This window comes from Balearica regulorum, chromosome 9 (assembly GCF_011004875.1).
Source record: "Balearica regulorum gibbericeps isolate bBalReg1 chromosome 9, bBalReg1.pri, whole genome shotgun sequence".
In the NCBI taxonomy this organism is placed as follows: domain Eukaryota; kingdom Metazoa; phylum Chordata; class Aves; order Gruiformes; family Gruidae; genus Balearica; species Balearica regulorum.
Genome location: NC_046192.1, coordinates 86,734 through 158,822, shown reverse-complemented (window position 1 = coordinate 158,822; position 72,089 = coordinate 86,734). Strand labels below are relative to the sequence as shown.

Here is a 72,089-nt window from a genome sequence, read left to right as displayed (position 1 = left end):
TTGCCTTCAGGAATCCGAGTTAGAAAGATGCATTCAGGAGCATTTAGGGGTGGGAATCCTGAATGGTTTTACTCATTTCTTGACCACCTCAAGTTTTCTTTAAGAAATTTAAATGTGATCAGTCTGATTTGGTTGCTTTCAGGTATTTCAGTTTCATAGCGTGCTCGGTGAATACGTGCCGTGCAGTTTAGTTACGAATATGGCTGTCTCTTTTCCCTTTTTGAACTTTCCCAATAGAATATTTTTCAAGGATAATTTTTTACCAGTCTGATTTAGCAGTGAGACCTTTTATACACAAAAGAGTTTCTACGTGCAAACATGTGTTCCCTTAGTCTCCTGTTGTACCTCACTCGGTGAAATATGACTAGAAATGTCCCCCTTTTCCCCTAATGAAAGCAAAGCTCTTACACGAACCAGTGTGCGAGCCTGCTTGTGTTTTGATGGCTTAGAGAGTGAGTGTTTCACAATAGCCCTTTGCATGGACGCTAAGCCAAGAAGGGGCGATGCGCATTACGCAGCAGCAGACAGATGTCGTCTCTTTTCCTGAAGCTGCACTCTCAGAGCTGGCTCTCCAGCACCACAACTGAAGCGGGCACAAAGGGCTGCTGGCAGGCGTGGAGGAGGCAGCCAGGCAGCTGTTTCTGGTTTTCTCCAGGGCGAGGCAGGATAGATGGTAAAAAGTGATTGGGTGTTCTGGCAGAGTCCATCGTTTTCCTCTTCACTATTTGATTTGCACTATAAGTTGGTTTGAAAACGCGTTCCTTCTTTCCTTTGAATAGTATCGTTGTTTTAGAATCATATTGTATTAAAACCTGACAGTCATTTCAGCCCTTGGCAGTCCTATGTATAAATGTATAGTGGATTAAATTATTGTTTCTTTAATGAATAAACAATAAGTTAAACAAATAAACAGCTGTTGCTGGACCTCACCTTCCCTTAGCACCCCTTTCACAGTACCACAAGGACCAGGGATCTGTGTGTGTCTAGCCACGTAACAGAAACTCACTCTATCACGTTTCACAGAGCCTGGTGCCAAAATTGCAATTACCCAGCGAGTTCTCCCAGAAGCTAAGTGTCAGGACTGAAAGCTATTGCTGGCCGTCCCCTTCCCTTGGCAGCCCATTCAAAGTCCCCCCAAGACCGAGTGGCTTTCCATTCCTAGGCGGCTAAGTCTCCACTCGCTCTCGGTAACACTTGCCCAGCGCCCAGCTCCAAAGTCGAAAACGTCCAGCGACTGCTCCCACTCGGAAGGTGCCAGGACAGAAAGGTGTTACTGACCCTCGCCTTCCCTTGGCACCCTTTTCACAGTCCCACAAGGACAAGGCCCCACGCTTGTCTAACCATGTAGCAGTTATTCACTCTATCACGTTTCACAGAGCCCAGCTCCAAAATTGAATTTTCCAGCAAGTTCTCCCAAAGGGGAATTGCCTGAAGTGAAAGCTGTTGAAGGTCCTCACCTTCCCTTCGTTCCCTGTCACAGTTACACCAACACTGGGGCTCTCGGCATGGTTAGCCCTGGAAGGGATACAACATTCACTCCTAGTCTTCACCAAGCTCAGCTCCAAAACTGAAATAATACTGCAAGTTGTCTCAAAGGGTAAGTGCCAGGACTGAAAGCTGTTGATGGCCCGCACCTTCCCTCCGTACCCTTTCACGGTACCACAAGGAGCAGGGCTCTGAGCTTGTGTAGCCGTGTAACAGATTCACTATCGTATGTTTCACAGTTTCCACAGTCCAAAATTGAAATAATCCAGAGACCTCTCCCAAAGGGTAAGTGCAGGACTGTAAGCAGCTGAGTGCCCTCACTGTGCCACGGCACCCTTTCACAGTCACCACCAACACTGGGGCTCTCCGCATGGTTAGACGTGTAAGGGATACAACGTTTCACTTGCACTCTTCACGGGGCCCAGCTCCAAATTGGAATTATGCAGCAACTTCTCCCAAAGGGTAAGTGCCAGGAATGAAAGCTGTTGACTAGGGCTCCATGCAATCTGAACTTCCACTCCCTCCCTGCCGAGTCCATCCAGGACTTCCCTTTCAATAAATCCAATCCCAGAATATTCGTGGGGAGCACTCCCAATACCATAGTGGTCTCAGTGGGGGTGGTGTCTCCTGGCAGCCAACACTTTACTCGGGCTGTAGGTTGGGGTTTGGAATATCCAAACACATCGAAAACCCATATCTGGTTTTTATCAGGGAGAATCCTACTCCGGCCTGTTGGTAGCAGCATTTTAAAGCAGACATTTGGGCCCCTGTGTCTACCAGAAAAGTGACCGGAGTCTTAAAGAGGCCAAGGGGAAAGGTTACGAGTAGGTCCTGCTGCTCGTTTTCAGTGAGCCTTCTAAAATATACCCACTGGCCATCCCCCAGCTCACTCACTGGGGACAGCACAAGAAGTTTCCCAACTTTGGAGGGCTGGTGAGCCCCTCCACGGGAGCTGTGGGAGCAGCCGATCTCTGAGGTACAGGGGCCGTGGGGACACTTTCCTTTCCCGGCCGGCCTCTATCTATCGGTTTCCACATATTTACCAGCAGCTGCAAATTGGTGAGGGGTAAGGCATCCATTAATTCTTGGGGAATACCCTTATCTAGACCTTCCTTCCACAATCGATTTCTTGAGCCCCGCCCCCCCACAAGTGGTCCCCATCTCAGGGGCAGAGCATTTCTCTCCTCTGTCTTGGTCCTATGGACTGCCGCTTGTTGCCTTCCCAACGTACCCCACACGCCAGCCATAACTGATCAATTCCCGTGCAATTCCCCCCCAGGTAAGACCCGGTCCACCCTGAGGTCCCATGGCTACAGTGGCTCTTAGTTGGTCTTGGATTTGCACAGCACCAACCTTCAGTGAGTCGGGTAACCCTCTAATCAAGGGAGTCATCCTATCTGGATTGGCAAACAACAACATCAGCAAAGGTTGGCAGGGAACTAGGCGCCTGTCACGCATCAGCTGGAGGCAAGCCGCCTTCTGTGCACTCTCTGTAAGCTGGCTTACCCCAGGGGTGGGGATGGCAATGGGATCTCCTCTCTCCAAGGGTCTAACCCTCTGGCCCAATACGCCTCCCTCTGGGTCATGGACCAAGGTTCCCGCTTGTCATCTACGGTCAAAAATACACCGGGACCCCAATATCCCTCAGCCTCTTCCTCTGAAAGACAGCCTTATTCTGTCTCTGCCTGTCAGGGAGACCCTCCGCACATATTCAGTCTCAGTTTCCTTAGCCTGCCTACTCTATTTTTCCTGTAGTTTTGCCAATTCAGTAACAGTATAAGGTATCTCCTTAGTGGTACGGCGTTCCGCATCTTCGTCGTCATACACGACTTCAATTTTAGAAAGTGGCCGGAGCTTGGGCGTAGGGTCAGGTTCTGTCACTGCCCTCAGCTCCTCCCATGGGTAGCGAGGGGCAACCTCCCTCGCAATCAGGTCGGCTTCTTTTGATAAGCTAGAAAATCCTGGTTCACTCTCAAGGTCCCCAGGGAGATGCAACTTCAGCTCTCTTTCCCTCACAAAAGCATCTCGCAGGCTACCCTTCAAGTTTTCTGTGATTCTTTTCTCATCCGCTAACACGTTTTCAGCTAGTTGCCATTTCACCCGTTCCATTTCCAATTCTGCCTGTAGTTTTCTAACCACTTCCTGGAAGGGACTCATTTGCCTCCCACTCAGCTTGTGTTGTGACAACGTATTTGTCCTTCTGGGCAGCTATCACACGTGGCTCTCCAACGGCACCACAAACCACAGCCCTTTTCCCTTTACCGGCTTAACTTAACTTGTTTCCTTTCGCCAAGTCTCTTATCCTGTTCCGCTACAGTTGTCGGGGACTGCCAGTGTCCCTCAGCCAGCTCTGCCCTTCGGGGTCGGGCAAGCCTATAGCTCTTTAACAAATCCAACAGCGGGGAGCAGTTCAAGACCAGGCTATCCCGGGTTGCTTGTGACCCTACTGTCGGAGATTTCGGCTTCACCAAAAATCAGTTCTCCTTTCTTCAGCACTCTGGCTGATATCCCCTTTACGGAACCTCTTTACCGCTTCTCACAGAGAATCTTGTCCACGATGCAATTTAATGTCCCGTCCCACTCGGTGGATGAGGGTGAGGTTACTTTTTAATTCTCTGCGCAGTAATCAGGAGTAACAAAGACTACTCTAGAGGTTCAAACAAATCACAAATTTGCTTAGAACTTAGCAGAACTACAAAAGATAGTGGCTTGGCAAAAGTTATAACAATACTTAGAACTTAGCAGAACTACGAAAGGTAATTGCTTAGCAAAACTTGTGATGGTATTACCCTAATGTGCTGAAAATGAAGTTAGAGACAGAGTGATAGAGAGGAAAGAAAGAGAGAGAGAGAGAGAGAAAAGATATCACCACCCTTGGATCCAGCGATGTTTCCTGCTTGTAGTTGTAGTCCTCAGGTGGTGGGCACATGCCGAAAACTTGTGTTTCCCCTTTTTATAACCCAAAATGCTCCACGTAGGCGGGGGTCTGTCATCACTGAGCAGGTGCATAACGTGCTCAGGAATGTTCCAGAAATGAGTTGGTGTGTTGTGGGGGTCCTGGGGGTCTCACTGCCCCCCCCACTTCAGGGTCGACTGAGTGATGGCCTGTCACAGGTACGCATGCACAGGACACAGATGGTCTTTTGTCTACACGTTTCAGGAATAGGGGAGGGGGCTCACAAGACGTTATCCTGCCTCTGCAGGTTCTGTCCTTGGCCGAGACGGATGTCTGCCACATTCCCTCGTTATCAGTTTATCCCTGCTTGGGTCAAGACGGATGTTTGCGACGTTCACTTGTTATCAGAGCCTTACACAATGCAACACAACACAAAGCACTACAAAACAAGATGGTCTCAGATGGTAGTCAAAACCAATACAGACTGCAGCAGTGCAATACACCACCAGAACAACGGATGCGTGAGAAACCAGGCTTTAAGACCCAAGCCCCTAAGGATGAAACACGGTATGGAATCTCTGTGGAAGATGATCTTCCAAGAGCAGAGCTGTCAGACTGGCCCAGACCATCTCTGCAAAGGCAACCCTGTGGAAACATCTGTGATGCAAAACACGCTTTAAGCTCTGATCACGAGATAAGCGCTTGATGGGCTTTATTCTGAAGTGGCCAGGCGTTACGGACCCTATGGATGCTTGCCGAGGTGCGTGCCAAGTGCAGAGAGCCCGTGGGGCAGAACGTAGAGACTTGCCATAAGGCACCATATACAAGAAAGAGATACAGATAACACAAGTGACAGACACAGATAGAGGCCAGAACGTTCACAGCTGGGACCCCTATCTGCCCCTAGACTTCAGACAAAGTATCCCTCTCTGCAACCCTGACGTTAAACCCCCCTGCTGGCCCCACCCCACCCACCGCTTTTGCCCCTTGAATTACCTTTCAGAGGGCAGGGTCCAGAATCCATCCTCATCGGGAACACATCATCTAACCGGGAGGCTCCCCCATCCACCACGTTCCTCTTCGTTGCCGGTCGCCGACACATCAGCTGGCGTCGACCTCCGCTGCGATGATGCCCTCCTTGGAAACGCCTTCCTCTCTCCTGCCCCTTTACCTCAGCCGCTCAGAGTCAGATGCTTCGGTTTGCCATGCCGAGGCCTGACCCCCACCTGTTAAACGACCGGGTATGATTTTAGCTATGTCGATAATATGACACCTCAAAAAAATGCTACTTCAGCACATCAGTCACTCACTTTGCTTAAGTCCATCCTGGTGTGGATATCCTGCTTCGCACATTGATTTGCACCTAGAAAATATAGTTACTGTCAAAACTGAGATGATGGATGCACAAGAAGCCTGTCTTCAAGACCTAAGAATGTAAGGATGCAGGGAAGAAGGGCCAGTCCCTGAAAAATGGACTGCTGGAGTGCAGAGCTGCTGACACAGCCTGGAGTTATGCTGCAAAAGGGGACTGACTGGAAACTTCCATGACACAAGACCGATCCGTGCTGTAAGGTTGCTACGCAGGAAGAGAAGCGCCTCAGTGGCACAATGCCAATGAGTATGGGCATTCAAGACCCTAGGGGTGGCACCCAAGAAGTGTGTGGTGCTCCTTGAGTGCAAAGAGGACACTGAGACCCAAGGAAGGTCTAAGACACAGAAGACAAGCTACGCAACACAAACACAGGCTGGAACTGCCCTGCCCGGCACACTCTAGCACCATGCTGAGAAGTAACCCGCTCCCTTCGACTGCTCAAAGGGGACTACTCCTGGACAGCCCTCTCCCCTACACTAACTTTAAATGCCTCGCTCCCCACAACTCACAACCTTGTCCCCTCCTCCTCTCAGACCCTCCCCAGCCCTGGTCCCTCAACTTAGCTTTCAGAGTGCCAGGGATCTGAATCCATCCTCAACAAAAAAAAACCCCACCCCACACATTGGCTAACTAGGAGGATCCTGCAGGAGGTTCCTCTGTCACCCTTTGGCACACGACTCGTCCCCCTGCATCTGCAAAAACCAGCATTGAAGAAATCACCCAGATGCAGAGCAACAGCTTAACAATTCCAAAGGTCTTGTTTCCATTTAGGAATATCACCTAGAGTCCAACAACAGCCTGCCATTAAGAAAATCAAAACAACATTAAACTCTAAGCATACAAGCCTTAATACCTTTGAGATTCAATCTGTTCAACTAGCACTCCAGCAGCCTCTCCCAGAGAGTTCCTGTCATCCCTTCGGCATCCTCACCTGCTACTGAGGGCTAGTTGCTCTGAGGTGGACTGTAAGGTTTGTAACTGAACACTCTAGGTACAGCAACATTAGCTATAGGCTCTTATTGTTATTCTTTCCCTGACTAAAACTTGCTATGCCCCTGGCAGAGCAGCTCCAACCCAGACACATGTGCAGACTGACACTGCACACAAGACGAATGACTTGACCCAGAGGCACAGAGAGACTCTTGGGCAAGAGGAATCACCCCAAAGGGAAGATGCCTTTAGGTGAGAAGTCCTAGGGGGCTGAGAGGAAGAATCTACAGCTGCCCCAGAAGTCAAGCACTGCAGCCCGTGACAAAAAAAGATATATCTGCAACTCTGACAATGAATGCATGAGAAGCCAGGCTCTAAGACCTAAGACCAAGAGGATGCAAGGAAGAAGTAGTCCCAGAAAAGGTCTCCATGAAAACAGACTGCTTGACAGCAGATAATGCTATCGCATCCTGGATCACTGCTGTGAGAGAAGACCTTCCATAGACTTCTGAGACTCGAGACATGCAAGACAGATCTGTGCATTGAGCATCTAACACAAGAAAGGATGCACTCAGCTGGCATTATGCTGATGCATTGAGGTGCATGAGACCCTCGGAACGGCTACCAATGTGCCCACCTAGCACGAAAAAACCAATAGGAACGTCAAGACCTGAGTAAGATGTGGTATAGTACACGGAAAACAAGTGACAAACTACCTCCTTACCTACAAAGCCCATTAGGGAATTATAGAGGTAGTCAGCCTATGGAAAAAACACAATAATTGTGACATGGTGACTCAAAGATCTTTTAGATCACCTTAAGACTACAGAAACTGGTGCTAAAAACAGAACCGATCAACAAGAACAAAAGAGAACGTAACTGCCACGACTGATGCCGGAGCAAACCTCATTGCACCCTTAAGGAAAAGGTAAAATTGGAATAGAGAAAAAGCTTGCGAGCCTGGGACTGCGATAAAAGAAAGATCCCTGGCTGGAGATTGTTAGGAGCACAAATAACACATATCCTCTTCTCCAAGAAACTCCAGGGAAGACAGTGACACAAACCTGTGCTGGAAAGCAGTGCCTAGTCGATGTCTCTAACAATGACTGTGACATCTAGATGGACAGCAAAGCTATGAATACAAAATTAAGTCAGGGAATGAAGAAAGTAAAAGGCACAGAGAAGCAGAGACCTCAGAGTTCAGGAGGGTATATTTTAATGTACCTCATGCTTTACGAGATGAGACTCTTCTGACGTTCAGGCCTGCACAGCGTGATGCAGAGGGCCAGGTGGTTTACACTGCCTCTCTCATGACTGTTGTACCTCCCACCAGCTATGGAGAAACTGAAACGGAACAGACCTTATCAGCAACCCAATCCGACTGCAAAACAAACCTGAGAAAGGCTGATGAACCCTCCTCCCTTTCCCAGCCATCCCGCAGTCCCAAAACTTTAGAAACTCCTCTTCTCCTGAACTCTCAGGGAAGGAATCCCACTCCTTCCTGACAGCTCCTTCCCTGTATTTGCACCCCTGAACCCCCTGAGTCAGCCGCTCTTCTGAGCTGTGCCCTGCAGAATGCAGGCAACTCCCATCTTCCCTGCAAACGCTGGGCTCTGCTACAGGCCCACAAAATAAGCAAAGTCCTGACACTTATGATCTATGAAGAGCCTGCCGCAAGCTGCAAAGCTTCTAGTAACAACCTGGTACTCCATGGGTGACTGGGAAAAGCAATGAGCTCTCCCGTACCCTGAAAGAAGCTATGCCTCACATCCCTACTGCTTTCTTGAGAAATGCTAAAACTCCATACACAGATGCATACAAGATGCTCACCCTAACCTCTGATAAATAATCTCACCATCAGGCCTATTAAGGCAGCTTACACAGTATACAGAAAAAAACTGGTGAAAAAACAAGGTTCCATCGTCAATAAAGTCAGGAACTCCAGTCAAACACAATGCACCTAGAATAAAAAAAAGCATACTGTTAAATCATCTTGCAATCTCCTGAACACTCAATACAAAATTATTGACCTGGGCGGGGGGGGAAACAAACCCCAAAGAAACCACCAAACAAAAAACTCACACACAACACAAGCCAACAAAAAAAAAAGCTGCACACAGGTGTACTTTCTACACTGTATGCTGGTTAATCTTGATTAGTCCTGAAGCTCTTACTTCAGACACCTCTGCTTCCATAAATGACAAAACACATTTGCCCAGAGAGCTGAGCCAGCTCAAAAGCTGCCATTGACTGACGGAACAGCAGAGCACCGACACCAGAAGCGCACAGCATCTCCCTCATCATACACCCGGGCCCCGTCCACCGCCCTTCCCACGATCCCCTGGGAAAGGAGCTGGGCCAACCGCCAGAAGGCATAAAGGTGGCCAGAGGAGCTGTAAAGAAATTAAAATGTTACTGGTAGCCATTGTTCTTAGGGGAAAAGGTGGCATTTGTGAGCTGGTAATGGACTTTGGTATCAAATGAATGATGCCTCAGTAGACCTTTCTGATAACAAAACAGTTCCCAATCAGCAAGCTGATGTACTTTTTTAGATCAGGTAATAAGAAATAGCAAATGTGTTCAGAATATATTTACTTTACAGTCATTACATTTTTCTTCTTGTCAAGTATTTTTCATTCTGTGCTAGGAAAAGATTACTATTTGTATAATTCGGTTCTGTCAAACCTGAAATTCTCCATGCCAGTTATTACCTTTCATTGCTTGGCCTTAAACTGCTGCGCTTGTGTCCATTGCTATATATCTGTTCTCTGTACCCGGCTCTATTAAGAAAGAGGAGAAATTGAGGCCACAGATGGTGTAAGGATGAGTTATAGCTCTGAAAAGGACAGTGACTGTAGGAAGACCATTATCTAAGATTCAGTTTGTAGTTTTGGTTAATGTCCTGGGTTCAGCTAGGATAGAGTTAATTTTCACCAGAAGCTGGGATTGGACTCAGCCAGGACAGGTGACCCAAAGTAGCCCAAGGGGGTATTCCATACCATATGATGTCACGCTCAGCATAAGAGGGGGCTAGTCAGGGAGGGGCGGGGCAGCTCCAGCACCCGTGGCTCGGGGACAGTCCGGCTTTGGGACTATCAGTATTCACAACAAATTGCCTGCACGTCAGACTGTGTCGCAACCTGACTGTCTTAGCTTAGCACCTAAGCAAGCCTTTTCCTTCATCCACAATTAGAAATTCTTCTGCAGCCGAGTTTACTTCAAATGCATCTACGATGTCAGTTGCTACTAACGTTTCCAAACAGGAAGTTCCTGATGAAATTTTTGTTGAGACAGCAGTGAATGGAAATCCTAAATGCAGCTCTGATAATGCAGTCCCTTATGGTACAGAATCTTCAGGAAAATCTGAGGAGCTGAAGGACTTGTTTGAAAGGAATTACAACATAATACCTTGTAATGAAATTTTGATTGGAAAGGTAGCTCATACATTGCAGAATTCCCATTCTTCCTGTCAGAATGCTGAAGAAGAAAGAGCACAGTGTGAGCTGCCCAAAAAATGATTCACTAAATGGTGCGATTAGTTTAGATAATGAATCTAAAGAAAATGGACTGAAATGTCATGATTCACTTGCCAAGTCCAACCTGTTAAACCTTCTGATATTTTTCTTTTCTACAACAAGTGAACTGCTTGAAACAGTAAGTTATGTTTGTTCCATCTACAATTTCTCACCTATGATGTATTCGGTATTCAGGAGCATTATAATGTGAAATACCAAGAAAACACACACCACAAATTTCATCATAACAGTTTGTGCTATTATCCCATGATAACTTGCAGAGCTGAGCTGACATATGAGCACATGTCAACTTAAGAGTAAGTTCAGCTAATACTTCATGAGCTTCATAAAGTATATTGGGGGGGGGTGGGGAGCGGGGTGATGTGTAAAATGAGGATAGAGCATAGAACTCAAAATGATCCTGTTTAACATCTAATGTAGAAATTTTGCAAACAGTAGTTTGCTACTAAAGATGGTATTTTGTCTGTCTGTTAACTTCTGTGCTTTAATTGTAGATGCCTATAGCTTTCCTGCCAGTTCCTGAAGAAGTAATCTTAGAATCTCTCACATACAGCCAGTTGAACAGCTTCATCAACTGCTCCAGCGTGGTCTCTTCCATGGAGTGCAGACCTTCAGGAGCAAACTGCTCCAGCATGAGTCCCCCACGGGGTCACAAGTCCTGCCAGCAAACCTGCTCCGGCGTGGGCTCCTCTCTCCACGGGTCCACAGGTCCTGCCAGGAACTTGCTCCAGCGTGGGCTTCCACGGGGTCACAGCCTCCTTCTGGGTGCCTCCACCTGCTCCGGCGTGGGGTCCTCCACGGGCTGCAGGTGGAATCTCTACACCCCCTCATCCTTCCGCCATGGGCTGCAGGGGGACAGCCTGCTCCACCATGGTCTTCACCACAGGCTGCAGGGGGAATCTCTGCTCCGGCGCCTGGAGCACCTCCTCCCCCTCCTTCTGCACTGACCTTGGTGTCTGCAGAGTTTCTGACATCTTCCCACTCCTCTCTCGGCTGCAAAAGCGTCTCTAACTGGTTTTTTCCTTCCTAAATATGTTATCCCAGAGGCGCTGATTGGCTTGGCCTTGGCAGGGGCGGGTCCGTCTTGGAGCCGGCTGGCATTGGCTCTGTCAGACACAGGGGAAGCTTCTAGCAGCTTCTCACAGAAGCCACCCCTGTAGCCCCCCCGCTACCAAAACCTTGCCACGCAAACCCAACACACTTGCTCGTTTCTCGTCTTTCTCCTCCTTGTGCTGTTCCTTTTCATCTTCGTCCTCTTTTTTTCCTCCTCCTTATCCTCACCTTCCTTCTTGTGTTCCTCCTCTCCTCCTCCTCCTTCACCTTTTCCTCCATCTTCTCCTCATCCATTTCCTTTTGTTTCTCCTCACATTTCTCTTGCACTTACTCCTGGCCAACTGAGTCCTTCCCATGGGTTACACTTCTGCATGAATTGCTCCAGCGTGGGTCTCTTCCACGGGATGCAGTCCTAGAGGAACAAACTACTCCAGTGTGGGTCCCCCACAGGGTCACAAGTCCTGACAGAAAACCTCCTCCAGTGTGGGCTCCTCTATCCACAGGTCCTGCCAGGAGCCTGCTCCAGCGCAGGCTTCCCACAGGGTCACGGCCTTCTTTGGGTGCCTCCACCTGCTCTGGCGTGGGGTCCTCCACGGGCTGCAGGTGGATATCTGCTCCACTGTCATCCTCCATGGGCTGCAGGGGGACAGCCTGCCTCACCATGGTCTTCTCCATGGGCTGCAAGGAATCTCTGCTCCAGTGCCCGGAGCACCTCCTCCCCCTCCTTCTTCACTGACCTTGATGTCTGCACAGTTGTTCCTCCTACATGTTCTTGCTCCTCTCTCTGGCTGCAACTGCTCTTGGGGTTTTTTTCTCCTTCTTAAATACGAGTATTTTATCCCAGATGCGCTACCGCTTTGACCTTGGCCAGCGGCGTGTCCATGTGGAGCATGGAGCATGTCCATCTGTCGGGCAGAGGAGAGGCTTCCAACAACTTCTCACAGAAGCCACCCCTGTAGCCTCCCGCTACCAAAACCTTGCCACACAAACCCAATACAAATGCAGTACATACTCTATATACAATACAGTACTAAAGAAAAGACAGTACAAACCAAAACACAATACAAACCAAAATCCCATCCAACACCTACCACACAACACCTACCATACCATAATATACAAAATTCTACATGTACAGTACCTCACCTAAAATACAACACAGCACAATACAATTTATAAAATACAATAAATAACATACCGTACTCTGGGTACAATAAATTAAATACATACATTGTAAGCACAATACAATTCCATGTACACAATGCATATGATAGAATAAAATATGATCTATATGATACAATATGACATGATATGTTATATAAGTTATAATATGATACATACCATACAATGCAATACATACAATACCATACAACACATACCATACAATCCGTTCCTGCGGTAATAGGAACTAACAGGGAAACACCAGTGAAGTACATCAAAGGAATTCCAACCACTCCAGCCAGCCAGTCAGCCTCATTGGGGGCCAACTGAAATGCCTCTATGGAAACGCACATAGCATGGAGAACAAACAAGAGAAGTTAGAGACGCGCGCACACCTGCAGGGCTGTGATCTTACTGGCGTCACAGAGATGTGGTGGGATGGCTCCTATGACTGGCGTCTTGGAATGAAGGATACAGGCTTTTTAGGAAGGACAGGCAGGGTAGATGAGGAGGCTCTCTATGTCAATGACTAGCTGGAGTGCATGGAGCTCCATCTGGGGATGGATGAGGAGCTGACCAAGAGCTTATGGATCAGGATTAAAGGGAGCACAGAGACAGGGAACACTATAGAGGGGGTCTGCTCCAGGCCACCTGACCAGGGAGACTGAGCAGATGAGGCCATCTATAGGCGGATAGGAGTAGCCTCACATTCACAAGCCCTGGTCCTCATGGGGGACTTCAACCACCCTGGTATCTGTTGGAGGGGAAACACAAGCAATCCAGCAAGTTCCTGGAATGTGTTGATGATAACTCACTCCTCCAAGTGATAGAGGAGCCAACGAGGAGAGGTGCCATGCTGGAACTTGTTCTCACCAACAAGGAGGGGCTGGTAGGGGATGTGAAGCTCAAGGGCAGCCTTGGCTGCAGTGACCATGGAGTCAGTGGAGTTCAAGCTCCTCAGGGCAGTGAGGAGGGCACACAGCAAGCTCACTACCCTGGACTTCAGGAGAGCAGACTTTGGCCTCTTCAGGGACCTGCTTGGCAGAATACCATGGGACAAAGTCCTGGAGGGAAGAGGGGCCAAAGACAGCTGGCTAATATTCAAGGGTCACCTCCTCCAAGCTCAGGAGCGATGCATCCCAACAAAGAACAAGTCAGGCAAAAACGCCCGGAGGCCTGCATGGATGAATAAGGAGTTCCTGGGCAAACTCGGTCACAAAAAGGAAGCCTACAGAGGGTGGAAGCAAGGGCAGGTAGTCTGGGAGGAGTACAGAGAAACTGTCTGAGCAGCCAGGGTTAGGAAAGCTAAAGCCCTGATAGAATTAAATCTGGCCAGGGACATCAGGCGCAGCAAGAAGAGTTTCTATAGGTACGTCAGTGATAAAAGGAAGACAAGGGAAAATGTGAGCCCCCTCCGGAATGAAATGGGAGACCTGGTTCCCCAGGATATGGAGAAGGCCAAGGTACTCAACAACTTTTTTCCTCAGTCTTCACCAGCAAGAGCTCCAGCCACACTGCCCAAGTCACAGAAAGCAAAGGCGGGGACTGGGAGAATGAAGAATTGCCTACGGTAGGAGAAGATCAGGTTTGAGAATATCCAAGAAACCTGAAGGTGCACAAGTCCACGGGATCTGATGAGATGCATACGCGCGTCCTGAGGGAACTGGCAGATGAAGTGGCTAAACCATTCCTCATCATATATGAGAAGTCCTGGCAGTCTGGTGAAGTTCCCACGGCTGGAAAAGGGGAAACATAACCACATTTTTAAAAAAGGACACGAGGAAGACGCAGGGAGCTACAGACTGGTCAGTCTCACCTCTGTGCCTGGCAAGATCATGGAGCAGATCCTCCTGGAGACTATGCTCAGGCACATGGAAAATAAGGAGGTGATTGGTGACAGCCAACATGGCTTCACTAAGGGCAAATTGTGCCTGACAAATTTGGTGACATGCTATGGTGGGGTTACAGCATTGGTGGGTAAGGGAAGAGTGACTGATGCCATCTACCTGGGCTTGCGCAAGGCATTTGACACTGTCCCGCACGACATCCTTATCTCTAAATTGGAGAGGCATGGATTCGATGGATGGACTACTTGGTGGATAAGGAATTGGCCGGATTGTCGTTGCAGTCAAAAGAGTTTGCAGTCAATGGCTCCATGTCCAAGTGGAGACCAGTGATGAGTGGCGTTCCTCAGGGGTCGGTATTGGGACCGGCACTGTTCAACATCTTTGTCGGCGACATGGACAGTGGCAAGTTTGCTGACGACACCAAGCTGTGTGGTATGGTCGACACGCTGGAGGGAAGGGATGCCATCCAGAGGGACCTTGAGAGGCTTGAGAGATGGGCCCATGGGAACCATGTTCAACAAGGCCAAGTGTAAGGTCCTGCACATGGGTTGGGGCAATCCCAAGCACTACAGGCTGACCGGAGAATGGATTGAGAGCAGTACCTACAAAACGATACACACGATGCAATACATGCAACACAAATCCATACAATGCAATACGACACCCTACCATACCTGCCATACCCCCAATACCTATATAACCTACAATACGTACCATACAATACGTACTGTACAATACAGACCATACAATGCACTACATACTCAACATAGAATACACTACATACAATATATTAAAAAAGAAAATACCGTAAGAACAAAATACAATAGAATACATACAAGGCAATAAATACCATACCACACAATAGAACAAAACACATACGATACAAACAAGACAATGCAAGATGAATTATAATGCATACAATACATACAACACAAAACACACCACCACACATTACATACAACACGATACACAATACAGAACACATACCATACCATACAGTACATACAAATTAATACAATACAATAAGAAATACAATACATACAATACTGTACATTACAGAATAGAATACCATATAATAACGCATACAATACAAAATACAACAAAACAAAATACAAGCAATACAATACAAACAACAATACAACAGAATACAGATGATACAATACATACCACACAATAAAACACAGCACACACAATACATACAATGCATACCATACTGTAGCATACAAAAAAACCCCTAAACATACAATGCAGTACAAAAAATATACATTACATACAATACATACAATACAGTACATATCTTATGATATAATACGTACTATACCATACTGTATAATACCATACTATGCATACCACAGCATACAGTACATAGCATACCATACAATACAATATGGAGCATACAATGCACTACGTACAATACAGTACATACAATGCATACCATACCATAGAATACAACAGAAAATGCAATACATAGAATACACTGCAATACATACATACAATACAATGCAAACTGTAATGCAACTCGTACAATACAAAGTACAATACCATACCGTACATACCATGCCATACCATACATACCTGTGGCAGATGCCCTCCTCCTGTTTGACCTAACTGAACTTTGGTCCAGGCAGATACATACCATACAATAAACACCATACTATACAAACAATACAAAATACTGTGCAAAATACAATACATTCCATGCAATACCACACAATGCAACACAATACATACAATACAATAAAAAATACAATGTATACAATACAGCCTATAGCCCTCCATCCCAGAACTCCTCTTGTGGGACTCATTCCACTAAGTCTCGCTCATGCCAATGAATACACAAGTGAATACTATGCCTATTGTTGGTACTCTTGTACAAAATAGTGTACAATGCTACAGTACAATACTACAGTACAATACAAAGTACAATACAAGCCGTGCAATACCAGCCATGCCACACATAAAATGCAATACAAAAGACAATACAATACAAAATACATTACAGCAGAAAAATACATTACAAAACACATGAAAATACATGCAATACAATAAATACCATGTATTACAATACATAAAATACAATACAAAATAAAATACAATGTAATAAAAACAATACAAAGTATGGTACAAATAGAAAATAACATACACGCTACCATACACTACATACGCTATGTACAATACATACAATACAAAATACAATACAAAACACAGTACAGAATTCAATAAAATACAAAATACAGTACATACAAGACATTGCATACAATACAATAAATACAATATCTTATAATGCATACCATACACTACAAAATACAGCACAATACATACTATACAACACAATGCAATACAGTACATACATACAATAAATACTGTAGTATGACATACAATACATGCAATACGATACAACACAACACAACATAAACACTATAACACATACAATACAATGCAATAGAAAATACAGCACAATACAAAATACAGTACCTACAACACAATATACACAAGACAATATACACCACACAATACCGTATCATACAATACCACACGATACACACCACACAATTAACAATACAATATATACACAACATGCAGTACATAAAATACCTACATACAGTACAGTATATACAATACAATACGTATCATACCATAGAAAAAATAGAATACAATCCATACAATACACATTGTAAAATACAATACACACCATACCATTCATACCATTGCAATACATTAAAGAAAATACATAAAATAGAATACAATACATAAAATGCCATGCAGAAAATACAAAATACAGTATAATACAAAATACAGTACATTACAATACCATATCGTATAACACCATACCATACATTAGACACTATACAATACAACGTACAGTACATAAAATAGCAATAAAAACCATACCATACGATACAATACTTACAAAAAATAAACACCATACTGTGCAAGACAATATATACAATTAAAAAATGCCATACCATAGAATGCAAAATAGCAGGCAGTAGGAGAAACTACGGGGATGAACTGGAAGCCTTGGTCCATTCCCAGAGCTATGATATCATTGCTGTCAGTGAGACCCTGGTGGCACAAGTGCCATGCCGGGAGTCCTGAGGTGGAGGGCTACAGGCTGTCCAGGAAGGACAGGTGGGGCAGGTGAGGTGGAGGTGTCACACTGTATATAAGGGAGGGTTTGACTGCACAGCCCTCACAGTCAGAGATGATGTGATGGAGAGCCTCTGGGGGAGGATTAGGGGGATGGGACACAAAGGAGATGTTGTAGTGGGTGTCTACTACTTACCACCCAGCCAGGATGCAAGCACTGATGAGTTATTCTATAGGCCATTAGGAGAAATTTCTGGATTGGTAGCCATTGTCCTTATGGGAGATTTCAACTTCCTGGACATCAACTGGCAATATCATACTGCTGTGATGAGCAGGTCTGGGAAATTCCTGAAGATTATAGGAAATAGCTCCTTGTCACAGGTATGCAGGGAACCAAGTAGGAAAGAGGCCCTACTAGACGTGCTGTTTGTGAATAGAGAAGGACTTGTGGGGACTGTGATGGTAGGTGGCTGTCTTGGCCACAGTGATCAGGAAATTATTGAGTTTAAACTGTCAATGTAATGAGAAATAGTGTCTACCCTGGGCTTCAGGAGAGCAAAGTTTAAGCTATTCAGTAGAGTACCCTGGGATTCTGCCGTTGAGGGATCAGGAGTTCATGAGTGCTGGTCAGTCTTTAAGAAGCACCTTTTAGAAGTGCAGGAGCAGGCAATTCCACTGTGTCATAAGTCAGGCAAGCAGGGCAGACCACCAGCTTGGCTGAGCAGGGAACTCCTTGTGGAGCTGCAGAGGAAAAAGGAATTGTACAATCTCTGGAAGCAAGGTCAGGCTTTGCAGGAAGATGACAGAGATGTAGTTCATTTATGCAGGGAGAAGACACAAAAAGCCAAAGCTCCATTAGAGTTGAAACTGGCCAGTGTTGATTTCAGATAACAAGACGAGCTTTTTTAAATATGTTCATAGCAAGAGGAGGTCTAAAGAAAACATTGAAGCAATTCTTGTTGAAGATGGTCATCTGACTAATAGGGATGAAAGAAAAAGCGGAGGCATTCAGTGCATTTTTTCAAAGACTCATAGAGCCATACTGTCATAGAATCATAGAATACCAGGTTGGAAGGCGACCTCAAGGATCATCTGGTCCAACCTTTCTTAGCACAAGCTCCATATAAACAAAAGCACCATGTAGACAAGATGGCCCAGCACCCCGTCCAGCAGAATCTTAAAAGTGTCTGATGTTGAGGAGTCCGCCGCTTCCCTGTGGAGATTATTCCAGTGGCTGATTGTTCTCACTGTGAACATTTTCCTCTAGAGTCCAACAGGAATCTCCCCAGGAGTAACTTGTGCCTGTTACCCCTGGTCTTTTTCATGTGACTTCTTGTAAAAAGGCAGTCTCCGTCTTCTTTGCGGCCACCCTTTAAGTACTGGAACATGGTGATGAGGTCACCCCTAAGCCTTCTATTCTCAAGGCTGAACAAACCCAATTCTCTCAGCCCTTCCTCATATGGCAGGCTTCCCAGGCCTTTGATCATCCTGGTGGCCCTCCCCTCAGGACCCTCTTCAGCCTGTCCACATCTTTTTTGTGTAGTGGGGATGAAAACTGAACACAGTATTCCAGGTGTGGCCGGACAAGTGCTGAATAGAGAAGGATAATGAGATCTTTACCTCTGCTGCTGATGCCCTTGTTGATCCTGTTGGCTTTATTTGCTTCTGCAGCACACATATTGCGCTTGCAGTCCACCAGGGCCCCCAGGTTCCTCTCCACAGAGCTGCTCTCCAGCCAGGTGGATCCTAGTCTGCACTCCTGGATTACGTTTTCCCAGGTGCAAAACCTTACACTTGTCCTTGTTGAACTTCAAAAGATTCTTCTTAGCCCACTCTTCCAGCCTATGTAGGGCTTCTTGCAGGGTGCTTCTCCCTTCCAAAGTGTCTACTTCCCCACTCAGTTTGGTATCATCTGCAAACGTCATCAGGGTGCACCAGATCCCATCATCCAGATCACTTATGAAGATACTAAACAGCGTTGGGCTCAGTATTGATCCCTGGGGGACCCCACTTGTGACAGGCTGCCAGTTCAAAAAAAGAGCTATTTACCAGCACCCTCTGGGTGCAGCCTGTCAGCTAGTTCCCCACCGCTTGTCTAGACCGTAATGCAGCAGTTTCTCTAGGAGGAGGCTGCGTGGAACTGTATCAAAAGCCTTGGAGAAATCCGGGTAGACAATGTCCACTGTTTGCCCCACATCAACTGAGCAGCTTACTTTGTCATAGAAGGCAATCAGGTTTGTCAAGCACCATTTGCCCTTGGTGAATCCATGCTGGCTTTTCCCAATCACATGCTTCGTTTGACTTGTGATAGCCCCCAGGAGGATTCGTTCCATAACCTTCACAGGGATTGAAGTAAGAGTGATGGGCCTATAGTTTCCTGGATCCTCCTTTAAGCTCCAGTTGCTCCTGTTTGTTCCCCAGGCTGGGAGCATTGGTATACGTACACTCGAGGTAGTTGGCCTTCCGGTTCACATCTTGGGAGGACTTAGCTAAGAAACAGTTGTCACCGCTCTGGTTTGCCAGTCTTATTCCCCAGTTGGTTGCAGTGGAGTGAGCATTGCCACTTTGGCCCCCGCCCCCCGAGTCCTTCGGTTTAAAGCCTGCCTCACTAAGTTGGCCAGCCCGCTGCCAAAGACTCCCTTGCCTCTTCTAGACAAGTGGATGCCATCCCACCCTAGCAGGCTATAGTCATCGAAGAATGTCTTGTTGCCAAGACCTTCACAACGGCATCAGCCACGAAGCCAGAAGTTGATTTGCATTGTATCTCTATTTCTGGCTGCACCCTTTCCTCTGCTGGGAAAATGGAAGAAAAGATAACTTGGGTCTGTGACAATTGCACATAAGAGGTGGTGTCCGGTTATCTCTTGTACAAACATTGCGGATGGAGATCCGCAAGGTTGGTATGAGAAGCAGCTGAAGGAGGGAGTCTTACGGCAACAAGACAGCCCTGTTTTGGTTAGACAATGAGGAATAAACAGATGCTGGCTGAGCCCAGGGAAAGGACAAAGCCAGGCCGCCAGTGAAGCGGAAGCACTAGGGCTCCGAGGAGTGCAGGAGGGACCAGCCCCAAGCAGCTCACCCTGTGGGCCCTGCTCCCCACCTTGTCTGTGGGCACGGGGTGCTGGTTTCCTCCCGGCGTTTCCTCCACCACCCCTTCGGACTCCACTACCCCCTCGGTCAGTGATCTGGAGGGTACATCCATACTGACCACATGGCCCGTGGACTGAGCTGCGGGATAGGGAAGCTCCTGATGTCGGATTCAAAGCGAGCCTCTTCCATCTGGTTTTGCTCCAGGTGGCTGTCTGCTTGACACTTGTTTTGAAAAGAAAATAGCACTGGGAATTCAGCTTGAGGGGCTTTGAGAGGGAGAGGGGGAAGAAGAAAGCATGTCTCCCCAAGGGCAACTGCTTGGTGCTGTGAAGGACGACCCTCTGTAGCAGCGTCAGCGTAGCTTACAGGTGATGCAAAGCCGAGAGGATCTCCCAGGTCAGTGCTGCAGAAACGTGGCAGTTTGAGGACCTTGTTACAGCTCTTTTTTTGAATATTACTGTTCCTCGGACAGGATGACAGTTTTGGGTTCTGTTGATGTTATCTCAAGGAGGAGACAACTATGGGAACCACTGCTGCTTTGCAATTCTGTGCCAAATAGGTCTGTCACATGAGAAGAACGATTTGGAAGTCTTTTTTACTACTTTCCAAATGCTTTTGCACCTTCAAGTAAAAGAAAATCATCTCGGTTATTGAGATTCAATTAACTTTTTTTTCCCCTCTCCCTCAGGGCCATTTGGAAAATGGAGGAACGAATGGTATATGGGGACATTTGGGAGTTGAGAGGGTATGGATGTGAGATTTCAAGTAACTTGTCCATGGCAATAGTGAGAGATACCGTATTGTTCCATTGCATTTAGGGTATTCTGAAAATCAATTGAGCAGTGGGTTTCCAGGTTATATAAAAGGCACTTAAAGGATCATGGAAACACCACTGAGATCAGTTGGAGTCTTTTTCTGTTAGAGCAGTAGAACCCGCCAGCCTTATTGTAGCACTTAGCCATTATCACGTCGCATCAGTTTCCATAGGGCTTTAGCACTTTTTTTCAGTCGTGTCGTAGTTGTAGCGTAGTTTGCTTTCCTGAACTAAGATGCCAGAGAAATTCCCTGTGTAATGCCTCTGCTGATATTTGGAAGTAATATTAACACTGATTACGGAGATAAAATGACGTATCAGTCTGTGTACCAAAGCTTTCAGAATGCAATTTGTTTGAAGTGCTGCTTCAGAGAGCAGAGAGAAACATCATTTCTTGGTGAGACTTCCAAGTGTACAGTGTGTAAGGGCCATCCCTCCAACAGCCATGCCAACTTTTGTCAAGTTCAGCAAACAGAATTAATGACGAGTGGAAAATGTCATCGTTCCCCTGTTACTGATGGTGCTGTTTATTGTCTGCCTAGCTGTGCGCGTTGCTTCTGACCATTGCTGGTGCTGTGACTGACTTTTTTTTTCTTCCTCCTTTCCAGTGGCGTACATGCCAATGCATCCCTCCATGCAGAAGTCAGCAGTCTGCAGTGAGTCACGAATCCGCTTGTATGCAAAAATGAGCAACAGGCACAGTCATTATTTCTGCCCTGTGCTGTGAAGAAATGCTCGCTTATACACTAAGCACTTCACTACAGCTTTCGTTTTGGGACGGCAAGGCAAGGAATGTGTAGTGTGCTTGTATTTGGGAAAGGGATTGCCTACAAATTGGGGTTTTTGTCTGTTGCCTCTAGGACTAGATATAAAGCATCAGCTTAAAACAGATGCTGCTTTGTGGCATTCCTCCTGGTCTTAGCTTGGGGTGTTTTTTGGCTCAGTTCAAAGTGTTCAGATGCCTGGAGATCGCACGCCGTAATGTGGCAAAGATCGTGACCTAAAAATACAGCGTCTTTCTCCTGAGAGAGAGAGAAATGCACAGGCAAATCTGTTTGTCCTGGATTTCTAATGATAACGTTGAAGTGTTCTGTTTGGTCAGGCCCTTTCAAATAAGGAACTTCATGAGAGCAAAGGGAGCATATGCCCAGAAATGTAGAGGAAATGAAGTTATGGTTCGTTATGTGTGGTGGGTTCATTTTCTTGCCCGCTACTTCCCCAAGCAGCTGCCGTTGGCCACACTGAGTATTCCCAGGAGGAAATCCCTCCTGCCCTCAGTGAGCACAGCGGACGAGCCTGGGATTAGCAGGTGGCGAAATCCCGTGGCAACTGCTGTAGTGTAGGAAAAGGAAGGGCAAAGTAGCATACATCCACTAGAGAAAGGTGAGCAGGAGAAAAGGACTGGCGATGCTTACAGGTGGCTGTATAACAATAGCAAATAAGCTACAACGGTAGTTTTCAGCTTTCTATAGGAAATCTCATCCAGAGTCTGCTGCCTAACAGGAAGCCATTGAGGCTGGTTAGTTTTTTTAGTCATGGATTTTGTCTGGATTGAATGTTGCCAAGTGGCTTGTGTTCAAAATCTCGGCGTACTTGCCCGCTGTCCCTGTGACACAGGTGTAGCCCAGCCAGCCCTCCCGTAAGGTTCTGCATGGGCGAGTGTGCCTCAGCCGTGCCCCTGACGAACGTACACACCAGTCTCAACACTAGCTGATGTGTGAAGGAGCCCCGTCTCCTGTGGCAGGTAGAGCTATCTGCCTGCTGCTGATCCTCCGTCAGCTCTCCCAGACACACATCAGTCTGTCCAGCCTTAGCACATATGTTGGAGAAAGAACAGAAAATGCAGAAAATTAGCAGAATGACCTTTTTTTCCCTGCTGAGAAAGCCCTGTTGTGTGGGGCCTGCAGCCCCGAGGGAGCCAGCAGCTCGATGCCACTCTGCCTTTGGCATCCATCCGTGTCTTGTTCACAAAGGCAGATGGTAGCTGTTCAGGCTTGAGTGACACCAGGAGCTAATGCAGTGGGGTCTTGAAGTCAGCATCTTCAACATGATTTGAGTGCATTTCCCAAAGGGAGTTCGGTGTTATCCTATCCTTGTTCAGCTTGCGATAAAGGCGCTGTATAATGCACATTACTGCTGTTCCTGAGAGCACCTTGGCTGGTTTTGCCTTCCTTGCATACTGTTACACTGCAGCCTTAAAATCGGGGTTAGCAAGAACGTTCCAATCTCCAGCCACAAGCTTTACGCAAACAGTGGTAGCTGATATAAATGAGCAATATCAGGGCAGAAAGTCTGGTCTTTTAAATCCTTGCTTTCTCTCTTCGTTGTCGTTTTTTGTTCAGTTGGGTTTTTTTCCTTTGAATCAGTTTAAGACTTGCGTTACAGCTAAGCCAATTTCTCATCTACTGTGCCAGTCACCACAGTGAGCTTTTCTGAACATCACACTATTAGCCCAGTGGAGTTACTCTAAAGTCACATTTGCAGTCATTGGAATTTCTGCTTAATTGGACAGGGCAAATCTTTTCTTGTGATTTCTCTTGCTCTCTTTACCAAAAAAAAAGGGGGTGACAGCATAGCTCTGCTCTGGAAAGATTAGCAGCTATAGCTAAACACTGAGAAAAGCTATTGGATGGTGTGTGCTTTTTTTCAAAATAAAGAGCATGCACAAGTTCAAAAAAATTTTATAGACGTAATAGGAAGATGAGTAAGAAGATAAATTAAGGTGGAATTTCTCTCTGTCTTTTACGCTTGTTGTGCCTCTTCTCTTTGCCTCGTGGATACAGCAGCACTGATGAATTACTCCAGGGAGACTTGGACCTTAAAGAAAACACAACACACGCAAAAAATGATGTTAATTTAAAACAGTCACTCTCCCCAGTCTTCTTCCTCCCAAATTTGGTGTGTGGGGTGTCTTTTCCTCTCCATATGCTCTGCAGCTACATGCACTGCAAATCATTTTTGTTGCGGTGAGATGCAAAAAGAGCAAGTCTTAATAGCTACAGGGCACTATCAAACATCAAAAAAAACATGATTTAGCCCGACGACAGTACAGCTCAATTTTAAAATGCCAGTTTAGTCCATTTAACTTCACTACTTATTTGGCAAGTCATCCAGGATGCAAAATACTTGTACGGCAATCCTACATAGGGGGCTATTTAATCACCATTTCTAGCCAGATGTCCTAGCAACATTTGGCACATACCTCTAGCTCGAACCAAGGATAGTGACCACATTTCAAGAAAAGTCACATCTAGTAATATGACTCAATGCCGTTACTCTAGGGAAGATACTGACAGCATTACTAACAGACTCCTGCCCAGGTGATTTTTGGGGATAGACAACATCAGCTACCCTGCGTTTTTTCTTCACAACTTCTTCGTTTATTATTTTTTAAAGAACCATTTCACGTTATTCCACATATGTTTGTCAGCATCATCCCTCCTCTCAAACTCCTTCATCAATTTAAGATTTCCTTACAAACAAGTCTGATCTTTTAATTCCTAAGAAATATTGAACGATGACAAGAAAATACTAGTGAAAGCCTCCAGTCTGCAGTCCAGGTTAAAATCTATCCGTCTATCCACATGAGAGAGACAAAAGAGGAAATGAAGACAATTTGTCTTGCATGTCTCCTCTGAAGAGCTTTGAAGTAATGGTTCAAATCAGAGTAGGGAGATGCAGAAAATCCAGCAACTACAACGCTTCAGTTTCTGGCCTCCTCACAGCTCTCAGGAGGTGAAGGATGTCATTACAGAGAAGCTTTAGTAAAAGACACATCTGCTCCTTAACAACTGCTGCAACATTATAACTGTTGGGCAACTGTAATCTCTGCCGTATTTGAGCGAGTAACCTACAGATGGAACTCCTGCCGCTGCTAATCCCCTGAATCATCCAATCCATCTAACGATAGAGAGATGATTTTTCTGGACAATCCGCTTCTCCATTATGGACATGTAAAGTAGTTACCTGGAAAACGAATGCCTACGCTCCTTTTGAATCTCATTCTATTCCATCAATTCCTTAGCAAAATCATTTGTAACCTCATCAAGTTTGGACTTGTAACTGTTAAAATAACTTTGACATTTACTACAATTTTAGTTTTACCTTTATTACAAAAAGACATCAAGAAACAAAACATGGCCAGTATGAGAAAAGGTATACTGCGTGCAAATGCCAAAGGTCCTATTTAAGCAAAACCAGTTTAGAATTCCTACAAGTTTTAGGGAAAGTTTTAGAATTTACGTTTGTCTTGGTTTAGTTTTGGATGTTTGTCATCTGCAGTGAGAAAGCATATTGGAAAAAAACAAACTGTCATTTTTGCTTATGTCAGATGCACTTTGGTGTAACTGCAGGCTGATATGCTACCGAGATACAGCAATGAAAACCAACGCAACGTCATTGAGCCAAATACTTACTGCTCTTTAAGTCTCCGTCGTTCTCTGTAAAACCCCTCTCTAGACAAAGGAGGTGTGTGTGTCGTTTGGGTGGCATTTGAATGAGCTGTTGGTACCCAAGCTGATGACATGTTTGCAGGAGCTGGGGGATATCCTGGAAAGGGGACAGCGTACCCAGCAGACGGAGGCTGACCAGATGGAAACTGAGGAGTAAACGGTGGTGGTGGTACCCCGGTGGAAGAGACGTGCCTGGGGAGGTGGATGATACAAGGGACGTGGAGGCACAGGCACAAAGACGGGTGTTGATGCTGGCAGTGTTGGGGCCTGAGTCCTTTGGGTACCTTCACTGTGCAGGCGTCCTTGGTTTGAACTTCTAAAGAAACCCCAACGCATGTGTCACTGTTACACTCTGCCCTGATTTTAACGAGGAACCCGAATGAAGCGGGAGCATGGTGACGAGCACTTCTTGTTCTCAACTTACGCATTTCTCTCCCTACTTTCTCTTCATTTGAGACGACACTTGTTCCTTGGTCCTCATACTTGCCTTCCCCATCCTCACCCCCAACAGTTCCCTCACTCTTCTCTCCTATACTCAGTTTTGCAACTGTGGATGGAGGCTGCCCACACTTAAAAGAGACTCCCATCTCCCATGTGCCCAGTGCCCACCGCTCCTCTGCCACTCCTGGATGCACGTGATACTTCACACTTCTGGTCTTCAAAGCACTGCGCAGATATCAACTCATCTTCTCTCAAACTTCTTTTGACTTCCACATACGCTTCCTACGTTGTTGCCGCATGACGATGTATTTGGCCTGTTCTTGTCCCTGAACTGTTATTTTCTTGCTTACTGAACTGGAGATTTTAGAGACTCTGTGGGATGGATCCTGGTCTTTGTTTCAATTTACCTTTAAGATTTTATAAACCCAATGCACCCTTACAATCTACCTATAAAAAACCGAAGGACTAACTTGACACGGCAGTAATAGATAAAAGAGAGTCCTCTCTCTCCAACTGAGAGAAAGCAGCTTGGCTGTGTGAGATGACTGAATTGAAGAAATTCAAAATGGTGATACAATAACAGCATTGACTTTTCCAATAATTTTCTCCATCAGTATCAACTAAGTTGTTAAAGAGAGAATGTCGGAGGCTGATTTCTATTGGGAGATCAATTTCTTCAGCCCTGTTCAGCCAGTAATCAAAAGAGTGGCTTTCCATCTAATCCTTTAAGGATATTTAATTTTTCTATGCAACGATGATCTCCTCAAAAAGTGTTCATTTTCCAGAGTTCTCTTTTCAATCACGTACTGGAGTTTTAGTTTAAATAATCTTACTGCAGGCACAGATCCCCCTTGTTAAAGCCAATTCAAATTAAGCCATTTAGAAAGTAATTACCACTTGTATTCTTCACAACTATCTGTGCATACTTATGTCACTATAAATCAGCTGTTGTGTGAGTTAGGTGGTACGACCTCCTTTCACAGGTTACAAGTAGGAGTATATTGAATTTCTGTAGAATACTTACCGTTCCCAGCCTGGTCTGCCACCTGCTGAGCGAACTGCACTGGCTGTCATTGGGTGACCTTTTGGAGTGGGGAGAGGAAAACCAAAAAAAATCCCATTCAGTTTATCTGAAGATAATTCTTTAAAGTAATTCTAAAGTTCTAGTTACTTACCAGTTGAGGGTATTGATTGTCCTTGAGGGCCCGCAAGACTTGGCAATGCTGGTTGTCTTTGTGCAGGAACCTGACAGCCGTTGTAAATAAATGCAAACAGTTGGAAAATGAGCTCTGCTAAACCACAAGAATCACAGCATACGTTGAAATGAAATTTACCTTCTCTTCCAACAAAGTGCTGATTGACAGAGAGGAAGATGTGGATTGTCCAGCGGCAGTCGCCAGAGCAGCAGGAGGTGTAACAGTCATCATCTGCTGGTGCTGCTGAATCTGCTGACGGAGCCTTTTTGTGTAGCCAGTTCCATTTTTGAAGTTGTTTACAGCCTGGAGGCAGAAAAGAATTTGCGGAAAGGTAATATGAAACTTCAGTAGATACATGAACAAAGGCCTCCACAGAGTAAAATTACTTGTGTATTTCTGTACAGATGTATCAACGCATCACTTCAAACACTGATGTTAATGATTGGTAACTCAGAGTGTCTGTATTCAAAGTACTTCAGTGTTAACACGAAATTTGAAAGTGAGCAATCATGGTAAACAAAAGTGTCATCTGAATTTACCAGGTTGCCTCTAAAGAGTTGTCAGCTTCTGTAACAACAGATAATGCATTTGAAAAGTAAATGTAGCCTTATTCAATTTAGCCTTGCTTAAGGCTAAATAAATAATAAAAAAAATATTTATTAATAAAAAGTATTAAAATAAAAGTAAAATTTACATTCACGTCCAACAAACTGCTGATTGACAGAGGAAGATGTGGATTGTTCGGTGGCAGTCACCAGAGCAGCAGGAGGTGTAACAGTCATCATCATTTCTTTATTTATTAATATTTAATTTTTATTAATTAATATTTTCTTCCCTTTCAGCTTCTTACAAAGAGACTTTTCTTACAAACAGTTTACATAAAAGTCATCGTGTTACCTTGCGGAGGGACTTGTTGGCAATTAAAGTGTCAGGAGAAACATCCGTCTGATGACATGTTGGGCATGTGTGTTCCTCCGATTCCAGTAAGGCTGTTCTAATACCTGTGAATAATTAGAATGATCAAAGTAGTTTTTAGCCAAACTAAGGAAATTTGAGGGGTTCTAATCAATTATAAAAAGACGTATGTCATGAATGGGTGAATATGGTCTTGAATTGAGAGCATGAAGCTATAGATGTTGAATAGTGTAAAAATTTTCTAGTATGCAGCAAATAACTGTACAGTTTTATTTTCACTATTGTAACATTTGAAGCTGTCGAGTAGACTGTATCTTGGTGTTTCGACTCCGTCATCTTTCCACTATCTGATACAGTGAGAAGTCACCAACCTCAAGGTTAATGAACAAAACACACATCCAAAAGCCATTAGTAGGTTTGAGTTCTGAAGGTTTTAAGCAGCTCTCCCGTGGAGAAGAATGCGCATTAAATGCCTAAATATCTGTTTGTGGCAGACTGCAGTAAGTGACCAGAGTTGCCTATATCATTTTGTATGAGAGAAAGGGCTGCGGACAAACTAAATGCATTCAAGATCTAATACTGTAATCACCTGCACAATTATGCACTCTTCTCACATTCATCCTTCTGCATGTAAAGAGGACTTAACTAGATGCATAAAGAAGCTTTCTGCCTTTTTTTTTTTTATTTTTCCTTTACAGGATCAGAGTCCTTTCCTATTCAGGGTGTACTTAAGTATTAAATAGAACTGACAACGAAGAAATTTTGTGATCTCCTATTTCTGCTTTCAGAAGATCAGATGTGATGTTTGGAATTAACCAACATGGGAGTAGCACTTACATTCATCACAATAGCTGTTTCCACAGCAGGGAATAACCGCGGCATCAGTTACTATATCTTTGCAAATGAGACATAACAATTCATCTGGAATAGGCTCATCTGAGGAGGAGGAGGGCTGCTCTGGTGAAAAGGGACGCTTTTCCCTCTTTCCTCTTGCATACGCTTCCCTGGAGGGTGGGATGGGGGGCAAGGAAGAAGAACAAAGTTAAAGATGGGCAAAGGAAAACTTTTCCAAGCTTTGTATTTTATCAAAGGAAGAGAAGAGATGGAATTCTTCTAACTCCACATTAGCCTTCTAAATCACAGGCATTTAGTTTAAACTACTTTTCTACAGGCACGACACCTAGAAGAGGGAGGGTGGAACAATTTTCCTTCTGCAGAACTCTCCCATTCATTGGATCAACTAAGAAATTAGCTCAGACTAGAAAAGCCATTTTTTTGACAGCTAGAAATCAGGTGAAATGCATCCCACCTCTCCTTTGCCAGAGGGTAAACGTAAAGCGCAGGCTCAGGATAAAGTTAGTCTCTGAGTAATGACATTTTGTAAATGAAAGAAGTCTATGTTACAGCTTCTACAAAGGGAGATCCATGGCTGAAAAACAGAAGTGCTACCAAGTGCATTTTAAAACAGCCACTCTTGTCAGCACACAATTGTATTTTCTTAGTTTGTAGCAACGGGAAAACTTCGGTCTGTTTCACACGTGGCATTTGACACAAGTTAGAGGGGAGGAAATCTCTGTCCAACAGCTATTTGCTAAATTTTGCAAGAAGCCTTTGCTATGTAAAACAGAAGCAAAATGAGCTTTCCAAGAGAATGACTCCACCTTAAACACTGCTGGAATCTGTTGCAGAAATACTGATTCTTAGCAGACCACGAGTTCAGCCAACTTCCCGGGGCATGAACAGTGGGACCACTCTATTTTAATATCAGAAAGTATCACAGATTTTAAGGCTAAGATACAATGACGATGCTTCCTTCCCCGTAACTACGGATGCCAGCCAACTTGGTTCTGTTGCCACTCAGACCTTTACGCATGGTTTCTCTTGTTCAGTGCTTGGTCAGTCCAATTCATTCCATACTTACGCATTAATAATTGGTATTGCATATTTTCCAGTGTTTGTCAGCATTGCGCCCTTTGTATTGGGATCTTTCACCTCCATCATGAAACTCCTTGGAAGTCCTGTGCTCTTTTTAAGTCTGGGAACAGGCTCAAAATGTTTGTCCTGTGAAGAGAAAGTAAATGCAGAGATCTCTCATCTTAGGACCCCCACTCAAAATGACATTTCAATGGTTATTTTAAGTAGCGTAAGCCTTTAATCCTCTCCTTGTACTTAGCGTAAGGGTTGCTCGACTGAAATACTTATTTTCCTAAACGACTATAGCCAGGATGTTCAAAAGGCTTGAGCAGTGTTTAGAACTCAATCAACATTCTTTGGCTTGCCTTCAGGTTCCTTAATGGTGAAATATCTCTGAGCTCACCACCCACTCAGGGAAGAGGCACAAACCCGCTCCTCCTCCAAAGCGCAGTTCAGGTGAGAGCTTAATTCAGGGCTCTCAATCAGTCACCGGGGAAACTTACAGTCACCATCGAGATACCAAGGTTGAGTTCTTACCTCCTGCATATACATTCAGGGACTAACCTTAAGTGGCAGCAATACTAAACCCGAGACTTGTGCAATTAAAACACAGAAATATTCGACAGATAGGGTCAACAGAAACATCTTGGTTTTATACAAAATACTAAAAACTGTGAACTGTCATTAAAAAGAGTTAAAACCAGAAAAATTTCCAGTAATAGTGAAATATCTAAAAATATGCGTATCTTTCTTCCCAGAGAAAGATCTAGGAATCTCTTTAATCTCTGTGACCTAAAAGAAAGGAAATTTTACACTGATAATTCCAGGTTTCCCTTGCATTTTGAAGGGCTTTGCAACATTGCCATATAACCTCTGTATTTCACCCCAAGAGAAACAAAAAAGAGAAACTATGAGTATTCGTGCATTTGTTACGTAACTGCCAAGGCAAGAAAACTCAAAACTCAGTAAGGCCAGAAGTCCCCCACAATCTTACCCCATTCGTTGGGCAGTCCTTTATGTAGTGGCCAGGTTTCCCACAACGAAAGCAAATATATGATGGTGGAGGTGGACCCAAGGGTTTCTTCATGTAACTGAAAGGTTTGGGGAGGGAAAAAAAAAAGGTATATATGTGTCTCTCTTGTTGAAACAAACATCTCTGCATATTTTCGGTAATCTTCAAGGAACAGACTTGACATTATCAGAACTTACTTGATTGGATCATACTCCTGGCAAGACTGTACCATCATAGCTTTTATTTTATCTTCTTCGGAAGCGTTGGCTTCAGCCAGATCCGCAGTCTGCGTAACAGGTAATGATTTGACACACACATTAGGAACACATTGAAGCACACACAGCCAAAGACACCACCACTCATCCCATCCTGTACAGAGCAGCACAACGCTAGCGGAGATTGCAGCAGAACAGCTGCTTGTATAAAATACAGTTATCCTGGAGATGTTCTGGGGAGTCCTTACGCCATGACAGGGTGTTTACGTGCCTGTCAACCTACTTGAAAATAGCGTTCCTGAGCCCTCAAACCTTTTAGACTCGGCTGTACCTTACATAAAGACTTGTGTAACCAATCCAATTTTGTCCCACGTGGACTGAAGCTATCTGGAGAAAACATTGTACCATCTAGTATTTTTAAGCTGATTTTTAAGCTCCAGACTATTTGAATAAGAAGATACCCACTGTACATTTAATTGAGAAAGAGGTATGCAAGTATCATTATTTACATTTTACAGCACTAAAAGGACATACAACTTAAGAGTCAGGGCAGTTGGGTTTGCTTGCTGAAATTCAGCTTCAAAGACAGAAGCATTAAAAGGAATCCAACTTCTCTCAATCCCTCAGCAAGATAAAAGATTCTTTCCAGTAGGAATTTGACCATCATGTGCTGCAGGGAGTCCAAACTGCATGTTCCCCCCACACTCCCTTCTTCATATCAAGTGATTTAACTGCAGCTGACAGTTGACTGTTCTTTTTAACATACAATTTGTAATATAAGCCTTCTGCAGAACTCTATCTTGAAATTATTGAAGTCAGCTGATTTTTTTTTTTAATAGTATTTGCTCAAAAGTTTTTATTACACACGATTCCAGATACAAGCAGGGTCTAAGGGAGTGACTGTAAATGATGTGGACCTTCAAGCACCTCTCATTCAGATCAGCCGCTTGTGTTTGGTTTTATATGCATTCATTCACAAAAGCATCCAACTAGTTTCTACAGTTGATTAAATGGTTCTTTCATACGCACAGTTTTTTCTCAACAGTAACATAATCCAGTCTGACATCTATGAAATCACTTCCGTTAACATTTACAGAAGACTTTACAGATAATTGACTAATTTGTTTAAATCCCAGCATTTTACAAAACACATCCTCAAACCACAAAACATTGCTAGGAATAGAACAAAATTCAAATATGGCATTTAATACATAGGAATGATAAACCAGAAAACTTTTTACAACACATTGCCTCCATGATAGCCAGTCTGCACTAAAGAGGTTAGAGTAGCAGTTTTGAGCTGCTTTATGTCATGTTCCTGTATTTTTCTGAAATGCTTAAATTTTCTCGAAAGCTTAGATGTGTAGACCACTTGGACAGTTTTTCCCATTTTAGAGTAAAACTTCACATGACTTTACAGAACCAAGCACACATGTAGGGACAGCACTAATGGAGACCAATTTCTTTTGGTGGCTACCTTCCAATCTAATTTCCACACCCCCCCCCCCCCCCCCAGATGTACACAATTTAATTTCTGCAGTGAGAGGGGTGAGAAGTTACCAGTGGGAAGAGATTTCTCTTCCTTGGAAATGAGCTCCAGCCTTTATTTTGAGAAGAACGAACTAGCTCCTCTGTGTGAGGCCCTGCCTTCTCTAATTTGTGTAACTTTAAAGACTAGAAATTTAATTGGCTAGCGCCACGCCTTCACACAAAGTGCAATCACTAGTGCTTTCTCAGAGAAAGTTACACATTGTTGAGGAAAGAAGGCAGGCAGTTCCACAGGAAAACAGGGCATTGCCACACTTTCAGAAGGTCACGACTGCTAATACGCCACACGTGCACATTGGTATATTCCTACAAGCAATTAGGTACGTTTACACAACTTACACAGTCTGCGTTCAAACAAATCAGATTGTGTTATTCACTGTACATACACTACAGTTTATGAAATTGTGAAGCATTCAAAGAATGGACCTATAACTACAATGACTAGCAATTCAGAAATAGCCATGCAATTGTCCATGTGACAGAAAGGCTTCTCTTTTGGCCGTTGCAAATCCCCCTGAAACATCCCTAACTTACAGCCAATTAAATTCTTCTGTGAAAATTGTGTTAGTTTCCATGCAAAATTAACAAAACATAGGGAAAATGGTAAACAGCTCCTGACATGCCTCTTCTTTGTGTCTTGAAGGTGAGTAATTTGCAACATCATGTTGGGCCTGATAAGGTGCTCCCCTTCTATCTTGCCACACGGGGAACTACTTGTTACAGAATAGGATCAAAGTGTACAGACATTTTAAAGTCCAAATAAATACTTTAAATTACTAAAAATGATATTAAAATTTTGTTCACATGACAACAGCTATCCAGCTAGAGATCACAGCCTAAGATTTAAAAATATGAAGCAAATACTTTTTTATAGTATTTGACAAGAATTTATATATACCTTAATAAGCTGGGCCAGAGAAGTAGATGCAGAAGACTCATCAACCTGTTCACAAAAAATTAAGGACATATTCAAGTTCTACACTCAAAACACAGCAATAGTTAACCTCTCCTGTAGTCTGAAAGTTTGCACTATATCCTCTGAGTGTCACTGAAAGAGGTATTTCCAACCTACGGTGATTTGTATTTGCTCGAAACAGAGTCCAAACCTATGACAGCTTCAGAGTGCCTCTGTGGTTAACGAAAAGACACTGTAATACCCAGACCCGCTGGAGATCGACAAGGCTCTAACCTTGTGCCACAACTTGTACTCTGGCTTTCAGACATTTTCATTCGCAGACAAACTATTAACTGCTTCATCAGATAAAGTGGAGAGATCAAATGCAGAACTTGAGAATACCACTTTGTGTGGCAACAATGTTTATATTCATGGCAATCTATCAAACACATTTATAGACCCAGAGGGGCCCAAACAATTTCACTTCAATTATACAGTTTTAGGAACAAATGCCCAAGTAGTTAAGGACATGGAAAAGAATCATTTGGCTGCACAGAACTGCCCTCAAAATGTATGGGATATGTTGGGTGTGGTATTTGCTTGACCCCCCCCATTTTTTGCCAGTTAGGAAAAAAACATTTAAAAACAAAAGCTAAGTGATACAATGTGAAAATGGCAAAAGGTACACTCCAAACAATGTTTGTGGCAAGAAACAAAAAGCACACACAAGCTATACAAACATACATATGACTAGGTGTAGGCAGACCGATATGGAACAGGGCACCACGTTCAGTTGTGCAAACCTTGAACCTACAGGATCTCAGAATGATCCTACAATATCTGTGCCACACAAAGTCATTCAGGAAATAATCTAACATATTCAATATGCATCACTAGGCACCAATGCCAATATTCACATGGGAACCATGCAAAAGATGGCGTTACTCAGTTTTTACCGTGCTGAATCAAATACACTCTATTTACAACATATACTATGTTTGACTGGAAAATATATTAAGTTAATGTTTGGAAAACTAATACAAGGCTACATGGTTAGAATTAAGTGCAGTGTGTAGAAAAAAGTGTGAAATTGTGGTTCTACATACTGCTTTTGATGTTCCGCTCCCTGGCTCAGTTCGGCTTCTAGAAGGAGAAATAAAGGTGATCAGAACTTCAAGTAAAGCACTCGTAGCCAACATAAAGCAGTGAAAACAGATTATAAAACCTGAACATCAACACATTATGTTCTGAGAGTCTACTGAACGTGGAAATTTAGTCATGTACATAAACTCTTCCCTCTTGGTACCTTCAGTGCAACTAAAAAAACCCCCTCAAAATCCCATGTCTACTTTGTCACCAGTTACTCTAAGACTTACGGATATAGACCACAACAGTGAAAGTGGAAGTCCTCAGATATTTTGTCTCTGCTACGTATCAAAAATATGAAGTCAGTACTACAGTTTTGTGGTCTTAAATAATCAACCATCAAAATACAAAGGTAACTTTAGCCCATCTGTTTTTCCCTAGTATCACAAATAGCTACCAGATAGAGTACTCTAGTTCCTAAGAAAGAACAGGGATAGTCTAGACACTTTGAAGTGCAAGTTTACTTAAGTGAAAAAAAATCAGTCATCTGACAAAGAAATAACAACACTGTCAGCAACACAGTCTTTAGAAGAGTGCTGCTTTGTGGAAGCCCGAGCACGGTGTTCAGACGTCTACCATACTTAGCCATTAAAGTGCCAAAATACTACATGTGTTACATATGCTGTATTGATTAAAAACAGTAGTAGAAATGTCACCTGAAAGGAGATCCTAAGATTTTGGGTGATTTATGAGCCCTGTGACCGGGGGGGGGGGCAAAAAAAATTCTTAATTGCCAGAATTTGCTTTTAAGGTAATCTTGAAAATGCTACAATGTTCTAGGAAATACTGATTACATTTGAAAACTTGCTGAGATTCCACATACTCATTGATCTGTACCTGCATGCTGCTCATCATGCATCAGACATGCAACCATTGATATCGTTACAAGCAATTCATGCATCATCCAAAGCGTCCCGTGAGCGGAGGCAATTCAAAGGCTGCTGTGGAACTGATCTACAAAGAGAAAGGCTCACGCTTCCTGCCACTGCTAGAACACCACCGAGGCTCGCAATTACAGCCACGGACCTCCTGAAGATGAGGATGTAGAAGGAACCACTTTAGATTACCACATAATGGTTTCTTCATCCCTTTACCCGAAGAACATACTACAAGGCGATTAACGCGTTTTTGAAGGCCTCTCCACCATTACAGCATGCATTCATCATTCCCAAACATTAACTTCTCTACCAGTTGTTTCTGCAATTTTTCCAGCTGAAGGAACAGAGACCTAATCCGCCTGGCTAATTTTCAATGAACAGCAGTGCCATCCATTTTCGTTACACACACAGGTATCCATTTGATCTTTGATGCTAGCAGCATCGATCCCATCATTTCAGGGCAGCACTGCAACACCAGGAGAGGATGCCATCCACCAGAAATGGAGGATGCATTGACAAGGTATGTTTAAGCATACATATTTAAATTAACCCCCAAACACGGCCATGTTTATAAGCACAATGCTGTGGTGTCCAGAATTACTAGGCAGTGCCTGAAAGCACTTCAACAACTACTGCAGTAATATGCCCAACGTTTACACGCAGAGCCACATAAATTCAGGGGATTTTGATTTTGCTTGCAAATGCTTCATGGGTACTAGGACGCTGCTGCACTCTTTGTCCCAGACACACTGTAACTCATCAGTCTACTTTACTTTTTGACAACCAGCGTTACAAATACGTGGCAAACCCACAAGCTAATAAAATCGACTAATTGTGGGGGAGAGGTGTAACTTTCAGAAGGCTGGAAAACACGACCACTCAAACGATGCTAATGTAGCTGATATAGAACTGGGCTCTATGAATACATAAGTGGCAGTAATATTCCTGTAGTCAGGAGTGTATTTGAATAGCTGTAATTTTAATCAATACCCCTGTTTCTCTGTCCTCCGGAAATCTTGGGAATACAGAATTAAACGTGGAGCACAGATATCAGCTCAGGGTAAAAACAGACGTAGAAAGATAACTACTAACATTTGGTAACATGCTAAACTGCTTACTGAGTTTCAAGTTTGGAAAGGATTAAGTGGTATTGTATGAACTATTCCCTCATCACGCTCGCACAAAAAGCAATACACTTTAGGATGTTGTTCTTCTCCTCTTGCCTGAAGTGGACACGGCCTTCAGGAAACTAAAAGGAAACTTGTTTGCGTGGTTCGCCAGCTGGCCACCCTTGCCCTCCCTGTACGGCTAGTAGGCAAAACCCCCAGATTTGGGGCATAAGAACACCTGCCATATTCCCCCCCCCCCGCCCCGCCCCGCCCCGCCCCGCCCTTAACAAGAAAGATACAATCTGAATGCCTCTGTAAACTAGTATCTTTTTAACAGTTAACTCACTGAAACCCCTAACAAAGAAGCCAATGCTTTATGGATACTTACAGAACATGTCTTTTGCTGGTACCTTTAACTCCTCCAGCAGGGATTCTTCTCACAATCACCGATGAGTTCTTAGGAATCAGGGCATTCTCATCTGTGTATTCTGAAAACAACATAAACACAGAAAAAACACAGCAGTCGGTTTGTAAGAATGTATGCTAATATGTAATTACATAGCACTTCAGACGTTATATGTAACATCACGCTTTTACCGTCTCAACCCACTAGCAGTACATTTGAAGAATGTTTGATAATCAAACAGAAGCAGCAAACTCTTTTCCACTTTCTTAATGCTGTTTGAATGCCAACAGCAAAATAGTCTGAAAGGGCTCTAAAGGAGAGTCTGCCCGAGGTTCTCTCCTGCTCGAGCTTAAGTTGCTTTTACTTCTGTTAGGCTACAAAACTAATGGATCCCTGGAGAGAAACAAACCACAGCAAGTCTCACCTGCATCAACCAGATTCTCAAGTCTGACTAGCTTGCCCTGCAACAAAACAGGCACCGGGCTGCAGGGTGAAAACTCTGCACCATTGCTTTCATAGCGGCTCACTAAAAACGAGTCACCTCTGCTGCTCGTGCTCAAGACTGACAGAACACGGAAGAGACCCTGCCATCTCTGCCGATTTCTTGGAGCTTAATCCATCAGCAACCACACTTCTCAGCTCCTCAGTGCTTTACATTGAAATGGCAACAGAACTGGCAGTGCTAGAATTTGGATCACAGAAATTTTGGGGGGTTTTTTTGAGCTTGCTTTCACAAGCAGGGCAGAATTGGCTCCAACTAAAGTGGCATCTCCTCTCTTCAGCTATTCGTCTAGTTTGAATTAACCAAAGGGACGTGAATTCTTTCCATTCACTGTTTGCAGAGCAGAGACACTCTCTGAAATGCCAGAGTTTGCTACGCCCGTGCCGAGCTGAGGATTGTGGTCGTTCTGCAGAAGATTCCAAGTGCCAGCACCTCTCCTAGAAAGAGACTGTATATACGAGGACAGTGGCCAATGCATTTATTCATAAATTATGCAAGCCTGCAGAGGTCAATTGGAACACGCACAAGAGGTGTGTGATGCAAAAAGAAGAGTACGTGCTCTTTTGGTATTTTGTGACAATTCGTTGACCACTAGAAGAGAAGCATTGACATCTGCCTTCTTATAGACTATTCTTGCATGTTTATACAGCGAGATAGATATAAGCTCCAAAAGAGCACCTACATTGCTTCGAAAGGAAGAGTCCATAAAATCTTCCAATCTTTAATCTGATTATACAAAGTGCCCGATGCCTTCATGTCTTATGTGGTGTAACCAAAGTAATCCCCCATGCTAGCACTGCCAACACAAAATGGCACAGTGAAGGGCAAGGTTTAAAAGTTGCTTAAGCGCTGTCTCTAAAATGCGAAGTTTGCACAGTGTTGGAGACATTCCAGTAGACAGACAGACAGACATCAGCTCTGAGGCCAAATTAGTTCACTGAGAGCTAGCATGGGTTTCTTTCAAAGACATCACATCGTGGCATTACTAAAACTGTCAGGTGCAACACTGAACTCAGGCAAGTCCTGAGTTCAAGAGACAGTCTTATAAGAGCACTATTCTTCCTTAACGCTATTCATCTAAGACCAGTGCAGAGTCTCAGTTTTGGGTTTATAGTTTTTACATTTTGTCTGACAAGCAGAATAGCACCTTCTCCAAGTGGTTTGAGTCAGAATGCGACAGGACAGGAGAGAGTACTCAAGAAACCCGAGTTCAGGAGTTTGCGGTTCTTCCACAATATTGTCAGAACATATAAATTACATGACCATTAAATTATATGATAATTATAAAAGACAAGTCAAGAAATTCAGATCAAATTCAAAGGAGGCAAGTTTAAATGCACAATTCTTGAGTACAGGCTTTTTGAAGGGAATTCTGCCTTTACAGAACATGCCTCCATAGTAAGCATGGAAGAGGATACCCTCCCCTCCTTTTTTCAAATAGGTCCCAACCATCCATTTTGCCTTCCCAGCATCTTAAAGTAAGTCATCGCATCATTTTTTTCCACTGATATTTAAAATCCTGTCTACTTTTTGCTTATACTGGCACTGCTTCTATGACTAGATTTCCACTATGAAAAGTCAGTTCCTGAGCAGTAAAAGCTTAGAGACTTGGAGAAATCTGAACAAGCAGGCCATCTTCACTCAAGATTCACTTTGTTCTTTCCAAGATCATTTCAACATTTAGTCAGGACTTCTGCACAGACAAAGGTATAAAAACCCCAATACTTTATGTCCACATGTAAGAATTCCAAATATCCTATTTAGGCAGAATAGCCTGGTCTAGTTTTTTCCTTTCTCTTCTGAAGGTGAGTTTAAGCACCTATATCTGATTAATAAAAACTGAAATTCACGGTTCAGCATATAAACCAAAAATTTGACATACATATATATTACACTGAAATGTACTCTCTAGCTTTGCTCTGAAAACCACTGGGGGATTTTTGTGCGTTCACATGGAAAACACCCTTACGAAAGCTCCCATAAACATTCCAGCCTGGTCTAGTGGAGGGTGTCCCTGCCCGTGGCAGGGAGGTTGGAACTAGATGATCTTTAAGATCCCTTCCAACCCAGACCATTCGATGATTCTATGATTCTACAATCTGTGTCACTAACATACCAAGTTTAAAATTTTATACTCATTTTACAAAGGTCAAAGTGGAACACAACCTAACTAGAGGAGGACTTTGTCACTGTTAAACAAGACTGATGCTCTTTAAAGTATATTCCTTCTTCAACTTCACCTTTAGGCAACACCACATTTAACAGAACCTAGTGGAGCAGATACTTTTTCTTCACTGGATTCTGATTATGTACGAAAACAAAGCAACACACTTTGTACAACGGGAATTATGCATATTAGAGTAACACTTGATGGGGTAACATATTTATGAGCATAAATTTTTATCCTAAAACTTTGCTTTCTGTTTCTCACCTGCTATAACAGAATCCATGTGTTTGGCCTATTTCAAATATTTTTTCTTCTAGTGACAATAACTGGGCTCCATTGCAGTTTATTACTATCCAACATTCTCATTTGAAGGCTCTGTTTACACAGACCCAACTACCACAGGAGTGATGTCAGCCAGTTGGCCGTTCAGCCTGCTGGCATTTGTGAAGTAGCACTGTTAAGTCTCCATAGACATTCTCCTGAAGATACTTTAAGTATCTGTAGATAAACAGTGAGCTTTAGGTCCAACCACTTTAAAGCCACTTTAAAGGCTGGGGCTGCAGCTACCGCAGCGTACATATTATTCTGTTTAACACATCAAACAGGAAGAGGGAAAAAAACCAGCCCCACATTAGTACACATGTTAAAGACTGTTGTAAGAGTGTCACAGAGCCACAGGGGAAAAAAAAGAAATGGGATGTTTAAGGAAAGAAAACACTTTACATGTCTTTTTATTTCTCAGAAATCATATCCCAAAGTCTTTAATCACATTCAAACTTATCAGGATGGCAGATCACCAAACAGAAACCTCACACTAAGTAATACGAAACCATTATCATCTCTGAGAATCAAGCACCATTGATTAGATTTAAAAGAATTTATGACTTCTCTAAGAACATTTCTTACGTATATTCACCACAAATGTTCTGCCATAAAACATCAGTACTGCCCTGACGTGGTTAGTACCAAGAAAAAAAAAATCATTTAGCAATGAATGATGAAATGATGCTCAATAGCATCTGAATGATAATGTCTTTGGTGAAGAAAAGAGGTTATATGAACCAGAAATTCCAAAGTATAATTTAGGTACAGAGAACAAGAACCGTGCAAGAATGCTTTAAAGGGACTGCATAGATTATAACTCAGATACAGTCTTGATTCAAAATCTTGCTAGTGAGCAATTTCTGCAACAGCCACAAAACCAGTTTTCCAATGCAGTGGAGTCAAACAAGTTGAAGACAAAATTAAGTCACCAAAAGCACTTTTTTTCTTCAAATTAGCCATCTGTTCTATTTCTAGCACTTTCAGCTTTCTCCGCCAGATTTCAAAGAAATCTGTCAGGTTTGTTTTTGTAAGATATCCTCCCAAATCTCCTCATCGTTTTACCTAAAAGAAGTCCAGGAAACTAAAACTTTTGTAAGCACCACATGTCACACATCAAACACATATTCTTCTACGCCTAGCTCCGTGTCTAAAACACAGATCTGAAGGTAGCTGTCAGAACAGCAGCTCCAAAGGAACAGCTCTGTAAGGCTCCCAACACAAGTCACAGCTACGAGTCGTGGCCAAATCGCATTATCGCTTCCCACCCCACTTAATGCCCGGTACGGCTTGCCCTCCCAGTCCCCCGCATGCAGGCTGACTCACGCTATGTGGGGATGACCCACAAAGAGCAGAACGTGGCTCCCGCAGGCAGCGGCCACCGCAGGGCAGTCTGTGCCACTGTCAGCCAGGTGGTCCTTGAGGCCCAACGCCCGCTGCCCCCACGCACGCTGCCCCCACGCACCTTCTTTGGTCTGGGCATTGGAGATCTGCAGGTCACAGTTGGCCGGCTTCAGCTTCTCACGGCCAAAGATCTGGCGCTTGAGGTCACGCAGGGAGATGTGGAGGCCGTTGAAGGTGACTGTAGCGTAGTTCAGCTTTGAAGAGAACTTATAGTGGACACACGACATGGCTGGACCCAGGCCACCGTGTTCCACCGAGGGCTATACCGGCTGCCAACCACACAGGCTGCCACGAGCACCTCACCGTGTACACGCAACAGCACACTGCACCCACCCCTGTGCTTCATGGGACCCAGCGCATTATGACAAAAAACCTAGGTCACGTAGGTGTGGCAGCCCCGCCCTCTTCATTCTAACACTTCATTCTAACATTCTCCCTACGGGAGAGCCGTTACCGGTTGACGTCACAGGCCATCAGCCCCGTGCCTGTCACCGCCTCGTGCCACTGGTGTCCCTTCTGTCCCCCTCAACCTATCATCACCTGGTGTCCTGTCACCCCGCACGCTGCCACCACCCAGTGTCCCCTCCTGTCAGCAGCCAGCCAGGGCAAGGCAGCCTGCGGGAGATGCAGTGGGCTCTGCCGTGTGGCGCTTGGCCGCCCACGCCGCAGGGCCAGTGAAGGAAAGGGATATCTCAGGGGGTTTGAGTGTATCTTCTTGCATTTATGGGACGTTCAGTCAAAGAAGCCAATGACCAATGCACTTCCCAACTGTGGCACATCCGCAGTTGCTTGAACTCTAGAGAGGGGGACTAAAAGCTAAGGAATGAACCAGTGGCATTAGGAGGTGCCCCAGGACATCCTTCTGGCTTTCTCAAGCACCACAGCTGCTGCTGACACAGCCCTAGTGCATGAAATCCTGCCTTGAATTACAAGGGCTAGTTCTGCTGAGTAACAATAATCAACGGCTTGCAGACGTTTCTCGGCCACCCGGCTATTCCTTTTTGTTCTGGTAAATATAATATAAAAGGCTTCTTGTAGTCTGGCAGGGCTAACAAGGGAGCTTCCACGAGTGCTTGGTTTAGATCTTTAAATGCCTTGGGGGCTTCCGGAGACAGGAAACCCTTTTGATTTCTGTGCTGTCCTCTATATCCAAGGGACAGTTAGTTTTGCTATTTGTGTCTGTCTGTCTTTCCCGTTAAGAGTGATTTGGAAGCCTAGGGTTTAATATGGTAGCCTTGCTTAGAAGCGTGTGGTGGAATATGGGCTACACATATTCATTCCATAATTCGGCCATAGCCACAGTCAAAACTGCAGCAGCAGAGGCAAATTAGCCTGACGGTTGGACAGGCACTAAAAGCCCATCCCCTACCAGAAACCACCTCTCCTGGGTGTCTGTCCCACAGAGTTCTCAGTAGTACAAGGACTGGAATCGACATGACGAACCTTCACTGAAGAAAGGAAGGATACCGCCCTTCCGCCAAGAAGGGTTTGTCGCAACTCTGAAAAGAGACCCCTGGGTACGCTGGGAGAGCAAACCTATGGTCAGGTTTGCTCCCTCTGTCGGGGCTGGGAACTGGAAATGCCAACAGAGCCTTAAAATTAATAGCATAGATGGAAATGGACAATTGAGACCTCAGGACCATACAGATGAACAGGGGAGTCTTATGCCTGGAATGTTGCATGGATCTGTTCCTAGACCTAAAGGCATTTGGTATTCCTCCACAAATTCTTCCAAAACCTTACTACAGGCCACATCCACTGCGCAGGGGAGGGACATTCTCCAGAATCCATCACATCAAACCTATTCTAACAAGCTGACCTAAGTTTAGGCCCAGCTGGCAGCTGAGCGCCACGCGGCCGCTCACTCACTCCTTCCCCAGCGGGACGGGAGGAGAATGGGAAAACAACGGCAATGCCTCGAGGGTTGGGATAAGGGCAGTTTACTGGGACAACAAGGGAGAGGGAAAACAATCAACAACAGTGCTGATAACAAATATTAACAATGGGTGATAACAGAGAACAATTTACCGATCCAATGACCGACCGACCGACCAGACACTCAGCCCGTCCCGGAACCGCGCCGAAACCACACCACCCCCCGCTACCCAACTAGCCCCCCTTTTATGGTGAGCATGACGTCACATGGTATGGAATAGCCCCCGGCCAGCTTGGGTCACTTGTCCTGGCTCCTTGTAAAATTAACTCTATCCTTGCCTGAACCAGGACATAAGCCATCACGCTGCAGATTTCTTCCTGGGTGGAGTTCAACAAGCTTGCTGACGATACTAAAGTGGGAGGAGTGGCTGATACACCAGAAGGCTGTGCTGCCATTCTGTGAGACCCAGACAGGCTAGAGAGTTGGGCGGAGAGGAATCTAATGAAATGCAGTAAGGGCAAGGGTAGGGTCCTGCACCTAGTGAGGAATAACCCCAAGCACCAGTACAGCTTAGGGGTTGACCTGGTGGGAAGCAGCGCTGCAAAGAACTTGGCAATCCTGCTGGACAGCAAGTTAAGCATGAGCCAACAGTGTGCCCTTGTGGCCACAAAGGCCAATGGTGTCCTGGGGTGCATTAAGCAGAGCGTGGCCAGCAGGTTGAGGGAGGGTCCCCTGCCCCTCCACTCTGCCCTGGTGAGGCCAGGGTTTGCGTGGCAAGGTTTTGGTAGCGGGGGGCTACAGGGGTGGCTTCTGTGAGAAGCTGCTAGAAGCTTCCCCTGTGTTTGATAGAGCCAATGCCAGCCGGCTCCAAGACGGACGTGCCGCTGGCCAAGGCCAAGCCAAACAGCGCCTCTGGGATAACATATTTAAGAAGGAAAACAAAACAGTTAGAGAGAGCTTTTGCAGCCGGAGAGAGGAGTGAGAAGATGTCAGAAACTCTACAGGCACCAAAGTCAGTGCAGAAGGAGGGGGAGGAGGTGCTCCAGGTGCAGGAGCAGAGATCCCCCTGCAGCCTGTGGTGAAGACCATGGTGAAGCAGGCTGTCCCCCTGCAGCCCATGGCGGAAGGATGAGGGGGTGTAGAGATTCCACCTGCAGCCTGTGGAGGACCCCACACCGGAGCAGGTGGAGGCACCCAAAGGAGGCTGTGGCCCATAGGAAGCCCACGCTGGAGCAAGTTCCTGGCAGGACCTGTGGACCCGTGGAGAGAGGAGCCCACGCCGGAGCAGGTTTGCTGGCAGGACTTGTGACCCCGTGGGGGACCCACGCTGGACCAGTTTGCTCCTGAAGGTCTGCACTTCATGGAAGAGACCACGCTGGAGCAGTTCGTGAAGGACTGTAGCCCGTGAGAGGGACTCCATGTTGGAGCAGGAGAGCGTTGAGAGGAGTCCTCCCGCTGAGGAGGAAGAAGCAGCAGAAACAACGTGTGCTGAATTGACCATAACCCCCATTCCCCGTACCCCTGTGCCGCTGAGGGGGGGCGGAGGTTGAAGCCGGGAGTGAAGTTGAGCCCGGGAGATTGGAGGGGTGGGGGGAGGTGTTTTAAGACTTGATTTTATTTCTCATTCCTGTACTCTGTTTTGTTTAGTAATAAATTAGATGAATCTCCTCTCTAAGTTCAGCCCCTTTTGCTCATGAGGGTAATTAGTGAGTGATCTCTCCCTGTCCTTATCTCGACCCAAGCCTTTTGTTAGCTGGGGGAGGGGTGAGCGAGCGGCGGCATGGCGCTCAGCTGCCGGCTGGGCCTAAACCACTACACCTCTGTGTGAGTGCATGGAGCTCCACCTGGGGATGGACGAGGAGCTGACCCGAGAGCTTACGGGTCAGGATTAAAGGGGGGGCTGGGGCAGGGGGCATCATAGCCGGGGTCTGCTACAGGCCACCTGACCAGGGAGACTGAGCAGATGAGGCCATCTACAGGCAGACAGGAGCAGCCTCATGTTCACAAGCCCTGGTCCTTAAGGTGGACTTCACCATAAAAAAATAGCAGCAAAGCAATGAAAGACAATGTAAAGTCAACGTCCTCTTGGACTTGCAATACAAGTTCCCCTCGTTCAGGCTGCGATCCAGAACTCAAACACACTGACTGATCGATCCTCCTCCCACAGTTACCCAATGCTGCTCTAAGGTTTTAACTTCGTCCAACTTTGCCACAGCCAACCGGGCAATGCAGCAGGGATATAGGGAACCAGAGAGCAGGGTTGTGGGCACTGGCAGGGGAGTCATGTTCAACTAGCATCCTACCAAAAACCTCCTCTCGTAAGGAAATGCTGTGGTGACGGGCAAAGGCAGGCACGTCCACCTGTATTGCTCGGTGGGTGTCCATCGGCTGCTGGTAAGCTTTATGCTGAAATGGTGATTCCGGAAAGAGAGGCTCGCCTTGTTGAATGTGCAGCTCTCTGAGGAAAACTCGGTGCTGTGGCCAAAGAGGATTTTAGGTACTCCTGCGAAATTGTTCCATCCCCAGGCCCTCACACGAGCACACAGCTGCTCTGCGTTGATGCCCAGCTGGGTGAAGGCTCCTTGGAAACGCGGGACTTCTGCCGAGAGCGCCGCGCAGCCCGACTGCCCTGGCAGCTGCTCTCCTGCTTGCTAAGGCAAGCGTGTTGCCTGGTGAGAGGCAGCTGTCAGTTTTCCACTCCTGCTTCTGGAGTGTTTCCTCTTGGGCCCACCCAAAGACCGGACTACACAGGACTCGTGGCGTCAGTGTTCCTGATGTCACTCTGCCTCTGTCCCCTGCAAGGAAGTGGGAAGGGGGGATGAGAACCGAGTCGTTTGGAGAAGAAAAGCTCCTGCGCACCCTGCAGCAGAGCTGGTCGCCTGTGGGGGGGAGCAGCTGGCTCCCAGCTGCCCTCCCGGCGCTTCCCCCTGGGCCGTGGGTGCTGAATCACTGCCGGGGGGGCCTACAGGTTTTCCTCCCAGATGCTGTGGATGCAGACACCGCTTCTGCGCCACAGCCATCCTCCTCTCCCCACCAGCCCCGTCAGGAGCGGCGGCGCGGTCTTCTGCCGAAAGAGGAGGAGCGAGAGCTGCGCGGCAGTGCTTCACCTCACCGCCCGCACTGACGGTCCCTCAGGGCGTCCCCTCCCGTCACGGTGATAACCGCGCTTAGTGGGGAAGCGGTCCCGTGGGGGCAGGCGAAGATTCGCCCCGCGAGTGTACGCACACGGTCCGGACCAGGTGCTTGCACAGAAGGTGCTCCGGTGCCGAGGCAGGCGGCAGCGGGGGCCATCGCTCTGCCCCGCCGACCCGCTCCCAGGGCGGGCTCAGCGCGGGAGAGCCGCCCCCGCGGAGGGGCCCCGCCGAGGAGGGCCGGTCCCGCCAGGCCCCCCGGCCCGCGCTGAGGGCGGCGGGGCGAGCCGGGATGGCGCCGGGGGGCGGGCGGTACTTCTGCACGGCGGGCGGCAGGCTGGAGCCCTTCCTGGCGCGGGAGGTGCGGGCGCGGCTCGGCGCCACGGAGGTGAGGGGGGAGCCGGCGCCGGTGTCCACCCGGGGCGGGGCGGCGCGGCGCGGCGCGGCGCGGCGGGACCGGCGGCCTCGTTCGCTTCGCGCCCCGGTAGCCGGGCGGCCGCGGCGTGGGCTGTGCCGCCGCCGGCGTGGGGCCCCACGGGTCTGGTCTTGGTGTGGGTCGGAAGGGACCTCGAAAGGCCGCCTGGTCCAGCCCCTGCTGTCTCCAAATAGGGGATAATAAACTCTCCAACACTCCGTTTTAGTATTAGAAAGCAGGCATTGCTTTCTTCGGTGCCGGGTGCACGGGGGATAGCCCCGCCTGTCGTGCATACCCTAACCCAAACGTTCATCCTTTATATACCTTGAGACCTGAATCTTCAGACATTTTCCCAGAAGTCTCCACCTCTCCGCCTATCTACTGCATTTACATAATGCTGGCGTTGCAAAACTACACTCCGCGTGTGCGGGGGTCTCGGGTGGTGGTCGGTGGTCGTTTGGGGAGTTAGCCCCCCCACTCCTTTGTCCCTGGTATGCTCACAAGCCTTTGAGGACAGTTTCTTCTCCTTGGACGTTGCCCAACTCTGTTGTCCGGCCAAGCTGTTCTTCCTGATCAACGCTGTTTGGGCAGTCCTGCCAGGATGTTTCTGTTCTCAAGGGTACGAGATCTTCTCTGTATATGTTAATTGCCCATAGGCCTTGTTAAATTCAAAGCTAATCATTGTTTGGTCAAAGAATTTCTCAACACTGCTGTGGGCAGGGACCTCTGAGATTTCAGGCCGCGTCCCCTCGCCACCCCCGCCCGGTGAGCTGAGGTCTGCGCTGCCTCCTCCGTGCCAAGGGGCGACGGGTGTGAGGGGCTGCTGGGCTGCTGGAAGCGCTCACCCAAAACGCCTTCCCAGTTTGGGTTCTGTGTTTTCCCCTGGGGTGGACTGCATCTGAGGAAAGGTCTTCTGCAGCACAGAGGCGGAGCTGGGCGAGCTGAGGAGACTCAGGGCTGGAGCCAGGGGAAGGGTCCATCCAGGAGATGCATCAGGACCTGGCACGCTTACAAGCTGCTGGACTTGGACTCTCTTGCAAACGGAGATGGCCTGAGCAGCTAGTTCAGCCTCTGCAGGGGAAGAGAGCGAGCAGCAAGGTGATGTTCTCCAGGAACTCGACTTGAGAACGGCATTTATGGAAGAGCCTCCTCCTAGACCCTGTCCCTGACAAGCAGCTTGCTTAAGGCACCCTCTCATGGTGCCAGCTGTGTGGAGGCCTTGGAAAGGACTTGTTGCTCTTGACAAGCTCTTTCTCCATCCCTGCGCTTGGCATAGGGAAGCTGCTCTCAGCGCTGACGCTGTGAGAGCTGAGGCCTTCTGTAAAAGCTTTGAGTTCATCTACTGGCTCTGGTTTTCCCAGGCTGTGCGTTAAGTCCGGCTTTGTTGAGCCTCAAGTGGGGCTCTTGTTCTTCTGCATTTTTTTTCTCTGAAACCATTCAAGTGCTGAGGACTGGGATTTGCCCACAGCACCATGTTTTGCTTTGGGCTGTCTGGGGACCTCAGTCTTCTTTTGGGATGCTCTCTGTGGGACAGGAGGACAATTGCTTTGAGCTGCCTATACTTCTGGAAGGATTACCCACCTTTGCCTTCCACCCGAAAGACTCCTTAGCGGCACTTGGGTTTGGGGGTTGTTGTTTTTTCAAAAACGGAGATGTGTGTGAATAGCTAAGTGGTAGTATACAGGGACTAATCTTCTCCTGCTGCTCTTTCCCTCTCTCTCTTTCTCTCTCAGGCAACTCAACAGCCCAGCATGTCAGACAGACACCTAAAGCTAGGTAGGATGAATCTAGGTTTCAGGCTGCGCAGCTTCATAACTCACCTGTGGAGCTGAACTCGGTCCGTACATGACCTCACCTGGCCGTGTCTACAGCTCAGCTGCCTACTCTTGGGCACACCACCCAAGTGCCTTTTGGGTGAGGGGATGGCGAGGTATTTTAAAGTTAAGAGTCTCATTTGATGTAGTGGCACTGAAACCAAGTACAATTAAGAGTAAATTTTGCACTATAGCCGCAAATTGGCTGTTTTCTCAAGCCCTTTGATTTGCCAGAGGGAGTCACTTGTGCAGACACTGAGGGGCCCCAAATGGGTCAAGCTTTGTATCAGTCTATGGAATGCTTTTGCCAGGACCAAAGAACTGTAGGAGTGATGTTATGTGATGGTTTGGTTTTTTTCCTTTTCAGACGATCAAGGAGAAACATTTCTTGTGGTGCCAATCACAGCAGAAAGTCCACTCTGCAGCAGAAAGAAGTTAGAGTACAGCATTTGAAAACAAAGCTGAAGGAATCTGAGAGGAAACGTAAAGAAAGGTATATTTGCCTTCAGGAATCCGAGTTAGAAAGATGCATTCAGGAGCATTTAGGGGTGGGAATCCTGAATGGTTTTACTCATTTCTTGACCACCTCAAGTTTTCTTTAAGAAATTTAAATGTGATCAGTCTGATTTGGTTGCTTTCAGGTATTTCAGTTTCATAGCGTGCTCGGTGAATACGTGCCGTGCAGTTTAGTTACGAATATGGCTGTCTCTTTTCCCTTTTTTGAACTTTCCCAATAGAATATTTTTCAAGGATAATTTTTTACCAGTCTGATTTAGCAGTGAGACCTTTTATACACAAAAGAGTTTCTACGTGCAAACATGTGTTCCCTTAGTCTCCTGTTGTACCTCACTCGGTGAAATATGACTAGAAATGTCCCCCTTTTCCCCTAATGAAAGCAAAGCTCTTACACGAACCAGTGTGCGAGCCTGCTTGTGTTTTGATGGCTTAGAGAGTGAGTGTTTCACAATAGCCCTTTGCATGGACGCTAAGCCAAGAAGGGGCGATGCGCATTACGCAGCAGCAGACAGATGTCGTCTCTTTTCCTGAAGCTGCACTCTCAGAGCTGGCTCTCCAGCACCACAACTGAAGCGGGCACAAAGGGCTGCTGGCAGGCGTGGAGGAGGCAGCCAGGCAGCTGTTTCTGGTTTTCTCCAGGGCGAGGCAGGATAGATGGTAAAAAGTGATTGGGTGTTCTGGCAGAGTCCATCGTTTTCCTCTTCACTATTTGATTTGCACTATAAGTTGGTTTGAAAACGCGTTCCTTCTTTCCTTTGAATAGTATCGTTGTTTTAGAATCATATTGTATTAAAACCTGACAGTCATTTCAGCCCTTGGCAGTCCTATGTATAAATGTATAGTGGATTAAATTATTGTTTCTTTAATGAATAAACAATAAGTTAAACAAATAAACAGCTGTTGCTGGACCTCACCTTCCCTTAGCACCCCTTTCACAGTACCACAAGGACCAGGGATCTGTGTGTGTCTAGCCACGTAACAGAAACTCACTCTATCACGTTTCACAGAGCCTGGTGCCAAAATTGCAATTACCCAGCGAGTTCTCCCAGAAGCTAAGTGTCAGGACTGAAAGCTATTGCTGGCCGTCCCCTTCCCTTGGCAGCCCATTCAAAGTCCCCCCAAGACCGAGTGGCTTTCCATTCCTAGGCGGCTAAGTCTCCACTCGCTCTCGGTAACACTTGCCCAGCGCCCAGCTCCAAAGTCGAAAACGTCCAGCGACTGCTCCCACTCGGAAGGTGCCAGGACAGAAAGGTGTTACTGACCCTCGCCTTCCCTTGGCACCCTTTTCACAGTCCCACAAGGACAAGGCCCCACGCTTGTCTAACCATGTAGCAGTTATTCACTCTATCACGTTTCACAGAGCCCAGCTCCAAAATTGAATTTTCCAGCAAGTTCTCCCAAAGGGGAATTGCCTGAAGTGAAAGCTGTTGAAGGTCCTCACCTTCCCTTCGTTCCCTGTCACAGTTACACCAACACTGGGGCTCTCGGCATGGTTAGCCCTGGAAGGGATACAACATTCACTCCTAGTCTTCACCAAGCTCAGCTCCAAAACTGAAATAATACTGCAAGTTGTCTCAAAGGGTAAGTGCCAGGACTGAAAGCTGTTGATGGCCCGCACCTTCCCTCCGTACCCTTTCACGGTACCACAAGGAGCAGGGCTCTGAGCTTGTGTAGCCGTGTAACAGATTCACTATCGTATGTTTCACAGTTTCACAGTCCAAAATTGAAATAATCCAGAGACCTCTCCCAAAGGGTAAGTGCAGGACTGTAAGCAGCTGAGTGCCCTCACTGTGCCACGGCACCCTTTCACAGTCACACCAACACTGGGGCTCTCCGCATGGTTAGACGTGTAAGGGATACAACGTTCACTTGCACTCTTCACGGGGCCCAGCTCCAAAATTGGAATTATGCAGCAACTTCTCCCAAAGGGTAAGTGCCAGGAATGAAAGCTGTTGACTAGGGCTCCATGCAATCTGAACTTCCACTCCCTCCCTGCCGAGTCCATCCAGAACTTCCCTTTCAATAAATCCAATCCCAGAATATTCGTAGGGAGCACTCCCAATACCATAGTGGTCTCAGTGGGGGTGGTGTCTCCTGGCAGCCAACACTTTACTCGGGCTGTAGGTTGGGGTTTGGAATATCCAAACACATCGAAAACCCATATCTGGTTTTTATCAGGGAGAATCCTACTCCGGCCTGTGGTAGCAGCATTTAAAGCAGACATTTGGGCCCCTGTGTCTACCAGAAAAGTGACCGGAGTCTTAAAGAGGCTAAGGGGAAAGGTTACGAGTAGGTCCTGCTGCTCGTTTTCAGTGAGCCTTCTAAAATATACCCACTGGCCATCCCCCAGCTCACTCACTGGGGACAGCACAAGAAGTTTCCCAACCTTGGAGGGCTGGTGAGCCCCTCCACGGGAGCTGTGGGAGCAGCCGATCTCTGAGGTACAGGGGCCGTGGGGACACTTTCCTTTCCCGGCCGGCCTCTATCTATCCGTTTCCACATATTTACCAGCAGCTGCAAATTGGTGAGGGGTAAGGCATCCATTAATTCTTGGGGAATACCCTTATCTAGACCTTCCTTCCACAATCGATTTCTTGAGCCCCGCCCCCCCACAAGGGTCCCATCTCAGGGGCAGAGCATTCTCTCCTCTGTCTTGGTCCTATGGACTGCCGCTTGTGCCTTCCCCTCCTTCCCAACGTACCCCACACGCCAGCCATAACTGATCAATTCCCGTGCAATTCCCCCCCAGGTAAGACCCGGTCCACCCTGAGGTCCCATGGCTACAGTGGCTCTTAGTCGGTCTTGGATTTGCACAGCACCAACCTTCAGTGAGTCGGGTAACCCTCTAATCAAGGGAGTCATCCTATCCGGATTGGCAAACAACAACATCAGCAAAGGTTGGCAGGGAACTAGGCGCCTGTCACGCATCAGCTGGAGGCAAGCCGCCTTCTGTGCACTCTCTGTAAGCTGGCTTACCCCAGGGGTGGAGATGGCAATGGGATCTCCTCTCTCCAAGGGGTCTAACCCTCTGGCCCAATACGCCTCCCTCTGGGTCATGGACCAAGGTTCCCGCTTGTCATCTACGGTCAAAAATACACCGGGACCCCAATATCCCTCAGCCTCTTCCTCTGAAAGACAGCCTTATTCTGTCTCTGCCTGTCAGGGAGACCCTCCGCACATACTCAGTCTCAGTTTCCTTAGCCTGCCTACTCTATTTTTCCTGTAGTTTTGCCAATTCAGTAACAGTATAAGGTATCTCCTTAGTGGTAACGGCGGGTTCCGCATCTTCGTCGTCATACACGACTTCAATTTTAGAAAGTGGCCGGAGCTTGGGCGTAGGGTCAGGTTCTGTCACTGCCCTCAGCTCCTCCCATGGGTAGCGAGGGGCAACCTCCCTCGCAATCAGGTCGGCTTCTTTTGATAAGCTAGAAAATCCTGGTTCACTCTCAAGGTCCCCAGGGAGATGCAACTTCAGCTCTCTTTCCCTCACAAAAGCATCTCGCAGGCTACCCTTCAAGTTTTCTGTGATTCTTTTCTCATCCGCTAACACGTTTTCAGCTAGTTGCCATTTCACCCGTTCCATTTCCAATTCTGCCTGTAGTTTTCTAACCACTTCCTGAAGGGACTCATTTGCCTCCCACTCAGCTTGTGTGACAACGTATTTGTCCTTCTGGGCAGCTATCAACGTGGCTCCCAAGGCACCACAAACCACAGCCTTTCCCTTTACAGGCTTAAACTTGTTTCCTTTCGCCAAGTCTCTTATCTGTTCCGCTACAGTTGTCGGGGACTGCCAGTGTCCCTCAGCCCAGCTCTGCCCTTTCGGGGTCGGGCAAGCCTTATAGCTCTTTAACAAATCCAACAGCGGGGAGCAGTCAAGACCAGGCTTATCCCGGGTTGCTGTGACCTACTGTCGGAGATTTCGGCTTCAACCAAAAATCAGTTCTCCTTTCTTCAGCACTCTGGCTGATATCCCCTTTACGGAACCTCTTTACCGCTTCTCACAGAGAATCTTGTCCACGATGCCAATTTAATGTCCCGTCCCACTCGGTGGATGAGGGTGAGGTTAACTTTTTAATTCTCTGCGCAGTAATCAGGAGTAACAAGAACTACTCTAGAGGTTCAAACAAATCACAAATTTGCTTAGAACTTAGCAGAACTACAAAAGATAGTGGCTTGGCAAAAGTTATAACAATACTTAGAACTTACCAGAACTACGAAAGGTAATTGCTTAGCAAAACTTGTGATGGTATTACCCTAATGTGCTGAAAATGAAGTTAGAGACAGAGTGATAGAGAGGAAAAGAAAGAGAGAGAGAGAGAGAAAAGATATCACCACCCTTGGATCCAGCGATGTTTCCTGCTTGTAGTTGTAGTCCTCAGGTGGTGGGCACATGCCGAAAACTTGTGTTTCCCCTTTTTATAACCCAAAATGCTCCACGTAGGCGGGGGTCTGTCATCACTGAGCAGGTGCATAATGTGCTCAGGAATGTTCCAGAAATGAGTTGGTGTGTTGTGGGGGTCCTGGGGGTCTCACTGCCCCCCCCACTTCAGGGTCGACTGAGTGATGGCCTGTCACAGGTATGCATGCACAGGACACAGATGGTCTTTTGTCTACACGTTTCAGGAATAGGGGAGGGGGCTCACAAGACGTTATCCTGCCTCTGCAGGTTCTGTCCTTGGCCGAGACGGATGTCTGCCACATTCCCTCGTTATCAGTTTATCCCTGCTTGGGTCAAGACGGATGTTTGCGACGTTCACTTGTTATCAGAGCCTTACACAATGCAACACAACACAAAGCACTACAAAACAAGATGGTCTCAGATGGTAGTCAAAACCAATACAGACTGCAGCAGTGCAATACACCACCAGAACAACGGATGCGTGAGAAACCAGGCTTTAAGACCCAAGCCCCTAAGGATGAAACACGGTATGGAATCTCTGTGGAAGATGATCTTCCAAGAGCAGAGCTGTCAGACTGGCCCAGACCATCTCTGCAAAGGCAACCCTGTGGAAACATCTGTGATGCAAAACACGCTTTAAGCTCTGATCACGAGATAAGCGCTTGATGGGCTTTATTCTGAAGTGGCCAGGCGTTACGGACCCTATGGATGCTTGCCGAGGTGCGTGCCAGTGCAGAGAGCCCGTGGGGCAGAACGTAGAGACTTGCCATAAGGCACCATATACAAGAAAGAGTACAGATAACACAAGTGACAGACACAGATAGAGGCCAGAACGTTCACAGCTGGGACCCCTATCTGCCCCTAGACTTCAGACAAAGTATCCCTCTCTGCAACCCTGACGTTAAACCCCCTGCTGGCCCCACCCCACCCACCGCTTTTGCCCCTTGAATTACCTTTCAGAGGGCAGGGTCCAGAATCCATCCTCATCGGGAACACATCATCTAACCGGGAGGCTCCCCCATCCACCACGTTCCTCTTCGTTGCCGGTCGCCGACACATCAGCTGGCGTCGACCTCCGCCGCGATGATGCCCTCCTTGGAAACGCCTTCCTCTCTCCTGCCCCTTTACCTCAGCCGCTCAGAGTCAGATGCTTCGGTTTGCCATGCCGAGGCCTGACCCCCACCTGTTAAACGACCGGGTATGACTTTAGCTATGTCGATAATATGACACCTCAAAAAAATGCTACTTCAGCACATCAGTCACTCACTTTGCTTAAGTCCATCCTGGTGTGGATATCCTGCTTCGCACATTGATTTGCACCTAGAAAATATAGTTACTGTCAAAACTGAGATGATGGATGCACAAGAAGCCTGTCTTCAAGACCTAAGAATGTAAGGATGCAGGGAAGAAGGGCCAGTCCCTGAAAAATGGACTGCTGGAGTGCAGAGCTGCTGACACAGCCTGGAGTTATGCTGCAAAAGGGGACTGACTGGAAACTTCCACGACACAAGACCGATCCGTGCTGTAAGGTTGCTACGCAGGAAGAGAAGCGCCTCAGTGGCACAATGCCAATGAGTATGGGCATTCAAGACCCTAGGGGTGGCACCCAAGAAGTGTGTGGTGCTCCTTGAGTGCAAAGAGGACACTGAGACCCAAGGAAGGTCTAAGACACAGAAGACAAGCTACGCAACACAAACACAGGCTGGAACTGCCCTGCCCGGCACACTCTAGCACCATGCTGAGAAGTAACCCGCTCCCTTCGACTGCTCAAAGGGGACTACTCCTGGACAGCCCTCTCCCCTACACTAACTTTAAATGCCTCGCTCCCCACAACTCACAACCTTGTCCCCTCCTCCTCTCAGACCCTCCCCAGCCCTGGTCCCTCAACTTAGCTTTCAGAGTGCCAGGGATCTGAATCCATCCTCAACAAAAAAAAAAAACCCACCCCACACATTGGCTAACTAGGAGGATCCTGCAGGAGGTTCCTCTGTCACCCTTTGGCACACGACTCGTCCCCCTGCATCTGCAAAAACCAGCATTGAAGAAATCACCCAGATGCAGAGCAACAGCTTAACAATTCCAAAGGTCTTGTTTCCATTTAGGAATATCACCTAGAGTCCAACAACAGCCTGCCATTAAGAAAATGAAAACAACATTAAACTCTAAGCATACAAGCCTTAATACCTTTGAGATTCAATCTGTTCAACTAGCACTCCAGCAGCCTCTCCCAGAGAGTTCCTGTCATCCCTTCGGCATCCTCACCTGCTACTGAGGGCTAGTTGCTCTGAGGTGGACTGTAAGGTTTGTAACTGAACACTCTAGGTACAGCAACATTAGCTATAGGCTCTTATTGTTATTCTTTCCCTGACTAAAACTTGCTATGCCCCTGGCAGAGCAGCTCCAACCCAGACACATGTGCAGACTGACACTGCACACAAGACGAATGACTGGACCCAGAGGCACAGAGAGACTCTTGGGCAAGAGGAATCACCCCAAAGGGAAGATGCCTTTAGGTGAGAAGTCCTAGGGGGCTGAGAGGAAGAATCTACAGCTGCCCCAGAAGTCAAGCACTGCAGCCCGTGACAAAAAAAGATATATCTGCAACTCTGACAATGAATGCATGAGAAGCCAGGCTCTAAGACCTAAGACCAAGAGGATGCAAGGAAGAAGTAGTCCCAGAAAAGGTCTCCATGAAAACAGACTGCTTGACAGCAGATATGCTAACGCATCCTGGATCACTGCTGTGAGAGAAGACCTTCCATAGACTTCTGAGACTCGAGACATGCAAGACAGATCTGTGCATTGAGCATCTAACACAAGAAAGGACGCACTCAGCTGGCATTATGCTGATGCATTGAGGTGCATGAGACCCTCGGAACGGCTACCAATGTGCCCACCTAGCACGAAAAAACCAATAGGAATGTCAAGACCTGAGTAAGATGTGGTATAGTACACGGAAAACAAGTGACAAACTACCTCCTTACCTACAAAGCCCATTAGGGAATTATAGAGGTAGTCAGCCTATGGAAAAAACACAATAATTGTGACATGGTGACTCAAAGATCTTTTAGATCACCTTAAGACTACAGAAACTGGTGCTAAAAACAGAACCGATCAACAAGAACAAAAGAGAACGTAACTGCCACGACTGATGCCGGAGCAAACCTCATTGCACCCTTAAGGAAAAAGGTAAAATTGGAATAGAGAAAAAGCTTGCGAGCCTGGGACTGCGATAAAAGAAAGATCCCTGGCTGGAGATTGTTAGGAGCACAAATAACACATATCCTCTTCTCCAAGAAACTCCAGGGAAGACAGTGACACAAACCTGTGCTGGAAAGCAGTGCCTAGTCGATGTCTCTAACAATGACTGTGACATCTAGATGGACAGCAAAGCTATGAATACAAAATTAAGTCAGGGAATGAAGAAAGTAAAAGGCACAGAGAAGCAGAGACCTCAGAGTTCAGGAGGGTATATTTTAATGTACCTCATGCTTTACGAGATGAGACTCTTCTGACGTTCAGGCCTGCACAGCGTGATGCAGAGGGCCAGGTGGTTTACACTGCCTCTCTCATGACTGTTGTACCTCCCACCAGCTATGGAGAAACTGAAACGGAACAGACCTTATCAGCAACCCAATCCGACTGCAAAACAAACCTGAGAAAGGCTGATGAACCCTCCTCCCTTTCCCAGCCATCCCGCAGTCCCAAAACTTTAGAAACTCCTCTTCTCCTGAACTCTCAGGGAAGGAATCCCACTCCTTCTTGACAGCTCCTTCCCTGTATTTGCACCCCTGAACCCCCTGAGTCAGCCGCTCTTCTGAGCTGTGCCCTGCAGAATGCAGGCAACTCCCATCTTCCCTGCAAACGCTGGGCTCTGCTACAGGCCCACAAAATAAGCAAAGTCCTGACACTTATGATCTATGAAGAGCCTGCCGCAAGCTGCAAAGCTTCTAGTAACAACCTGGTACTCCATGGGTGACTGGGAAAAGCAATGAGCTCTCCCGTACCCTGAAAGATGCTATGCCTCACATCTCTACTGCTTTCTTGAGAAATGCTAAAACTCCATACACAGATGCATACAAGATGCTCACCCTAACCTCTGATAAATAATCTCACCATCAGGCCTATTAAGGCAGCTTACACAGTATACAGAAAAAACTGGTGAAAAAACAAGGTTCCATCGTCAATAAAGTCAGGAACTCCAGTCAAACACAATGCACCTAGAATAAAAAAAAAGCATACTGTTAAATCATCTTGCAATCTCCTGAACATTCAATACAAAATTATTGACCTGGCCGGGGGGGGAAAAACAAACCCCAAAGAAACCACCAAACAAAAAACTCACACACAACACAAGCCAACAAAAAAAAAAAGCTGCACACAGGTGTACTTTCTACACTGTATGCTGGTTAATCTTGATTAGTCCTGAAGCTCTTACTTCAGACACCTCTGCTTCCATAAATGACAAAACACATTTGCCCAGAGAGCTGAGCCAGCTCAAAAGCTGCCATTGACTGACGGAACAGCAGAGCACCGACACCAGAAGCGCACAGCAGCAGAATGAGCTCCCTGGTGAGGGGCCTCATCATACACCCGGGCCCCGTCCACCGCCCTTCCCATGATCCCCTGGGAAAGGAGCTGGGCCAACCGCCAGAAGGCATAAAGGTGGCCAGAGGAGCTGTAAAGAAATTAAAATGTTACTGGTAGCCGTTGTTCTTAGGGGAAAAGGTGGCATTTGTGAGCTGGTAATGGACTTTGGTATCAAATGAATGATGCCTCAGTAGACCTTTCTGATAACAAAACAGTTCCCAATCAGCAAGCTGATGTACTTTTTTAGATCAGGTAATAAGAAATAGCAAATGTGTTCAGAATATATTTACTTTACAGTCATTACATTTTTCTTCTTGTCAAGTATTTTTCATTCTGTGCTAGGAAAAGATAACTATTTGTATAATTCGGTTCTGTCAAACCTGAAATTCTCCATGCCAGTTATTACCTTTCATTGCTTGGCCTTAAACTGCTGCGCTTGTGTCCATTGCTATATATCTGTTCTCTGTACCCGGCTCTATTAAGAAAGAGGAGAAATTGAGGCCACAGATGGTGTAAGGATGAGTTATAGCTCTGAAAAGGACAGTGACTGTAGGAAGACCATTATCTAAGATTCAGTTTGTAGTTTTGGTTAATGTCCTGGGTTCAGCTAGGATAGAGTTAATTTTCACCAGAAGCTGGGATTGGACTCAGCCAGGACAGGTGACCCAAAGTAGCCCAAGGGGGTATTCCATACCATATGATGTCACGCTCAGCATAAGAGGGGGCTAGTCAGGGAGGGGCGGGGCAGCTCCAGCACCCGTGGCTCGGGGACAGTCCGGCTTTGGGACTATCAGTATTCACAACAAATTGCCTGCACGTCAGACTGTGTCGCAACCTGACTGTCTTAGCTTAGCACCTAAGCAAGCCTTTTCCTTCATCCACAATTAGAAATTCTTCTGCAGCCGAGTTTACTTCAAATGCATCTACGATGTCAGTTGCTACTAACGTTTCCAAACAGGAAGTTCCTGATGAAATTTTTGTTGAGACAGCAGTGAATGGAAATCCTAAATGCAGCTCTGATAATGCAGTCCCTTATGGTACAGAATCTTCAAAAAAAATCTGAGGAGCTGAAGGACTTGTTTGAAAGGAATTACAACATAATACCTTGTAATGAAATTTTGATTGGAAAGGTAGCTCATACATTGCAGAATTCCCATTCTTCCTGTCAGAATGCTGAAGAAGAAAGAGCACAGTGTGAGCTGCCCAAAAAATGATTCACTAAATGGTGCGATTAGTTTAGATAATGAATCTAAAGAAAATGGACTGAAATGTCATGATTCCACTTGCCAAGTCCAACCTGTTAAACCTTCTGATATTTTTCTTTTCTACAACAAGTGAACTGCTTGAAACAGTAAGTTATGTTTGTTCCATCTACAATTTCTCACCTATGATGTATTCGGTATTCAGGAGCATTATAATGTGAAATACCAAGAAAACACACACCACAAATTTCATCATAACAGTTTGTGCTATTATCCCATGATAACTTGCAGAGCTGAGCTGACATATGAGCACATGTCAACTTAAGAGTAAGTTCAGCTAATACTTCATGAGCTTCATAAAGTATATTGGGGAGGGGGGTGAGCGGGGTGATGTGTAAAATGAGGATAGAGCATAGAACTCAAAATGATCCTGTTTAACATCTAATGTAGAAATTTTGCAAACAGTAGTTTGCTACTAAAGATGGTATTTTGTCTGTCTGTTAACTTCTGTGCTTTAATTGTAGATGCCTATAGCTTTCCTGCCAGTTCCTGAAGAAGTAATCTTAGAATCTCTCACATACAGCCAGTTGAACAGCTTCATCAACTGCTCCAGCGTGGTCTCTTCCATGGAGTGCAGACCTTCAGGAGCAAACTGCTCCAGCGTGGGTCCCCCACGGGGTCACAAGTCCTGCCAGCAAACCTGCTCCGGCGTGGGCTCCTCTCTCCACGGGTCCACAGGTCCTGCCAGGAGCTTGCTCCAGCTTGGGCTTCCCATGGGGTCACAGCCTCCTTTGGGTGCCTCCACCTGCTCCGGCGTGGGGTCCTCCATGGGCTGCAGGTGGAATCTCTACACCCCCTCATCCTTCCGCCATGGGCTGCAGGGGGACAGCCTGCTTCACCATGGTCTTCACCACAGGCTGCAGGGGGAATCTCTGCTCCGGCGCCTGGAGCACCTCCTCCCCCTCCTTCTGCACTGACCTTGGTGTCTGCAGAGTTTCTGACATCTTCCCACTCCTCTCTCAGCTGCAAAAGCTGTCTCTAACTGGTTTTTTCCTTCCTAAATATGTTATCCCAGAGGCGCTGATTGGCTTGGCCTTGGCCAGGGGCGGGTCCGTCTTGGAGCCGGCTGGCCTTGGCTCTGTCAGACACAGGGGAAGCTTCTAGTAGCTTCTCACAGAAGCCACCCCTGTAGCCCCCCCCGCTACCAAAACCTTGCCACGCAAACCCAACACACTTGCTCGTTTCTCGTCTTTCTCCTCCTTGTGCTGTTCCTTTTCATCTTCGTCCTCTTTTTTTCCTCCTCCTTATCCTCACCTTCCTTCTTGTGTTCCTCCTCTCCTCCTCCTCCTTCACCTTTTCCTCCATCTTCTCCTCATCCATTTCCTTTTGTTTCTCCTCACATTTCTCTTGCACTTACTCCTGGCCAACTGAGTCCTTCCCATGGGTTACACTTCTGCATGAATTGCTCCAGCGTGGGTCTCTTCCACGGGATGCAGTCCTAGAGGAACAAACTACTCCAGTGTGGGTCCCCCACAGGGTCACAAGTCCTGACAGAAAACCTCCTCCAGTGTGGGCTCCTCTATCCACAGGTCCTGCCAGGAGCCTGCTCCAGCGCAGGCTTCCCACAGGGTCACGGCCTTCTTTGGGTGCATCCACCTGCTCTGGCGTGGGGTCCTCCACGGGCTGCAGGTGGATATCTGCTCCACTGTCATCCTCCATGGGCTGCAGGGGGACAGCCTGCCTCACCATGGTCTTCTCCATGGGCTGCAAGGAATCTCTGCTCCAGTGCCCGGAGCACCTCCTCCCCCTCCTTCTTCACTGACCTTGATGTCTGCACAGTTGTTCCTCCTACATGTTCTTGCTCCTCTCTCTGGCTGCAACTGCTCTTGGGGTTTTTTTCTCCTTCTTAAATACGAGTATTTTATCCCAGATGCGCTACCGCTTTGACCTTGGCCAGCGGCGTGTCCATGTGGAGCATGGAGCATGTCCATCTGTCGGGCAGAGGAGAGGCTTCCAACAACTTCTCACAGAAGCCACCCCTGTAGCCTCCCGCTACCAAAACCTTGCCACACAAACCCAATACAAATGCAGTACATACTCTATATACAATACAGTACTAAAGAAAAGACAGTACAAACCAAAACACAATACAAACCAAAATCCCATCCAACACCTACCACACAACACCTACCATACCATAATATACAAAATTCTACATGTACAGTACCTCACCTAAAATACCACACAGCACAATACAATTTATAAAATACAATAAATAACATACCGTACTCTGGGTACAATAAATTAAATACATACATTGTAAGCACAATACAATTCCATGTACACAATGCATATGATAGAATAAAATGTGATCTATATGATACAATATGACATGATATGTTATATAAGTTATAATATGATACATACCATACAATGCAATACATACAATACCATACAACACATACCATACAATCCGTTCCTGCGGTAATAGGAACTAACAGGGAAACACCAGTGAAGTACATCAAAGGAATTCCAACCACTCCAGCCAGCCAGTCAGCCTCATTGGGGGCCCAACTGAAATGCCTCTATGGAAACGCACATAGCATGGAGAACAAACAAGAGAAGTTAGAGACGCGCGCACACCTGCAGGGCTGTGATCTTACTGGCGTCACAGAGATGTGGTGGGATGGCTCCTATGACTGGCGTCTTGGAATGGAAGGATACAGGCTTTTTAGGAAGGACAGGCAGGGTAGATGAGGAGGCTCTCTATGTCAATGACTAGCTGGAGTGCATGGAGCTCCATCTGGGGATGGATGAGGAGCTGACCAAGAGCTTATGGATCAGGATTAAAGGGAGCACAGAGACAGGGAACACTATAGAGGGGGTCTGCTCCAGGCCACCTGACCAGGGAGACTGAGCAGATGAGGCCATCTATAGGCGGATAGGAGTAGCCTCACATTCACAAGCCCTGGTCCTCATGGGGGACTTCAACCACCCTGGTATCTGTTGGAGGGGAAACACAAGCAATCCAGCAAGTTCCTGGAATGTGTTGATGATAACTCACTCCTCCAAGTGATAGAGGAGCCAACGAGGAGAGGTGCCATGCTGGAACTTGTTCTCACCAACAAGGAGGGGCTGGTAGGGGATGTGAAGCTCAAGGGCAGCCTTGGCTGAGGTGACCATGGAGTCAGTGGAGTTCAAGCTCCTCAGGGCAGTGAGGAGGGCACACAGCAAGCTCACTACCCTGGACTTCAGGAGAGCAGACTTTGGCCTCTTCAGGGACCTGCTTGGCAGAATACCATGGGACAAAGTCCTGGAGGGAAGAGGGGCCAAAGACAGCTGGCTAATATTCAAGGGTCACCTCCTCCAAGCTCAGGAGCGATGCATCCCAACAAAGAACAAGTCAGGCAAAAACGCCCGGAGGCCTGCATGGATGAATAAGGAGTTCCTGGGCAAACTCGGTCTCAAAAAGGAAGCCTACAGAGGGTGGAAGCAAGGGCAGGTAGTCTGGGAGGAGTACAGAGAAACTGTCTGAGCAGCCAGGGTTAGGAAAGCTAAAGCCCTGATAGAATTAAATCTGGCCAGGGACATCAGGCGCAGCAAGAAGAGTTTCTATAGGTACGTCAGTGATAAAAGGAAGACAAGGGAAAATGTGAGCCCCCTCCGGAATGAAATGGGAGACCTGGTTCCCCAGGATATGGAGAAGGCCAAGGTACTCAACAACTTTTTTCCTCAGTCTTCACCAGCAAGAGCTCCAGCCACACTGCCCAAGTCACAGAAAGCAAAGGCGGGGACTGGGAGAATGAAGAATTGCCTACGGTAGGAGAAGATCAGGTTTGAGAATATCCAAGAAACCTGAAGGTGCACAAGTCCACGGGATCTGATGAGATGCATACGCGCGTCCTGAGGGAACTGGCAGATGAAGTGGCTAAACCATTCCTCATCATATATGAGAAGTCCTGGCAGTCTGGTGAAGTTCCCACGGGCTGGAAAAGGGGAAACATAACCACATTTTTAAAAAAGGACACGAGGAAGACGCAGGGAGCTACAGACTGGTCAGTCTCACCTCTGTGCCTGGCAAGATCATGGAGCAGATCCTCCTGGAGACTATGCTCAGGCACATGGAAAATAAGGAGGTGATTGGTGACAGCCAACATGGCTTCACTAAGGGCAAATTGTGCCTGACAAATTTGGTGACATGCTATGGTGGGGTTACAGCATTGGTGGGTAAGGGAAGAGTGACTGATGCCATCTACCTGGGCTTGCGCAAGGCATTTGACACTGTCCCGCACGACATCCTTATCTCTAAATTGGAGAGGCATGGATTCGATGGATGGACTACTTGGTGGATAAGGAATTGGCCGGATTGTCGTTGCAGTCAAAAGAGTTGCAGTCAATGGCTCCATGTCCAAGTGGAGACCAGTGATGAGTGGCGTTCCTCAGGGGTCGGTATTGGGACCGGCACTGTTCAACATCTTTGTCGGCGACATGGACAGTGGCAAGTTTGCTGACGACACCAAGCTGTGTGGTATGGTCGACACGCTGGAGGGAAGGGATGCCATCCAGAGGGACCTTGAGAGGCTTGAGAGATGGGCCCATGGGAACCATGTTCAACAAGGCCAAGTGTAAGGTCCTGCACATGGGTTGGGGCAATCCCAAGCACTACAGGCTGACCGGAGAATGGATTGAGAGCAGTACCTACAAAACGATACACACGATGCAATACATGCAACACAAATCCATACAATGCAATACGACACCCTACCATACCTGCCATACCCCCAATACCTATATAACCTACAATACGTACCATACAATACGTACTGTACAATACAGACCATACAATGCACTACATACTCAACATAGAATACACTACATACAATATATTAAAAAAGAAAATACCGTAAGAACAAAATACAATAGAATACATACAAGGCAATAAATACCATACCACACAATAGAACAAAACACATACGATACAAACAAGACAATGCAAGATGAATTATAATGCATACAATACATACAACACAAAACACACCACCACACATTACATACAACACGATACACAATACAGAACACATACCATACCATACAGTACATACAAATTAATACAATACAATAAGAAATACAATACATACAATACTGTACATTACAGAATAGAATACCATATAATAACGCATACAATACAAAATACAACAAAACAAAATACAAGCAATACAATACAAACAACAATACAACAGAATACAGATGATACAATACATACCACACAATAAAACACAGCACACACAATACATACAATGCATACCATACTGTAGCATACAAAAAAACCCCTAAACATACAATGCAGTACAAAAAATATACATTACATACAATACATACAATACAGTACATATCTTATGATATAATACGTACTATACCATACTGTATAATACCATACTATGCATACCACAGCATACAGTACATAGCATACCATACAATACAATATGGAGCATACAATGCACTACGTACAATACAGTACATACAATGCATACCATACCATAGAATACAACAGAAAATGCAATACATAGAATACACTGCAATACATACATACAATACAATGCAAACTGTAATGCAACTCGTACAATACAAAGTACAATACCATACCGTACATACCATGCCATACCATACATACCTGTGGCAGATGCCCTCCTCCTGTTTGACCTAACTGAACTTTGGTCCAGGCAGATACATACAATACAATAAACACCATACTATACAAACAATACAAAATACTGTGCAAAATACAATACATTCCATGCAATACCACACAATGCAACACAATACATACAATACAATAAAAAATACAATGTATACAATACAGCCTATAGCCCTCCATCCCAGAACTCCTCTTGTGGGACTCATTCCACTAAGTCTCGCTCATGCCAATGAATACACAAGTGAATACTATGCCTATTGTTGGTACTCTTGTACAAAATAGTGTACAATGCTACAGTACAATACTACAGTACAATACAAAGTACAATACAAGCCGTGCAATACCAGCCATGCCACACATAAAATGCAATACAAAAGACAATACAATACAAAATACATTACAGCAGAAAAATACATTACAAAACACATGAAAATACATGCAATACAATAAATACCATGTATTACAATACATAAAATACAATACAAAATAAAATACAATGTAATAAAAACAATACAAAGTATGGTACAAGATAGAAAATAACATACACGCTACCATACACTACATACGCTATGTACAATACATACAATACAAAATACAATACAAAACACAGTACAGAATTCAATAAAATACAAAATACAGTACATACAAGACATTGCATACAATACAATAAATACAATATCTTATAATGCATACCATACACTACAAAATACAGCACAATACATACTATACAACACAATGCAATACAGTACATACATACAATAAATACTGTAGTATGACATACAATACATGCAATACGATACAACACAACACAACATAAACACTATAACACATACAATACAATGCAATAGAAAATACAGCACAATACAAAATACAGTACCTACAACACAATATACACAAGACAATATACACCACACAATACCGTATCATACAATACCACACGATACACACCACACAATTAACAATACAATATATACACAACATGCAGTACATACAATACCTACATACAGTACAGTATATACAATACAATACGTATCATACCATAGAAAAAATAGAATACAATCCATACAATACACATTGTAAAATACAATACACACCATACCATTCATACCATTGCAATACATTAAAGAAAATACATAAAATAGAATACAATACATAAAATGCCATGCAGAAAATACAAAATACAGTATAATACAAAATACAGTACATTACAATACCATATCGTATAACACCATACCATACATTAGACACTATACAATACAACGTACAGTACATAAAATGCAATAAAAACCATACCATACGATACAATACTTACAAAAAATAAACACCATACTGTGCAAGACAATATATACAATTAAAAAATGCCATACCATAGAATGCAAAATAGCAGGCAGTAGGAGAAACTACGGGGATGAACTGGAAGCCTTGGTCCATTCCCAGAGCTATGATATCATTGCTGTCAGTGAGACCTGGTGGCACAAGTGCCATGCCGGGAGTCCTGAGGTGGAGGGCTACAGGCTGTCCAGGAAGGACAGGTGGGGCAGGTGAGGTGGAGGTGTCACACTGTATATAAGGGAGGGGTTTGACTGCACAGCCCTCACAGTCAGAGATGATGTGATGGAGAGCCTCTGGGGGAGGATTAGGGGGATGGGACACAAAGGAGATGTTGTAGTGGGTGTCTACTACTTACCACCCAGCCAGGATGCAAGCACTGATGAGTTATTCTATAGGCCATTAGGAGAAATTTCTGGATTGGTAGCCATTGTCCTTATGGGAGATTTCAACTTCCTGGACATCAACTGGCAATATCATACTGCTGTGATGAGCAGGTCTGGGAAATTCCTGAAGATTATAGGAAATAGCTCCTTGTCACAGGTATGCAGGGAACCAAGTAGGAAAGAGGCCCTACTAGACGTGCTGTTTGTGAATAGAGAAGGACTTGTGGGGACTGTGATGGTAGGTGGCTGTCTTGGCCACAGTGATCAGGAAATTATTGAGTTTAAAACTGTCAATGTAATGAGAAATAGTGTCTACCCTGGGCTTCAGGAGAGCAAAGTTTAAGCTATTCAGTAGAGTACCCTGGGATTCTGCCGTTGAGGGATCAGGAGTTCATGAGTGCTGGTCAGTCTTTAAGAAGCACCTTTTAGAAGTGCAGGAGCAGGCAATTCCACTGTGTCATAAGTCAGGCAAGCAGGGCAGACCACCAGCTTGGCTGAGCAGGGAACTCCTTGTGGAGCTGCAGAGGAAAAAGGAATTGTACAATCTCTGGAAGCAAGGTCAGGCTTTGCAGGAAGATGAAAGTCTGGTCTTTTAAATCCTTGCTTTCTCTCTTCGTTGTCGTTTTTTGTTCGGTTGGGTTTTTTTCCTTTGAATCAGTTTAAGACTTGCGTTACAGCTAAGCCAATTTCTCATCTACTGTGCCAGTCACCACAGTAAGCTTTTCTGAACATCACACTATTAGCCCAGTGGAGTTACTCTAAAGTCACATTTGCAGTCATTGGAATTTCTCCTTAATTGGACAAGGCAAATCTTTTCTTGTGATTTCTCTTGCTCGCTTTACCAAAAAAAAAGGGGGTGACAGCATAGCTCTGCTCTGGAAAGATTAGCAGCTATAGCTAAACACTGAGAAAAGCTATTGGATGGTGTGTGCTTTTTTTCAAAATAAAGAGCATGCACAAGTTCAAAAAAATTTTATAGACGTAATAGGAAGATGAGTAAGAAGATAAATTAAGGTGGAATTTCTCTCTGTCTTTTACGCTTGTTGTGCCTCTTCTCTTTGCCTCGTGGATACAGCAGCACTGATGAATTACTCCAGGGAGACTTGGACCTTAAAGAAAACACAACACACGCAAAAAATGATGTTAATTTAAAACAGTCACTCTCCCCAGTCTTCTTCCTCCCAAATTTGGTGTGTGGGGTGTTTTTTCCTCTCCACATGCTCTGCAGCTACATGCACTGCAAATCATTTTTGTTGCGGTGAGATGCAAAAAGAGCAAGTCTTAATAGCTACAGGGTACTATCAAACATCAAAAAAACATGATTTAGCCCGACGACAGTACAGCTCAATTTTAAAATGCCAGTTTAGTCCATTTAACTTCACTACTTATTTGGCAAGTCATCCAGGATGCAAAATACTTGTACGGCAATCCTACATAGGGGGCTATTTAATCACCATTTCTAGCCAGATGTCCTAGCAACATTTGGCACACACCTCTAGCTCGAACCAAGGATAGTGACCACATTTCAAGAAAAGTCACATCTAGTAATATGACTCAATGCCGTTACTCTAGGGAAGATACTGACAGCATTACTAACAGACTCCTGCCCAGGTGATTTTTGGGGATAGACAACATCAGCTACCCTGCGTTTTTTCTTCACAACTTCTTCGTTTATTATTTTTTAAAGAACCATTCCACGTTATTCCACATATGTTTGTCAGTATCATCCCTCCTCTCAAACTCCTTCATCAATTTAAGATTTCCTTACAAACAAGTCTGATCTTTTAATTCCTAAGAAATATTGAACGATGACAAGAAAATACTAGTGAAAGCCTCCAGTCTGCAGTCCAGGTTAAAATCTATCCGTTTATCCACATGAGAGAGACAAAAGAGGAAATGAAGACAATTTGTCTTGCATGTCTCCTCTGAAGAGCTTTGAAGTAATGGTTCAAATCAGAGTAGGGAGATGCAGAAAATCCAGCAACTACAACGCTTCAGTTTCTGGCCTCCTCACAGCTCTCAGGAGGTGAAGGATGTCATTACAGAGAAGCTTTAGTAAAAGACACATCTGCTCCTTAACAACTGCTGCAACATTATAACTGTTGGGCAACTGTAATCTCTGCCGTATTTGAGCGAGTAACCTACAGATGGAACTCCTGCCGCTGCTAATCCCCTGAATCATCCAATCCATCTAACGATAGAGAGATGATTTTTCTGGACAATCCGCTTCTCCATTATGGACATGTAAAGTAGTTACCTGGAAAACGAATGCCTACGCTCCTTTTGAATCTCATTCTATTCCATCAATTCCTTAGCAAAATCATTTGTAACCTCATCAAGTTTGGACTTGTAACTGTTAAAATAACTTTGACATTTACTACAATTTTAGTTTTACCTTTATTACAAAAAGACATCAAGAAACAAAACATGGCCAGTATGAGAAAAGGTATACTGCGTGCAAATGCCAAAGGTCCTATTTAAGCAAAACCAGTTTAGAATTCCTACAAGTTTTAGGGAAAGTTTTAGAATTTACGTTTGTCTTGGTTTAGTTTTGGATGTTTGTCATCTGCAGTGAGAAAGCATATTGGAAAAAAACAAACTGTCATTTTTGCTTATGTCAGATGCACTTTGGTGTAACTGCAGGCTGATATGCTACCGAGATACAGCAATGAAAACCAACGCAACGTCATTGAGCCAAATACTTACTGCTCTTTAAGTCTCCGTCGTTCTCTGTAAAACCCCTCTCTAGACAAAGGAGGTGTGTGTGTCGTTTGGGTGGCATTTGAATGAGCTGTTGGTACCCAAGCTGATGACATGTTTGCAGGAGCTGGGGGATATCCTGGAAAGGGGACAGCGTACCCAGCAGACGGAGGCTGACCAGATGGAAACTGAGGAGTAAACGGTGGTGGTGGTACCCCGGTGGAAGAGAAGTGCCTGGGGAGGTGGATGATACAAGGGACGTGGAGGCACAGGCACAAAGACGGGTGTTGATGCTGGCAGTGTTGGGGCCTGAGTCCTTTGGGTACCTTCACTGTGCAGGCGTCCTTGGTTTGAACCTCTAAAGAAACCCCAAGGCATGTGTCACTGTTACACTCTGCCCTGATTTTAACGAGGAACCCGAATGAAGCGGGAGCATGGTGACGAGCACTTCTTGTTCTCAACTTACGCATTTCTCTCCCTACTTTCTCTTCATTTGAGACGACATTTGTTCCTTGGTCCTCATACTTGCCTTCCCCATCCTCACCCCCAACAGTTCCCTCACTCTTCTCTCCTATACTCAGTTTTGCAACTGTGGATGGAGGCTGCCCACACTTAAAAGAGACTCCCATCTCCCATGTGCCCAGTGCCCACCGCTCCTCTGCCACTCCTGGATGCACGTGATACTTCACACTTCTGGTCTTCAAAGCACTGCACAGATATCAACTCATCTTCTCTCAAACTTCTTTTAACTTCCACATACGCTTCCTACGTTGTTGCCGCATGACGATGTATTTGGCCTGTTCTTGTCCCTGAACTGTTATTTTCTTGCTTACTGAACTGGAGATTTTAGAGACTCTGTGGGATGGATCCTGGTCTTTGTTTCAATTTACCTTTAAGATTTTATAAACCCAATGCACCCTTACAATCTACCTATAAAAAACCGAAGGACTAACTTGACACGGCAGTAATAGATAAAAGAGAGTCCTCTCTCTCCAACTGAGAGAAAGCAGCTTGGCTGTGTGAGATGACTGAATTGAAGAAATTCAAAATGGTGATACAATAACAGCATTGACTTTTCCAATAATTTTCTCCATCAGTATCAACTAAGTTGTTAAAGAGAGAATGTCGGAGGCTGATTTCTATTGGGAGATCAATTTCTTCAGCCCTGTTCAGCCAGTAATCAAAAGAGTGGCTTTCCATCTAATCCTTTAAGGATATTTAATTTTTCTATGCAACGATGATCTCCTCAAAAAGTGTTCATTTTCCAGAGTTCTCTTTTCAATCACGTACTGGAGTTTTAGTTTAAATAATCTTACTGCAGGCACAGATCCCCCTTGTTAAAGCCAATTCAAATTAAGCCATTTAGAAAGTAATTACCACTTGTATTCTTCACAACTATCTGTGCATACTTATGTCACTATAAATCAGCTGTTGTGCGAGTTAGGTGGTACGACCTCCTTTCACAGGTTACAAGTAGGAGTATATTGAATTTCTGTAGAATACTTACCGTTCCCAGCCTGGTCTGCCACCTGCTGAGCGAACTGCACTGGCTGTCATTGGGTGACCTTTTGGAGTGGGGAGAGGAAAACCAAAAAAAATCCCATTCAGTTTATCTGAAGATAATTCTTTAAAGTAATTCTAAAGTTCTAGTTACTTACCAGTTGAGGGTATTGATTGTCCTTGAGGGCCCGCAAGACTTGGCAATGCTGGTTGTCTTTGTGCAGGAACCTGACAGCCGTTGTAAATAAATGCAAACAGTTGGAAAATGAGCTCTGCTAAACCACAAGAATCACAGCATACGTTGAAATGAAATTTACCTTCTCTTCCAACAAAGTGCTGATTGACAGAGAGGAAGATGTGGATTGTCCAGCGGCAGTCGCCAGAGCAGCAGGAGGTGTAACAGTCATCATCTGCTGGTGCTGCTGAATCTGCCGACGGAGCCTTTTTGTGTAGCCAGTTCCATTTTTGAAGTTGTTTACAGCCTGGAGGCAGAAAAGAATTTGCGAAAAGGTAATATGAAACTTCAGTAGATACATGAACTAAGGCCTCCACAGAGTAAAATTACTTGTGTATTTCTGTACAGATGTATCAACGCATCACTTCAAACACTGATGTTAATGATTGGTACCTCAGAGTGTCTGTATTCAAAGTACTTCAGTGTTAACACGAAATTTGAAAGTGAGCAATCATGGTAAACAAAAGTGTCATCTGAATTTACCAGGTTGCCTCTAAAGAGTTGTCA

At 45.7% G+C, this 72,089-nt stretch overlaps 2 protein-coding genes and 2 long non-coding RNA genes across 4 annotated transcripts in view; all 4 read right to left on the bottom strand.

Moving 5' to 3' along the window:
• Positions 1-5,382: 5,382 nt before the first annotated feature.
• LOC142602982 (uncharacterized) lies at positions 5,383-8,031 on the bottom strand. The gene is made up of 3 exons (XR_012836852.1): positions 7,908-8,031; positions 5,692-5,744; positions 5,383-5,607 (listed from the first exon to the last, which is right to left on the bottom strand). It is a non-coding gene; the product is annotated as an uncharacterized LOC142602982 (long non-coding RNA).
• A 16,014-nt stretch (positions 8,032-24,045) lies between these two features.
• Positions 24,046-42,021, bottom strand: LOC142602869 (E3 ubiquitin-protein ligase RBBP6-like). Its single transcript, XM_075760601.1, has 12 exons — positions 41,856-42,021; positions 37,383-37,482; positions 34,968-35,004; positions 33,865-33,909; positions 31,401-31,489; positions 31,186-31,282; positions 30,199-30,338; positions 29,115-29,281; positions 28,260-28,363; positions 27,501-27,665; positions 27,191-27,411; positions 24,046-24,091 (listed from the first exon to the last, which is right to left on the bottom strand). The coding sequence occupies exons 1-11, from the start codon at positions 42,019-42,021 to the stop codon at positions 27,334-27,336; spliced, it is 1,188 nt and encodes a 395-aa protein (XP_075616716.1). The 3' UTR covers positions 24,046-24,091; positions 27,191-27,333.
• Positions 42,022-54,900: 12,879 nt separating this feature from the next.
• Positions 54,901-57,554, bottom strand: LOC142602981 (uncharacterized). The gene is made up of 3 exons (XR_012836851.1): positions 57,431-57,554; positions 55,213-55,265; positions 54,901-55,128 (listed from the first exon to the last, which is right to left on the bottom strand). It is a non-coding gene; the product is annotated as an uncharacterized LOC142602981 (long non-coding RNA).
• A 10,602-nt stretch (positions 57,555-68,156) lies between these two features.
• LOC142602977 (E3 ubiquitin-protein ligase RBBP6-like) overlaps positions 68,157-72,089 on the bottom strand; it is a 14,795-nt gene continuing 10,862 nt past the window's right edge. The window contains exons 10-13 of the mRNA XM_075761821.1: positions 71,665-71,829; positions 71,506-71,575; positions 71,355-71,412; positions 68,157-68,256 (exon numbers count right to left, since the gene is read on the bottom strand). Of these exons, the coding sequence (XP_075617936.1) occupies positions 68,157-68,256; positions 71,355-71,412; positions 71,506-71,575; positions 71,665-71,829 (393 nt within the window). The remainder of the gene's footprint in view (positions 68,257-71,354; positions 71,413-71,505; positions 71,576-71,664; positions 71,830-72,089) is intronic.

Coding starts and splice junctions, on each gene's coding strand:
- LOC142602869 (XM_075760601.1), bottom strand. CDS start 42,021: ATGTCGTGTGTCCACTATAAGTTCTCTTCAAAGCTGAACTACGCTACA. Junction 37,483..41,855: donor CAATGCCCAGACCAAAGAAG/GTGCGTGGGGGC, acceptor TGTTGTTTTCAG/AATACACAGATGAGAATGCC. Junction 27,666..28,259: donor CCAACAAGTCCCTCCGCAAG/GTAACACGATGA, acceptor TTCTGCCTCCAG/GCTGTAAACAACTTCAAAAA.